General features: G+C 49.5%; 1 protein-coding gene and 1 pseudogene across 2 annotated transcripts; both read left to right on the top strand.

The window, feature by feature from the left end:
• The first annotated feature begins 4,471 nt into the window (after window positions 1-4,471).
• Window positions 4,472-5,114, top strand: LOC112910711 (nascent polypeptide-associated complex subunit alpha pseudogene; annotated as a pseudogene).
• An 8,812-nt stretch (window positions 5,115-13,926) lies between these two features.
• On the top strand, window positions 13,927-69,580 carry DUSP22 (dual specificity phosphatase 22). Of its 2 annotated transcripts, XM_025986954.2 has the most exons (7): window positions 13,927-14,171; window positions 25,991-26,024; window positions 34,739-34,821; window positions 55,406-55,455; window positions 64,546-64,620; window positions 67,731-67,902; window positions 68,370-69,580. In XM_025986954.2, exons 1-7 carry the CDS (start codon window positions 14,151-14,153, stop codon window positions 68,547-68,549), a joined length of 615 nt encoding a protein of 204 aa, XP_025842739.1. In that variant the 5' UTR covers window positions 13,927-14,150; the 3' UTR covers window positions 68,550-69,580. The 2 variants fall into 2 exon arrangements, with proteins under 2 accessions (XP_025842739.1, XP_025842740.1); XM_025986955.2 differs by lacking the exon at window positions 64,546-64,620 and having other exon boundaries at window positions 68,370-68,768.
• The last annotated feature ends 1,084 nt before the right edge of the window (window positions 69,581-70,664 follow it).

The raw sequence follows: 70,664 nt of genomic DNA, 5'->3' as shown, positions 1-70,664 counted from the left end.
ACCATTTCTCTAAGAACAGCCCCCCAACACAGATAGGCTCCCACGGTTAGGACTTGTCTGCATAAATGTCCCTGACCTCAGAGCCATAGTTAATCAACCCAGGGTGGGCATGTGACCTAACCTGGGCCAAACTGTTCCCTCCAGGGATTTAAAATCTGGAAGTAAGAATCCAGAGGTGAGGAGTTGTTGGAAGAAAATCACATTACTGCAGTATCCAGGAAAGAGGCTTCTCAAGTTCCTGCTGATAAAATCCTTGGAGACATACTGGGTATTTCTCTTCTGACTCTTAGTTGCTTTCTTTTTCCTTTAATTCTGTAGCTAATGCATTTTCCACTGTCTACCCAAGAGCCTTCCTTTGTTCTTCTTTGCTTAAAAGCACCAGATATTTCCCATGATGGTTTCATAAGATGACTTTCCAGACTTTTCAGACAATACAGTTTATCTTTGTCAGATACTCTATTTTTCGTCCTTCCTTGCAAAAAGAAAAAAATGTGGCCATACAATCCAGCACTAACCAAGGATGCATAAGAGAAGTTTGGAGGAGGGATCCTGGAATGGCTCTCCCTCCTCCTTCTGCTTCAAATAGACATAGAGCCTGGAACTGCAGCAGCAGTTAAGAAAATTAAAATATGTTAAGAAAAAAAGAAAAAATGGCAATATTTTTAAAAATGTAAATCTCCATTATTTCATTGCTATTTTATAAAACAATGATATTTTCTTATTTATCTAGTAAACTGCGGACTTGTTAAGTTCAGTTACTAGTTCTAGCAGTTTTTTTTGTGTATTCTTTATGTAGGTGATCATGTCATCTACAAACGGAAACAGTTGTATTTCTTCCTTTTCCATGTCCATTCTTTCTCCCCTGCCCTTCCCGGGTGCCTTGTCTAGGGTCTCTAGTATCATGCGAGCAGGAGCGGTGGCATGAACATACTGTTCTTGCTCCTGACCGTAAAGGGACAGCATTTAGTTTTTCACCATTAGGTATGATGTTAGCAGCAGGTTGGGGTTTGTTTGTTTTAATAGAAATGCCCTTTCTCAGGTTGAGGAAGTTCCCTTGTATTCCCAGTTTGCTGAGAGTTTTATCAGGAATGGATGCTGGATGGTGTCAAACGTTTGTTTCTTTCTTTTTCCTGGATCCATCCTAATTGTCATTTTTCTTGTTAGTATATTGATATGTTCAGTTACATTGTTTGATTTTACAATATTGAACCAACATTGCATTCACGGAGTAAATCTCACTTGGTCATATTCTATTTTTATATATCAGTAGATTTGATCTGCTAACATTTTATCCAGGATTTTCACACCTATATTCCTGGTAAAATTGGCTTGTGGTTTTCTTTTCTTGTATCATCTTTGTCTGGTTATGATGCCAGGGCAATACTGGCTTCACAGAATGTGGATGTGCATAAAAATCATATAAATATTTTGAGACTATTTTTGGTTTCTGTGTGTTACCTCCCTTGACTAGAATTTAAATTATTCTAGGATAACTGTTGTATTTTCTGGATTTTCAAGTCAAAGCTCTAGTTCCACTGGGGAGAAGGGTCTGAGTGGGACTCATGATTTTCCCGAGCGACATTACCCCCTCCTCCATGTCTGCGCCACCATAGGAGGCTTTCTCTGATCTCCTGCCTTTCCTAGCTTCTAATCTCACCAGTGAGAATCTGGTGAAAGTCTGTGGGGAAGAGCCTCTGAGTGGGTAAAAGTTCTCATATGATCTGGGTGCCTCTCACACTAGCTTATACCAGTTTCCTACCATTTGTCAAAAAATATTTACCTCTTACTTACTTCTGTGGTACGTGCATCTTTTCCTGTCGTGTTCTACCATTGACTGGGCAAGTGCTTGTATCCTGTTCATCCTCGAGAAGGCCTGCCTTTCTTTGAGTTTGGGGTGGTTTAGTTAACCTAAGACCTCAGGTCTCTAATGGGTTCAAGAAAAGTTATATTGTTTATCTAGCTTTTACCTGTGTGAGTGGGAACAATACCCCTTGTTTTCTACATACTTAGAACTCCTCACCTTTGTGCTATCTTAAATCTTAATTGAAATCTCAGTTAATATATAATTAAATAGAACTTTAAATGTGTGCATTGAAACCTTTTCTAATTGACCTTACAAAATGGATAGGTTTTTCTATTGTAATAAAGAAAATGCAGAGTACCTTGTTTTTATTATTATACAATATATATTAGGGACATCATTTGACCACTAGTGTAGTCACACAGTTTTCACAAGGGAATTTTAGAAGGCTTGAGAGCCATCTTTCAATGAGGTTGTCTCTCTTTTATACTACTGGAGGCTGAAAGTCCAAGACCAAGGTGTCAGCAGGTTTGGTTCTCTGTGAAGTCTCTACCCTTGGCTTGTCAATGGCCACCTTCTCTCTGTGTCCTTTCAAGGTCTTCTGTGTGTCTGGGTCCTGATCTTCTCTTCTTTTATTTATTTTATTTTTTAAGGATTTTATTTATTTATTCATGAGAGACACAGAGAGAGAAAAAGAGAGAGAGAGAGGCAGAGACACAGGCAGAGGGAGAAGCAGGCTACATGCAGGGAGCCTGGCGTGGGACTTGATCCCAGGACTCCAGGATCACACCCTCGGTCGAAGGTGGCGCTAAACCCCTGAGCCACCTGGGCTGTCCTCCTCTCTTCTTTTAAGGACAGTACTTAGATTAGGGCCTCCCAATGACCTTCTTTTACCTTAATTACCTCTGTAAAGACCCAATTTCCAAATATAGTCACCTTCCGAGGGACTGAAGATTAGGGTATCAAAATATAAATTTCGGAGGTTACAATTCAGCTTATAGCACTCCTCAACCACAGCTCCAGTCAGGTGGCCCACTGCCATGGCTCCAACTTCTAGTAGGCTCTAATCAATAATAGTCTTCCTCTCCCTGATTCAGACCTAGGGATGACAACAGCTTCCCACTGAACTAGTCTCCTGCTACCTCAGCCATTATCGGGTTCTGTTAACCTTGACACACATTTCATTAAGAAATGCTTCATTGCAGTTACCTGAACAATCTGATTGTTCAACCTGATTGGATTCTACTTCCTGCTGAGATGGTGTTCTAGCACCTTTTCTGTGGATCCCCTTATCAATTTCCTTCTCCTGCTTCCAATGTGCCTGTACATTGTATGGCAACTGTCTGACTCCTTGTCCACGTGCCCTAGGGAACTGCAAATTCCTTGGGGGTAAACTCCAAGCCTTTTCACTTTTGTATATTTAGGGCTAGCCTAGTATCTGGTGTATAGAAGGTGCTAAATACTTGTTGTACAATTAGTTATTGGCTAATGACTCACTTCCTTTCACCCCCCACCACTCTCTTTCCAGTATTATATTTATAGAACCCTAATACATCATCTCTAGGCTATAGAAACAGCTTTCTAGTGGATGTCACTGTTCTACCTTCAGTACTAATGACAGGTTAATCTTCCTAATAAATGATTCTCAGAGAGATGTAACATTCAAGGCATTCACACTCAAACTTCACCTACTTTTAATTTCTCATTCTCCTACTATGCCCGTAACCATCACCCACTTCCTAGCTGCCAGTCTTTGTGCTACTGCTCACATGCTTCCCTCCACAGGAAGCAGCTGGTACCTCTTTATTTTCAGCTGGAATCTCATCAAGCCTTTGAGGGGTGGATGTTCACAATATCACTATATTATGATTATTATAAAAATTACAAAAGCAGCTTGGAGTTGAAGCAGGGCTTAAAGTCCTGAAGGCTTTTAGTTGTGCCATGGGTTAACCTAGTTTTTAGGTAGTGGGAAGGTGAGAGAATCAGAGGGCAGGCCTGGGTAATGAGAGGGGAACCTGAAAAAAAAAAAAAGAAAAAAAAAGAGAGGGGAACCTGGAATAGCAAATAATTTCTGCTGTTACGTATCAGTATGGCCCTAGGAAAATCAGTTAATGTTTTGATGCCTTAGTTGCCAAATGCCTTAGACTAGAATCTGATGGTATTCAAAGGCCCTTTGAGTTCTACAATTTGATTTTCTTTAATATATGCCAAATATGATTTTCTGATTTAGCTCACTACCAACCATCTATCTTTCGATGCCAGGTTTTCCTCAAAAACTGTAAAAGATATCTGATCAGAAGGCTAAATATTTCCCAAGCTCATATAGAATTAGGCTACTTTTCTTTATTCGCAAATTCTCTGAAGTTCAAACTCTTCCCTTGAAGTTGTACCTGTGAGAGTCTGATAAAGGGCAGGGGGAGAATGTGGGAAAGGTGAGAGGTGAGAAGCACCAAATTCAGTTTTGACTCCTAAGCAAGAGCACCTTCTTGCACTGCCTTTATTATATCTAGACATAAGGCACATGCATCACTCCCTATATTGCCACACATTTGGAAATGATATTTTATGAACCAAGAGTTTCAGAATGTGGCATTAAGACAGGCCAATGCTATATTCCTGGCTCTAAATTACCAAAATAATTGTGCTTAAAACACACATGAATGATTCCCCACACAAAATGCCTGGTGAAGCCACAGAAACCATCCCTGCTACAGAGCAGGAGTTGCCCCAGCTCCAGGCTGAGACAGGCTCTGGAACAGAATCTGACAGTGATGAATCAGTACGAGAGCTTGAGGAACAGGATTCCACACCCGCAACCACACAACAAGCCCAGCTGGCAGCAGCAGCTGGAATCAGTGAAGAACCAGTTGCTAAAGCCGGAGTGAAAAGAAGGCATGAAAGGCTATGTCCAAACTGGGTCTTCGACAGGTTACAGGGGTTACGAGAGTCACTGTCCGGAAGTCTAAGAATATCCTGTTTGTCATCACAAAACCAGATGTGTACAAGAGCCCAGCTTCAGATACCTACGTAGCTTTTGGGGAAGCCAAGATTAAGGACTTCTCAGCAAGCACAACTGGCAGCTGCTGAGAAATTCAAAGTTCAAGGTGGAGCTGTCTCAAACATCCAAGAAAACACACAGACTCCAACTGGACAGGAGGGGAGTGAGGAGGAAGAGGTTGATGAAACGGGTGTAGAGGTTAAGGGCATAGAACTGGTCACATCACAAGCAAATGTGTCAAGAGCAAAGGCAGTCGGAGCCCTGACGGACGACAGTGATGATAGTGTGAATGCTATTATGGAGTTAGCAATGTAGCTGTATGAAAACGAGGACTTTTTTCGGTGTTTCAAAAGAATAATGCTGCTTGGTTTGAAATTTATACTGTTTCTATCATTGATAAAGAGATGGCTTCTTGTTGGATGAAAAAAAAACACGCATGAGTATATACGTTTATCAAGACCTTGCGTGCCAGAAATGAGGAAAGAAGAGCCAATTCAGGCAGTTCCATGAGTGCCTTTCTCGAAGCTCTCAAAGAAAATTTTACAAAGTATGACATGTTACATGGAAATTGTTTACATACGAGATCTTTCCCAAAGACAATAAATAAATATAAGTGAAGAACGGGGCAGTTTTGTTCCTATTTCTGTGTCTCCAGCTCCTGGCACAATATGCCTAGAACACAGGCTTTCAGTGAATGTTGGTTGAATAAAGAAATAAGCTGCCTTGATGCTTGGAGGTGGGAGATGTGCACAAGGACATTGAAGACCACGTAGCCTGGAAAACAGTAGTGGACTAAGGGGCACTAGGCAGCGAGGGGGTTTAAGAAGTGGAAGCAGATGATTCCTTTCCGATAAAGCTTCTAGGAAAATATTCAAATGGGCCCTAATACAGCTTTTGGTTTGTTTTGGGAAAGATCAAAATGCATTTTTCTCCAGGGAGAAATACTGACATTGGCTTCTCTTTAGCCAATATTTCCCTCTGGAATGTATTCGTTGCCCATTATGACCCTTCAGGGGCGGCCAGTGCCGGCTTCGTGTGCTGCGGTCGGCGGCACAGCTGACCACTGCCTGGCCCTGCCCAGCGAGGAAGGCAGCATCTCCTTTTCAATGTAAAACACATAGAACTATTTTAAATAAAGAAGAAGGTGCTTGAATGATAATTACTTGTTCTCATTTAAAATGAGAACATTTTAAAATATTTCCCCCAAATACACCATAGCTGTGTGGTAACTGGCTGTCCTGGGTTGATCCTGGTTTCAGTCTTAAAACCAGGAAAATCCTGGGAAAACCGGGACAAGTTGGTCACCCTAAATGATATAGATGCTTTATACCTACTTAGAGAACCAGACTGTTCCCTCTTTTTATATATTTCTAAATATCTCAGAAATAAATTCTACAAAGTTAAAAAGAACAGAAAGTGACTGATGCAAATAAAAACCATATATTTCTTTAGGAAACAGGTGAAGAGCGCTAAGGGATTATTATCTTAACTCCATGAAACTATTAGACTTAATAACCAGAAGTGAGCATGGTCTGTTTCAAAGTAGTTCTGCAAACACTTGACTAGACATTTCACTCCTGCAGTCCTAACACAGAATCAACACTTATACTGATTCTAAAGTCCTAGATTTGCTATTACTCAAGAAAAGAAAAACCCACAAACATACTTTTATACCAAGAAGAAGCTTCATACCAATGGTTTGAATAAAATTTTCACAATGCAGAGGGCTTCTTGCCCCATTTACGTGGTAGTTACAACTGCAATAAAAACAGTGACATTTTAATTTATTTTATTTTTAAATATTTATTTATTTTTTTTGAATATTTTATTTTTAAATATTTATTTATTCATGAGAGACACACAGAGAGAGGTAGAGACCCAGGCAGAGAGAGAAGCAGGCTCCATGCAGGGAGCCCGATGTGGGACTCGATCCCGGGATCCCAGGATCACGCCCTGAGCTGAAGGCAGATGCTCAACCGCTGAGCCACCCAGGGGTCCCAAAATAGTGACATTTTTAAAAGCAAAAGTTCGTTTTAAATTGTACATATCTTAGAAAGCATTGCAGTGAGGATGCATTGAAAATATTCAGATATCACACTATCTTATATACCACTTATCTATCTTTCTACCCATCTACTGTACTTGCCCACCTACTGCTGTCCACAAACCTTGACAAGCAGGAAGAGGAATTGCCATTTAAAAGTTTTTTTTTTTGTAAATTAATTTTTTTATTGGTGTTCAATCTGCCATTTAAAAGTTAAAGAGTTTTCTATCTGTAGAGGAGAGAGATTCCATATCACTTTCAAGACAAACTATGCTTTTGATGGGGAAAAAGCACCATCACGGACTCTTTAATTACAAGAGGGGTCAAATAAGCACTCCTTTGCATTCTGGGGCAGAATAGAGGGGAAACTGGTGTCATTATAAAGCCAAATATAAATGTTTTTAGATTGGGACACTGTTCTAGTCTGTACAGTATGCGAGTCGTGTATCAGTGAAGCAGGGAAAGCTTCGCCTTAGACTCTCATGCCCCTTTTTTAGGGGTTACTGGATTTATGAGAGGTCAGAGAGCAATGTACACGAACTTCCTTTGAATTGAGTGTGCCCCAGACTGCAACAACTTGAACTTCTCTGCAGCTGTTGTTCTTGCAGCAGTCATTTGCACAGACCTGAAGTCGAAGCCCTGATAGACAAGGCCACAGGCGTGAAAGAGATGGTACAAAGCGCAAGTCAACCGGTGCTTGAAGGGTGCTGGAATTTGAATAATAAGATGCAGCTGTAGATGAGATCTTGGTGGGGGATGGAGGGCTTCGAGTTTAGGGGGCAAAGGGCAAGGTAGTCTCCTGCAGAATAAGTTCTGAGCGAGAAAAGACAAGCACCTTGGTGTGGATAAGAAAGAAGATGATCCTGGTCTGTAGTCTAGCCCGGCAGCTCTTTATGTACGATGCTTTTCGTAGAATCCACAGGGTTTTAATGATGAATGACGAATCAAAATAATGATAAGTATTAACAAACGTAAAACCCAACAGAGTGTTAAATAATGACACCATTATGTCATATGAAATGGACTTCCCCTCTCACGATAAGTGAAATTTCTCTTGGGACATTCCATTCTCTGAGGAAACCCCCTCCTCTCTGCAGCCCCCTACCCAGACTTTTTTAAGTATCTCCAGACCTAGTTCAATTTCTGTTTCACACACGATGGTGAAAATAAGTAAAACTAACCAACACAAAGCTCTTCACTAGAGAAAAGCCTGGAAGTAACATTTAGCTGATGGGTGTTCTGCTGCTCTTGCCCCGTCAGTCCTCGGAGCCGGGGCATCCCTTGCCATCTTCCTTTATGTCTTCACTCCTAGGCAGCCCCAGGCCCCTGCGGGCATATGAAGAAGCAGAAGTGTGCATTCAAGAGGGTGGCTGGCCATGCAGGTGTCATAGATGCAAACAGATGCAATTCCCTGACCAGAGACACTTAGGGACCACCCTACTCCCCACTAGACTTAAGGCCATGTGGTTACTTTGAATAGGATATTATGAAAATTTAGAGGCCATCGACGTAGTACTACAAAGGAGGTAACTGGTGAGGGCTCCTGGGTGTCTGTCTTCGTGCCCAGGCGAGATGGGGTAAGAAAGCAAGATCCAAGGTATATCCTATACCAGTACTGCCAGGCAAATTAAAAAGTTGATTATTCTTTGAATCTAAAAGGATATTAGTGGTTGACATTTTAGTAGCTTTGGGCTGGGATCATCAACCTTGTAAAGTTGTTTTCTTGTTTTAAATCATGTAAAGTTTTAAAGAATCTGCTGTCTCAAACAGCAGAGATAGGGAAGTACATAGGTCAAAGCAAACCATTCTAAGTGAGGAAAATAACCATAGCCAACCTGCAAAGTGGATGTTCATAAACTGGGAATGGTTTCTTGTTTTGTTTTGTTTGTTTTTTGTTTTAAAGATTTTTTAAATAAATTTATTTTTTATTGGTGTTCAATTTGCCAACATGCAGAATAACACCCAGTGCTCATCCCGTCAAGTGCCCCCCTCAGTGCCTGTCACCCATTCACCCCCACCCCCCGCCCTCCTCCCCTTCCACCACCCCAGTTCGTTTCCTAGAGTGTTTTAAAGATTTTATTTAGTCATGGGAGACACACATACACACACAGAGGTAGAGACCCAGGCAGAGGGAGAAGCAGGGCCCCGATACAGGACTCGATCCCAGGACCCTGGAGTCACGACCTGAGCCGAAGGCAGATGCTCCACCACTGAGCCACCCAAGGGTCCCCGGGAATGGCTTCTTAACCAAAGGTCAAAGAAGAACAGGATATCAAGGGCAGAACTACAGACAGTATTGGGCTCTGCCAACTACAGCTGTGGCCAACTCAAATGGCGGAGTTGAGAGTCCAGCAATGCAAGAAAGCACTGCGTGCGAGGACTCCCCCCCCACCGTGTGTGTGTGTGTGTGTGTGTGTGTGTGTGTGTGTGATACCAGTGTGCACTGCATCACTTTCAAAAACAAAGGACAATAGGGCTGGGCCATCCCTAGAGCGAAGAGCCACGCCCCGAGGAAACTGCTCTACAGAAGGAAAAGCAGGTCGATGAGGTGATGACAGGGCATCGAGCATATAAAAGAATGAAGTATTGGTGAACCTCACATTTGGACAAATGCAACAACCTCCTGGCTGTTTTCTCTCTTTAATCAATAAACATCAGAAAGTTTTCTCACATATCAGAGACTATTACAGATACTGGGTATAAAGAGTGATGACCACGGGCCCTGCCCTCGGAAAGCTTACGCTTGTGGAAGCCAAGGAGGCTCACAGTACACATACGCCCGTGTTACAACCTGTATGCCGGCAAGAGTGTCACCTTCTACCTGATTTTTAGGACCCAGGGCTCTTTCTTCCCCCTTTGCCTGATGGCCCGCCCCGTAAACTGCTCCATCACCCCGTTCCTCCACCACTGGCCTTGCTTCCGCCAACCGCCAACCGCCAACCGTCCCAGGAGCTCCACACACAGCGACTCCCAACTCGCCAGTGGGCATCTCTCTGTTCACCTCCTCCCAGATTCCCTGAGCTCACCTTCCTGCTCTGCTTACCCACCCGCATACCCGTTCCCCTTACCCTTCTTCCTTGGCCTCACCAGATGCCTGTGTTCTGAGATTTGAACTTTCCAAACCTCTTAAGGGGAAGGAGGACACCGAGTTCAGTATCAGAAGACTGCTTGGAGGGAACCGGTGGTCTGTTAAAGGTTGAGGTCACCGAGGAGCCTATTCTCATAGTCAGGCTTCTCTGCACAGCCCCAGCTAACTGGGGACCCTCTTTCTGGACCGTTCTGGAGAACGAAAAAAAAATGTTTTGTGCTTTTGCTTCGGTGGTTCTAGACTCCGTCTTTCTTCTTTCCACAATTCATTAGCTTTCTTTTACTTTCAGTCACACTTTACTCATATTAGCTCTTCATTTTAACTTCTTGCTCTTTGTTTCTTATCTGACAGCATGGCCCAAGAATCCTGCAGAGGACTAACATTATCTATTACTATAAATTTACCGTGTTACAAAGGAAGAGAAAGAGATTTCATCCCTAAAAGATCTCAAACCTGTGGCCCCATCATTCAGATGATAATGGCAGGGAATGTGTTTTGCTTTCCAAGCACTGGGATACCTCTGGTTGTCCTGACACTGAGGGGGTGCTATTGACCAGAGATACTCCTAAATATACTATAATGCACAGGACACCCCCACAAGCGAAATAAATATCCAACCCCAAATATCAGCAGTGCTGAGGCTGAGAAACTCTAATTATAGTATGTTCTAAAGGCCAAGGAAGATTAGATAACTCCTTTTCACTTGGGCAGAGGTTGATCTCAATTCTCTGAAATTATTAGTAACACCCCTAATAATCTGGCTGACGTTAGTGGTTGGGCTTCTGCTTGTGTGCATTCGCATCCCACTGCCTTAAAGTTCAGTTATTGCTCACTGAATACACCATTAGCTGGTTACCCTTCACCACGTGTGTGTGGACTGGGCTTGTTAACAGACTACTCCTCACTAGGCCCACGTGAAGGCTCTACTTCTCTGGAATCCTTACCAAAACTTACAGTGTTGGTCGTGCTGAGAGACATGAAAATGGAAGGAGAGAAAGGGGAAGTAAAAATCTTACATGGAATGAAATTCCACTTGGCTTATGAGGACTTAAAAATTTTATGAGTGAGAGAGAATGCAAATGAATATTTTCTACTTTAGGTGTGGAGCTTGCCAGCTTCTTCCAGGAGTCTCCTTCCTTCCCCTCTCTCTATAATCAGGAGGTATTGAGAATAAAAGAAGGAAGACAGGAAGGCATTTGGAAATGGGCAGTTCACCTGCTCAGCTTGAGAACTGAACCTGAAAATCTCTGAGGTGTTGCTATGAAAATGAAAAGAAAGAAAAAAACAGGACATGTTGCCCAAATTGGATCAGACTTTCCCTTTTCCTTTTCTTTAGTCATAGACTTGCAAGATATGAAATATCGTTAACTGTGATGATAAAGAGAGATAGGATTAGGCTCTAGAACAGGACGGGGGACGCGTAGGGAGACAGTTTCTTCTGGAGAAACCATTCACAAAATAAATTTCTAAAATCTAACTCATCTGACTTCGGATTTTAATGCTCTTCTCTTTTCTCATTTAATCAAAGATAAAAACTTGAGGATTTGAAATGAGTTCTGGGCATGTGGATCTTGTAGGGCCAGACTGAATGAAAGTCAGAGTACCCATTTTGGCTGTTAGGAGAGAACCATCACAGGTTATGGGCTTAGGAGAGGTCATAAGAATGAATAAGAGAATGGAAATGTTCCAAATGGATTACAGAAGAAAAAATGGGTAGGGATCTGTCATTTATGGGAAAGTACCAACTTATGAACTGGTTATGTTCTTGAAAGTTCATCTGACTACTGGAAACAACCACAGCACACCCGAGTAAAGTGGAGGGATAAAGTAGTTCATTGATTGCTGGATAAGATCTTCAAAAATCCACAGTTCGATGCTCTCATTTTAAGGAGGTAAAAACTGGTTCAGAACAGTTGATCATCTTGGCCAAGATCACTATGAGGTTTAGGAACAAAGGTTGGTCCTGGGATTCCCCAGGCAGTCTACTAACTAGGCTGTGTTAGCTGTAAGCAGGAAGGCAGGAGGAATAGCGATGGTGAGGAGCAGAGGAGAGGAGATGTGCTGTCTAGGTGCCTGGAAGGTGACACAGAGAAGAGGAAGTGAAGGTGGATAGAGAACAGACACTCCAGCGGCAAGGAGATGGGGTTGGATTCTATCCAAATGACGGGAGACAGTCTGGGTGCACACTGAGTGGAGGCTTCCTGCATGTGGGGTTCTGGCCCCTGCTACTGACCGGAAGAAGATATATGGAGTACAAGGAAAGAAATGACTCAGATGGAATCTGGAAGCTCTTCACAAAATGTAGCATCCGGGATCCCTGGGTGGCTCAGCAGTTTGGTGCCTGCCTTCGGCCCAGGGCGTGATCCTGGAGACCCGGGATCGAGTCCCACGTGGGGCTCCCTGCATGGAGCCTGCTTCTCCCTCTGCCTGTGTCTCTGCCTCTCTCTCTGTCTCTCATGAATAAATAAATAAAATCTTAAAAAAAAAAAACCCCAAATGTCAGTATCCTTCAGAATGCTCTTTTCTCAGTCCTCTAAAATTCATTCATTTATTCAACAAATTTATCCGGAACCTCCATGTCATGCCAGGTACTGTCCCGGACTACGTGACTCTAGTAAGGAATGAGGCAGACCAGGGCCTTTTCACTAGAAGGCCGTTTTCTAGGGATACTTATAAAATGTAAGCAAACCAATATGATAATGTCCAGTTACGTTAAATGCTATGAAGAAAATAACAGGGTGATATGACAGGGACCCGAGAATTGACTTTAGTAGGTTGGGTGTCAGGACTATCTTTGAGGAGGTGGCATCTGGGCTGAGACCTCAAAGACAAGAACCAGCTTTGCAAAGGGCTGGTCCGGGTGGAGGGCGCAGCCCACGCAGAGGCCCAGTGCAGCCCAGCAGGTCGGGAAGCAGGTGTGGCTGCACCCAGGGAGCCAGAAGGAGCCGCGGGCACGAGGCCATTAGGGGTGAGCGCAGCCGTCGCCGTGGGTGCACATGTTCACTTAGCATTTTCTTTTCTTTTTTTTTTTTTTTAAGCTTTTATGTATTTATTCATGAGAGACACACAGAGAGAGAGAGAGAGGCAGAGACACAAGCAGAGGGAGAAGCAGGCTCCATGCAGGGAGCCCGACGCGGGACTCGATCCCAAAACCCCCGGGTCACGCCCTGGGCCAAAGGCAGGTGCTCACCCGCTGAGCCCCCCGGGCGTCCCACTTAGCGTTTCCTAAGTTCCTACTATGCGCGGAGCAAGGCAAGCAGGGACAGCCCAGCAGGCCCTGCCTCCCGGACCCCATCCCCGGGAAGGAGCCGCATCCCGGGGCCGCTCCCTGTCCAGGTGGGCAGGTGGGCACCTGCCGCACGTCCAGGCACCCGCTGTGGGGTCTGGGAGCGGGCCGTGTGCGCCCCCAGGGCAGGGCGGTCAGGTCACCCCGGAGATGAGTCACTGAGCCCACCTCTCCCCACCGCGGGAGCCCTTTCGGTCTCCGTGGGTGGGGCAGGGCCCCAGGAATCCCCCAAGCCCGGCCTAAATCCGTCGCGCTCAGGAAACCCAAGCCGGGGAGGCGGGGGGGGGCCGCGAGGACCAGGCTCTCACCAGCACCTGATTCACCCGGGCCGGCGCGGCGGGGGGGGACTACTGGGAACGGGCCCCGAGGCGCCCCGGGGGAAAAGGTCTAAGGGAGTTTCGGTGACCTCCATCCCGGGGGAGCGTCCGGGGAGGCGCTGCGGCGCGGAGGCCCCGCCCCTGCCACGCCCCTACCACGCCCCCTTCCAGCTCCCTGCCAGGCTCCCGCCCGCAGGCCACGCCCTGGCCACGCCCCGGCCAAGCCCCCTCCCGCTGCTCCCGCGGCTCGCGCTGCGCGTGCGCCTTGGGCTCCGGCCCGGCCGCCGAGCCTCCGTGGGCCGCGGGGACCGGCACGTCCCCGCCGCGGGCCGGGGAGGGGAGCTGGGGCGCGCGGGGCGTGCCCTGGCGGAGCGGGCCGGCTTCCCGGCAGGGGACCCGCCAGTTCCTCCGCGCCGCGCGGCCGGGAAGTCCGGGGCGGGCGAGCGGGAAGCCCTACGGGCCGGGCCGGCTGCCCGGGGCGCCCGGACGGGGACGGGGACGGCGGCGGTGGTCGTCCCAGGGGAGCACGAGCTCGCCCCGCCCCCCTCCCGGCGTAGTGGCCCCGGCGAGCCCGCGACCTCGTGCCCGGGGGTGCTAGAGCTCGCGGCCGGCCGCCATGGGCAATGGGATGAACAAGGTAACGTGCCTTTCTTTCGTTCGTGCTGGGGGGGCCCGCTCGGCGGCCCCGGGAGCCCCGCTGCGGCCCAACGCGCTGCCCGCGGCCCTCGGACGGCGGCCCCGGCAGGTGCGCCCCCTGCGGCGGCGGGAGGGGCGGCGCGGAGCCCGCGGCCCTTTCCAGGGCGCCCCCTCCCGCGCCCCGCCCCGCCCTGGCGCCGAGCTGTGCACCCTCGACGAGCCCTTTGCGGGCGTCCAGGCGCGCTCCGTCTACACCCCAGCTGAGCCCCGAGGGGCTGCGGTTTCTCCCCCCACCGCCCCCCCCCACTCCCAAGCTCGGCTCTCGAAGCATCACCGCCCACGTTATCAGTAAACTGGAGCACATAGGTGTCTTCTCTGTAATTTCCTCTTTCTCCCACATTTAAAAAAAAAAAAAAAACATAGCGTGGACAAAGCAGTTGCCAGGTAACAGCTAAGTCCTGAGATGTCAGGTCGCAGGGGCGGCGGTGCGGAGAAAACCGACCCAGGGCTCGCTCCTCCTCCAGGGACCTGCTGGCGGGCTGCTGGCGACCTGCTGGCGACCTGCTGGCGGGCTGCTGGCGACCTGCTGGTGGGCTGCTGGCGGGCTGCTGGCGGGCTGCTGGCGGGCTGCTGGTGGGCTGCTGGTGGGCTGCTGGCGACCTGCTGGCGACCTGCTGGCGGGCTGCTGGCGACCTGCTGGTGACCTGCTGGCGACCTGCTGGTGGGCTGCTGGTGGGCTGCTGGTGGGCTGCTGGTGACCTGCTGGCGACCTGCTGGTGGGCTGCTGGTGACCTGCTGGGGGGCTGCTGGTGACCTGCTGGTGGGCTGCTGGCGGGCTGCTGGTGGGCTGCTGGCGACCTGCTGGCGACCTGCTTGGGCCGCGGCCTGACCCAGAACCCACACTGCTCTGGGCCTGGCGGCGCTGTTGGGTCATGCCCGACCTCGGTTCCCCAGAGCCCCTCTCCCAGGCTGTGAGCTAGGCTGTCCTTCCCAACAGCGAGGACGCCGGGTTTCAGCCCTTGCAAGGAGGGCTGCTCGGGCTGCGTGTCCACGCGGACCCCAGGGTTACAGATTTTCAGGCCTGGCCCTGCTGGTACCAGGGGCGAGACAACACTGCCAAAAAGCACTCATCCAATGCAGGTGCCTCTTCACAGGCCTTTACATGCTCCTAGACCAAAAATCAGTTTCTACCTTCTTGTCTGCTCCGGTTCTATTCCCCTCACACACATGCCCACGGGGAGCCGGCCCTTGCTTGGCGGATACACCCCTGCCTGGCTCGCCTTCCTCCTTCCTTTCCTTCCTTTCCTTCACCTCTGCGCTGGGATCTTGGTTCTTTCAGCTGGAGTGCAAGTGTGAGAAGTTAGGGTTGGGGGGACAGTGCAGTTGAGTAACCCTGCGAACCCAGTTGGCTTTTCTCACATTGTGTTCTGGAGACTCAGTTTATGGGAGAACTGCTGTGTGATTTGGGCCTCCACATCTGAGGCTTGCTGGTAACCAGAATTATAGTCCTTGTGTGGGTTTTTTTGCAGGTGGGGTGGGATGGGAGCCGAGACTAAGATTGGAAACGGGCTATTTCTCTCAGATAAATAGCTGCATTATGTCTCCATTAACACTGAAAACCATCAACACCATGAACCTTTTGCTTATTAAATGAGAACAGAAAAAATAAAGGTGCTTCCACAAATCTGTGGACTTGCAGTCACATCTCAGTTTTCGTCTGGCTCTTTCTACAGTTTTCTTCACTTGAGCTGTTCACTCTCCACCTCTTTCGGCATTTAATTTGTAGTATTTTTATATTATGATTCAAAGAACATAAGAATATGAATGATTGCCTAAGGGTTCAACATCAAGGCTTTTCAGCAAAACCAGTCATATTCATGTCATGATGTTTACTTTTCAAAGAAAGTAATAAATTCCTTGCTGTTATTGTTGTAATCATCTTGTATTGTAAATAGAGTCACTAAGTCTAACGTAGAGATGCAGAAACATAACAGATTTAGAGATGTCATTAAGAAATATTGATCGTGTACCTCCTATTAGCCAGCGGCTGTGCTAGTCGAGAGGGCAGAGGGGGGCACAGCGGTAAACAGCACAGCCCTTCACAGAACCTTTGATGGAGACCAGAGGCTGAGCCAGTCGCAGTGTTTGCCTTCCACTGGCACAAGCAGGTTTCCTATGAAATCCAGGGACAGCTGGATTTCCAGCAGGCAGGATGCCTTTTGGAGGACACAGGGCAGTGAGGAAAGAAGAGGCCTTCAGCCTGGGGAGCTGGGTTCTGGATGAGGTGAACCAACCCCAGCAGTCAGTGAGGGGTTAAGGTGTTGGATCCAGAGGGCCCTCACATCCGGCCTAGAGTGGCAACACTTCCTTCAGACCACAATTAGATCATGAATTCATGATGATCAAGATAAAAACATGCACATGGAGAAGGATTTGGGGCATGTTTCTCTGATATAATGCTTGGCTAGACAGACTAGGTTTTTAGACTAGAAAAAAAATTGTTTTTAATGGGGTTTTATAGTATTTAAGGTGAATTAGATGACAGTGAGGATAGAAATTTCCACTGTAGGTCCTCACCCAAAAGAGTAGGGGGTTCAAACCCTTGAGAGAATGTTGACTCAGCTGGGAGTTTTCAAAGACTCCACAGAAACATGGTATTTGCATGCAACAGGCTGTTTAGTTTAACCCTAATCCCACTAGAGACACTTGCTAGGTTGATCTTTAGCATCATAGTGAGGCGCCCTGCATTGCGGCTAGGAGCCAGACCACCTGGCTTCGAGTCCAGGCTCTGCCACTTACCAGCTGAGTGACTTTGGGCCGGTCACGCAAACTCTGTGTGCCTCATCTGTAAAACACGGATGAAAATAACAGCCCGACTTCATGGAGTTATGATGAAGATCAAATGAGTTACTCTGTGTGGCGAAGTCTCAAAATAGGGCCTGATGTACCATAAACTCATTAGTGATTACAATTTTGGCCAGTTCGGAGGATCTGTTTGGGAATCGCACAGAAAGCAATCAAGGATTCTTTTAGTCGCCTGCCTTTTGGTCCTCTGCATGAAGGAAGAGAGAAGGTGGCTCTTCCTATTTTTCGATTAATTTGAAGCTGTGGGGGGCTGTTTCAGGTAGCTTTTCAGACTCTTAGAATTCACTTGGGATAAACTGCCATCCTAGCACAAAAGAAAGATTTCTGCTACCTTCGCAATCAACAGGAACTAGGTTTCAAACGTACCATTAGGACCTTCGTCATGTTACTTAATCTCTCTGAGGGTCCATTTCCCAGTCTGCACAGAGAGGGGGGGACAGTGACGTCCCACGGTTACGGTGAAGCTTAGATTTTATAAGCTGTGTGCACGTGATATGAGGCCAAAAAATAAGAGATCACAACTGCTGGGCTCTCTCTACTTCCTCCTCATCTTTAATTGGCCCGAACACAGGAGCCTCATTCCCTTACAGCGCTTGTGCAATATGCTGTGTCCACCTAACTGAGATGGACATGAGGTTCTGCACACAAGAGGCTGGACTGTCTTGATGAGGACGTCCTCCATGGGGACAAAAACTGCTACACTTGAAGCAGTCCGAAAAAAATCTACATTGTTTAGTTCCTAAGTTTCCCTTTGCTAAGGATGACCAACTTTTGTGCATTGTAGGAGGTTGGGCAACATTCCAAGCCTCTACTCATTAGTCACCAGTAGCACCGTCCCCGTGTTATTGAGACAACCAAAAATATCTCCGGGAATTCCCGATGTACCCTGGAGGGTAGGCGTGTCCTCCATTGACAGCCGCTGGCCTAGGCTTCTCCCCTCAGAGGAGAAGGTCTGGGTGATTTAGAACTGGAATATCAAAAGGTGAATAGGCTCTTAAAGGTTGAGAAGTGCTGTTTTTATATGGCGAGGGGTTGAAAGGTTAGACACCCTTGTGCTATTAATGCAGCTGTTCCCATGTGACAGCACCTGACTTGGCCACCTTCATAATTTATTCATCTGTCCATCCACCCGTTCATCAAATTATATTATCGAACACCTGCTATCGTCAAGGCACCGTGCTAGAGCCTGTGCTGGGAAATGAATGTGAAAGACAGGAACAACCTGTCATGCTGGCCCAAGGCGGCCTACAGAGGAGTTCCTCTGTGGGAGGTGAGCACACCGGGTATGCAGCTGTACACACAGACTGCTCCGTGCTCGGAGTCTCTGTCCTCTGTCCTCTATACTGCGTTCTGGATGTTTTCTCTTTTCACTATTATAGTTTTATTTCATATTGAAGGAACAGATACTTAAAGCAGTATTCTAAGTGCATACAAGAGTATTGTCAGTGTTTTAAGTACGTACAAGGGTGTTCTCAGATGCCTCTTTTTTTTTTTTTTTGTTTTTTTGAGAGTGCAAGTGGGGGCAGGGCCAGAGAGAGAGAGAGAGAGAGAGAGAGAGAGCCTAAGGTAGACTCGTGCTGAGCACAGAGCCTGAAATGGGGCACGATCCCAACAACCCTGAGATGATGACCTCGAGTGAAATAAAGAGTCAGATGCTCAACTCACTGAGCCACCAGGTGCCTCAAGAGTATTAACAGATTCTTCCTTTTGTAAATGCAAATTGGCTAAGTCCATGGTCAAATAGCATTAAGACAGTCTGTAACATTTAACTCTTCATAGAACCCACCGAAGTTCTCCCCCTCATTCCTAGCTTTGAGACCCAGAAAGTTCTTTCTGACCTAGGGAGAATTGAGATTACCCCTCCCCCAACCTTGTACAGCTGCATGATCAGGAATTTATCTCTTAAATCTGTTGGGTGGTATTAGGTCCATGGCATCCTGAAGCACGAAGAGAAATGTTGAAAAAACTCAAAATATTTGCTTCCCTTAGAAGCAGTATTCTTTTGTTCATAAGTGGTTTTTTTTTTTTTTTTTTTTTTTGTTGTTGTTGTTGTGGGGGATTTGATTTCAAGCATTTCTGCCCAGATAGTTAGTATAGTGTGGACGTGGAGGGTGTCGATCAAGAGGAGCTGTTAACCAAGGAGAATCTTTGACGTGGTCTCAGTATTTCTCTGCAGGAGTCTGCCTCTGTTTCCTACTTCCAGACAGTCTTTTATCAGAAAACAAGAGATTTTTTTGACCAGCAGCGTGCTAGAGAGCCTCTTCCATCGCAGTTCGTGCTGTGTTCCTTCACCTCTCTTATGTCCTCATGTGCCAGACGCAGTGACAGGCTTTTGAGACAGAGCAGGAAACACAGTAGACACAGCCCCGCCTCAAGGTCAGTCAAAAAAGCAAGCAAATAATAAAATGATTTTAAGTGCTCATGAATATGGCGAAGAGAATAACAAGGGGGTATTGTTGGAGGGCTTCAGGGAAGGTGGTGAGGAAGGACTCGCAGGAGCTGCCGCCTCTTGGGAGCCGTGTGGAGCCGTGTGGTGGGCAGGAGGAGGGCCAGCCTCCGCCCACGGGAGGGACGCGCATATTCCCGAGGCCCAGGTGATTAGGCCGATTTGCTTGTCCCGATCTTAGAGTCAAACAATATTCCCGAGCACGTCCAAACTGCGTGGACAGGCTTCCCCCCTTGATCTATGCTGTCCTTCCCTCCCAGGTGTAGTGGTTTCACCCCCTGGTGTTCTCCTGGCTTGAGTTCTGGCCTCACGAACTGGCTGACCCGTTAGCAGCTCTGTCCTAGGTCAACGCTCTGCTGGTCCGTGGTCCCTCTCTACGCTGTCTTTCTGCTGGAAAAGGACTTCATTTCATTTCATTTCATTTCATTTCATTTCATTTCATTTCATTTCATTTCATTTCATTTCATTTTCTCTTTCTCTGTACTTGAGGATTACCAGCAACAATCACATCAGGGAAGTGGATGGGTCAAAGTTTTTGAGATTTTTTTTTTTTTAATTTTTTGAGTTTCAAACTTGAATTAGGAAGCTGACTAGACTAGAGGTTTAAATATTCATGGGGCTTTTCTTCTTAAAAACAAAAAATGTAATTTGTCTCTCTGCCAATAGCCAGCTTTCTTTATCTTATTTTGTAATTCTGTATGGAAAAAAACTATAGAAACTAGGATTGAGCCATTCGTTTTCTATTTCCAGCCCTCGAAACACTAGCTTACTCTACTGGGCTTGAAAATGGAGTTTAAAGTTTACTGACATAGCTCTGCCTTCTTTTTGCATATGTGGAATTTAAGAAACAAGACAGATGAACATGGGGGGTGGGGGAAGAGAGGCAAACCAGAAAACAGACCCTTAACTCTAGAGAACAAAGCGAAGGATGCTGGAGGGGAGGTGGGTGGGGGATGGGTGAGGTACGCGGTGGACCCTTCGGAGGCACTTGTGATGGGCATCAGGTGTTGGATGGGAGGGATAAATCACCAAATTCTACATCTGAAACAACTATTACACTGTATGTTAGCTAACTGAAATTTAAATAAAGTCTTGAAAAATAAAAAAGGAAAAAATTTAAATGCATACAAAAATGTGCATCCTAAATGATTTTTAGTTAAGTTGGCTCTTTGATTTTGGTAAGTTTAAGCCTCTGTCTTTGCCAGGACTCTGCCCTGGCATACCTTCAGGATTCTGCTCTCCTCCACCACTGGCCCCTGTGCTACTGGTGCTGGTGTGGCCACCACTGACCCCAGTGGGAACTGGTGCTACTGGTGTGGCCACCACTGACCCCAGTGGGAACCTGCCCAGGACCGAAAGGGGCAAAGTTTGATTTCTTAGGCTTTACTCATTGTTTTTCATATTTCTCCCTTCCTTGCTCCACCTCCTCCCACCCTATCACATTCTCTCCTTGAGCATTTATTCATTGAAGAAACATTTACTTCAGTACCTACCAATCAAGAGAGAACCATCCAAGTTCAGAGAAAACATACAGATGTGATGCAGGTGGCAGATAAAGGTCATAAACCAGATGCCTGTGGGTTATAGTTGGTTTGCAGATGTATTTATTAGTCTACCACAATACTTAAGGTTTTGGGTTTTTTTAATGTAGTTCATAGCACTTGAAAGTTGGGCTTTTCCCCTTAAAACCTGGGTGCTGGAATTGGGGGTCTCACCCTGCATCTTTGTGTGGTCATGTCAGCAATGGGGAAGTTTGGAGAAAGAGGTAGGCATGGGGCTGAGGCTGCAGACATAGCAACATCAGTACTTGAAGGTCTCACTTGCTCAAGTGCCAGATTTAGGTTACGTGGTGATGGCTACTTGGAACCCTAAAAAGGGTTTTTGTTTTTAAGATTTTATGTATTTATTTGAGAGCGAGCATGAGTGGCAGGAGGGGCAGAGGGAGAGAGAGAAGCAGACTCCTTCCCGAGCAGAAAGCCTGATGCAGGGCTTGATCCCAGGCCCCCAGGATCATGAGCTGAGCCAAAGGCAGTTGCTTAACCAACCACCCAGCCACCACCCTAAGAAGATTTTAATCTGAAGAGTTATATAGTCAACTCTGCACTTGGAGGCATGTTGAGGATTCCTTTGGAGGGACGGGCCTGAAGATAGGGAGATCTTTAGGAGGCTGTTACAGCAAGTCAGAGGGGAGGCGCTAAGAAGCTGAACAAAGATACCGCACAAAAGTTTCAAGGGGAGCAAACAAATTGGGGAGCTATTGAGGAGTAGAAGTAAGTGCGTAATGAGGTGGGGGTAGGGTCCAGGGGAAGGAGGGGTCTCCTGCTGGAGGGATCTCTAACTGGTTCTGGGAGTGCCAGCAGGGCTGCTGCTTACAAGGTGGGAAGGACTCTTCCGGCTGGTCTCTGACTTGCCCGAAGGTCTGTCAGTCCAGCTTATTTGCATTTATGCATTTTTTTCTGGGTTGAAAGGCTTACATCAGGGTCAGTGGTTGTAAGCAACAAAACCCAAAGGCAGCTGCTTTGGGTACAGTAGGTAGGATGGCAGGAAGGCCGGAGAACCAGGTTAAGGCTACCCTACCAGAAACAGATCCTAGAAATGATCTGGTAAGAGCATTTCTGGGGCTTCCCCAAGATACTGCTGCTGCTATTGTTGAATTCTGGATGTGTGCCCAGCCCTGCCCCTGTTGAGGGAGAAAATACCGGGGGTTATCTCTGGATTCTGGTCCAGGGCAGCTGTGGAGACCTGCTGCACTTAGGCCACATTTCCATTTCACAGCAGCGAAGGCCAGTGCAAGCAGTCTTCTGGTATTTGCAGCTTCTGTAGTGAGAGCTGGGTCTGCTTCCCACTAAGACTCTAAAGTAGGGGGAAATTCCTCAAATATAGGAAAGGGCTTCAGAGGCTAGGAAACCAATAAAATAATTGTCTATTACGGGGTTTATAATTTTTTAGTATAGCCAGGGAGGATGGGGGACTTCAAACAGTGGGGATCACTTGTCTATTTAAAGAGAATATTGAGAGCAAAGAAATGTGATATTGCCCTGGAGGACCAGTAGGGGGTATTGGGCAATGGGGTCACTTGGCTTGGCCTGCAGATTGGAGAGAAATGGGGAAATCTTTCAGGTAAGTTGGAGCCATCCTGTGGAAGCCAGCTTGAAATTTCCAGTTGAAATTCAGTTTTGGCTTTCATCTTCTTGGGAAAGGGTTTGCTCCTCAACATTATCTGGAAAATGACCCAGTGAGAATATGACATTACAAAACTAATTTGATGGGACAGAGAAGTTCAATGGATTTTGCTCTGGCCCATATATCAACCGAGGCTTTCTGACCTGGGGTGGTGACTGTGGGCCAAGGCACCAGGACTGTGCTAGCACTTTGCAACCCACTGGGCAGAGAGAGGCACGAGGGAAGGGAGAGGAGGTGCCGTGGGAGAGATGAGAAGGCCTTGGCTGCATACACAACTTTACCCTTCCTATATTTCTCTCATGACCTTTCCAAGATATACTAAATAAAAATATATGAAAATATCTTTCTCATGGCCCCACACATCTTAATCATCTCAGTGGCACTCAGTTTAGATGCTGACAGCCTTTCCTGGCTGCCTGTGTTTGCTGCATGCAGCCTGGTCCACAGCCCGGACCACCGCTCCCTGTTCTTCCTTGCAGTGTCTCTGCCTCCCTCACGCTCTCTTCTGGTAGGGATTGACCTTCTTTCTCTGCACTGGTGGTTTCCACAGCTCCCCTGCCTGTCCTTCCCTCTCTCCTGGCCCACTGCTCCTGAACTTCAGGTCCACTAAGTGTCACTGCCTCCTGCAAATCCTTGGGGACCCCAGAGTGGTCAAGTAACCTCCTCCTTCCCTAGGCAAGAAGCTCCACAAGGGAAGTAGGCCTTTGGCAGCCCCCTCTGCCCTCCTCCCTGGTCTCTGTCCGTCACATCTCATCTGTATCCTGAGTGCCCAGCGTGATGCCCATGTGTGATAGGAATCAGTAAACCATTCACCTGCTGTTATACTTTCTGTGATTTGGGGCAAATACACATGCTTATATTGTGGTGCACCATAGCTGTCGGTTGTCTGAATCTGTAGCCATCTGTGGTCAATGTCATAAAAGAAAAATTATTCTGACATTTGCTAAACATGGCAAGGAATATTTTATTTGAAGCTATTGCATCAAGGGAGATACTACTGCAAGTGAGAGAACTCAGCTCTCAGTAAACAGGAGCAAGCGGGGATTCATAGCCAACAAGCAAGGGAAGGGGAGGATGGGAAATGACTGAAAAGAACTTGATTAGGTATCAAGGGTGGAGGAAGATGAGCTTGATTGGGTCTCAAGAGTGGGAGGATTCTTGATAAACTGACTTAGCAGGATTCTTTGCTAACGTGCAGGCCAAGGATGAAGCCTGGTCAAGAGGAAGGCTCTTACTGTCAGCCGAGAGGGCCTTGTGGTGACGATGCCCCTTAGTATCTAACGGCGCCTCCTAATAAGGGTAGAGAGACCCTGGAGAATGGGAGCTTGCACACGAAGGAGCTCTCCGCAGCCAAGAGCTGCCAGAGAACGTCAGTTTGATCCGCATCCAAGATGAACTTGCATTGTTCTCATGTTTTAAAACAGGAACGATGTAGTGTTCACTCCACCCTTCCTCCCGGGAGAATCCCAAAGACTGATTGTGTTTTGAGAAAGACCCGTCAAATGTTCTAGTCCTTGGCAGCGGACGCTAGTGTTTTCCTCTGAGATATGGTCTCACATGTTCCGAGGTCCAGAGCTGACCTGGCCTGCCTCGGTGCTCTGACTTCGGTTATGGATGTGACTCCGCCCCACAGGGCACCCTCCAAACTCACTTCTCCCCCCTGAGTACTCAGGGAGTCAGGATGATCATGCACCCCCAGCCCTGCTCACTCCCGGGTCTTGCCTGGTGTCCTGGACTACAGCCGATCCTTGAACGACACGGGTCTGAGCTACCGGGTCCACTCACACGAGGGCTTTCCTACATGTATTTCCTCTTCCTTAATATTTTCTTAATGACACGTCCCTTCCCTCAGCTCCCTTTATTGTAAGAGTACGGTGTGTAACACGTATAACATGCAGGGCGTGTGCGAACAGGCTACGGGGCAGGCGCCCCATCAACAGGAGGCTACTAGTAGTTGAGGTTTTCGGGAGTCGAAGGTTGTCCCTGGATTCTCAGCTGTGTCGGGGTCAGAGCCCGACTCTCGCACTGCTCAAGGGTCGGCTGTAGTACTGATGGGGTCTCTTTCCCTTCTCTCCAGTGTCTCCATTTGGTGCTATGCTCTGCCGTCCCTCGGCCTGGCACCCTCCCCACCGCAGCCCGGAGCCTCGGCCCACACCTGGTGTTACCGAGCTCCAGCAGGCTGCAGTCCCCTTGCAGTGACTTGCACAGATGCACCAAGTTTTAGCAAGACGGCTGCTTGTCAGGAAGACGCTCAAAGAAATCCATGCACGTGAAAGACCTTACGGCCTGCTGATTCCTGGATGGGAGTGGCTAAACAATAGGGAGTAGGGGACAGATGGGGCCGGGCGGGGTGTGGGCGGTAGCACCGATGGGAGGCTGTCACAGGGCGCCGGGGGTCTGAGGGGCCCCTGTGCTGCCTGCACCTGAAACCTGCCGGGTGAGGCAGCCTGCAAAGCAGTGTCCGCGTTTGAATTTAAGACTCTCCATGCAAAGTCGTGGCAGGCTGTTAGCTTTGTATTTTGCAAAGTGGGGGGTTGCTTGTGAGAGACGCACCCCTGGTCCTTACCTCAGCCCTACGGAGTCGTTCTGTGTGGGGGCTAGGGCTGTGCGTTGTCCAGAAATCGGAGTTTTAACAGCCCCGGGTGACTCTACTGGGTTGTCTCGTCTGAGAACCTGTGCCTGGGGAGACCCGGACGCTCTGGGGCGAGTGTCTGTTCCTACTGACTTGCGCCTTTGGCCAGCTCACCCTGCACTCAGCAACCCCTCCGCGCCGTAGTCGGAGCCCTGGGCCGGAGCCGCGTGCACAGCATCCAGGGACAGGTTGCGACTGCTGTGCTGTCCAGGGCTTTCCGGCCTGGCAGAGGAGACACCCCCGTACCTAGCCGCCCCCGTGACATAGCACTGCTGGGGTACCCAGGACGTTGGGTGCTGAGACCAGGGCCTGCCCCAGGCTCTGGGCTTGGGACGGGGCGTCTCCAGAGTGTGGGCCAGAGCTAGGGCCCGGGGGCCGGGGCAGCGGGACCTCAGCTGCAGGACGCGGGGACCCCAGCACGGCGAGCTTTGCTGGAGCTGGGAGATGGGGGAGCAGAGCAGGGGTGGAGGGGACGGGTGGCCGGGAGGGACGGAGGCCTGACCCTGGGGTGGCACTGGACTCTGAATGCCACGGAGCACGAGGGGTCCGTGAGGGACGCCGGCCGGTCCTGGTCCTCAGGGTCGGAGCTCCCACGGGGGAGCGGATGCTGGGTCCTGGGCTGGCTGGGGTGGGGGGCAGTGGGGGCCCCTGCAGTCGGGGCTGCGACACTCACGTGTGCTCTATCTCCCCGCAGATCCTGCCGGGCCTCTACATCGGCAACTTCAAAGGTGAGTTCCTTTTCCTTGTTTGGGGGTAAAACATGCGTGATGTGCAATGTGCCGCTCATACCGCCCGTAGCCCTACCCAGGTGTGTGCACGCCGCGGTGCAGCCCCCGCCTCCAGAGCTCCTCCTCATCCCAAACTGAAGCTCTGTCCCCGTTGAGCACTAACTGCCTCCCCGCCCCCGGGGCCCTGGAACCCCCTCCACTTTCTGGTCTGAGTTTGGCTGTCAGCGGCCTCGACGAGGGGAGTCCTGCACGCGGCGGGGTCCTTTAGGGCGCGCTGTTTCACCGACCATCCTGTGGGTTGGGATGGCAGGGCGGGCCAGGCTCTGCCTCTTCAGGGCTGGCTGTCCGAGCGTGTGAGGTTTCTCCTTGCGTCTGTCGATGTACGTTTTGGGCTGCTCCCACCAGAGGCGGAATCAAGCATGATTGGGCCAAGGGATCGGCTCAGAGCCTAGAGTCTGATCTGGACAAGGCCACCGCTTTGGTCCAGGCGCCCTGTGGGGCCCTCGGACTTGTGCCCAACCCCTCAACCCCTGGAGATGTGTATCCTTGAGAGGACGGAGAAGACCTGGGGAACTTGCCGAAACAAGGCTGTCTGCTGCAGAGAGCCAGACTCCTCGTAGGCATCTGGAGGTCCTCCGGCTAAAACAAGTGAGAACACATTCCCGTCTGTGTTCCGATTGCCCCTGAATTTGAGTTCAGGCTCCAATCGTCTATACAAATAATCCTTTTTTTTTTTCTAATGTATTTTTGATTACTTCAATGTCATACGAAACTAACCATTGAGATAGCTACTAAAATACACACGAAAGACCACCTATGTCTTGTAGCCAGACGGTGACTGCATCTACCGATCACTTAACCGTGAGGTCCCACCACTGCGTGTCTGTTTCCCTGTGAATCTGTATCAGGTTTTCTCCGCCCAAAATAATTGTGAACTGGTAAAAAAAAAAAATAAATAAATACTATGTAGCATGCTATGTTTACTCATTAAAACCCCCAGAAAAGGGACACCTTTGTAGACTAAACTGTACTAAAATAGCACATGAGGAACTAATAAAACATACATAGGAACAGCCCAGAATATTTTAGGTTCTGTCCACACTGATCAACAAAAAATGCTTCGGGAGAAACCGCATTGAATGAGAAGATGGACCCTGCTGATGTTTTCTGTTTCTCTACATAATGTTTGTTTCCTCCTCTGGTCTTCCCACCGCCCATTGGGCTCCTAGTGCTGTTTACTGGCCTCAGAGAGAGCTGAGCCCAGGGAGCTGACAGCTGCTAATTGCTACTAGAACATGTTAAAAATAGTACAGGAGTTCCTAAATTAGTAAGCCTTGTAGTTCTGAAAAAGCTGCGAGTGCTTTGCGGTGGGTTAGCTGTAGTACTGGGATGCAGTGGGGAGCAACCACCTTTTGGGGTTACTTAGGGAGTTAACTGCTTTCATGAAGACGGGTGGTGTCTTTGGGCTTGAGACTTTGGGGTACATTTCTAGAAGTGGAATTGCTACATGGAAGTGTTTACAAATTAAAGCTTGTAATGAATGTCCACCCACCTCAGTACTTCTGCCAACAGTTTATGAAAGTTTTATCCTTATTCATAGCGGGTTACTTTCTTCTAGAAGGTCATGGGTGCACAATTTTTTTAAAAAAGATTTTATTTATTTATTCGCGGTAGACACAGAGAGAGAGAGAGAGAGAGAGAGAGAGAGAGAGAGAGAGGGAGAGACACAGGCAGAGGGAGAAGCAGGCTCCATGCAGGGAGCCCGATGCGGGACTCGATCCTGGACCCAAGATCTCGCCCTGGGCTGAAGGCAGCGCTAAACCGCTGAGCCACCCAGGGATCCCATGGGTGCGCAATTTTAAGACTCTTTGTACTACAATCCGTGCCTGTTTCCTAAGTATTCCGTGGCTTGGGAACCCCTCACGGCTTCTGGATTCTTGCTGTGGGTTTGGCCCACTTGAGTTCTCCACCCTGTACCACTCCTTGCTCAGGCGGTTGATGCTTCTTCACTGTCTCCAGTTATTCTGACCTGATATGTGGCATATTTTATCACTTATTAATTCACGAGACATTTATTAAGCACGAGGTGGAAGGCTTACCCGAAGCACAGCATGGAGGTGCAGCAGACGGACGTGCTCTCCGCGCACTGCCTGCGAATTCACTCGCTCATTCCAGAAGCTTGTTCCATGTGCCGGGAGTGTCGTGGGTGCACGCTGGGGTGCTCAGGGGCTCCGAGTGAGGAGGCGCAGGAATGGGACGGGGAGCCGGTCCTGCCCCAAAGGGAAGCTGGGAGGCGGTCTGCCCTGGAATCCGGTTGCTCCCCGCTGCCGCGGAGCCGGTGTGGCCCCGGACACGCTTCACGGCCTGGACACGCGAGGGGCCCTGGGGAGGGTGGGCCAGGCAGCGCGGCCAGAGCGCCATTCGGTGTCTGGACGTGGCCGGTGGCGGGTGTCAGGCCCTTGTGCCCCTCTCTGTCTGCGCAGGGGGGGCCACAGCCTGCTTCAGGCGGTTGCGGGAGGAAGCAGGTGCTCATACGGCCCCACGCCGGCCAGACAGGCAGTGGGCGCTGGTCGCCTCGGCTAGCGGGTGCCGGGGCTGGGGTGAAGGGACCACGGCTGCTCCGGACACCGAACCCAGCTGTCACGTGTGCTTCAGCTTGATGTTGCATTTAGCCGCTTTCTGTTCTTCTTAAATTAAAGATAATCCATGCCTACCATGACACGACCACCAGTGCAAAAATGTGAAAAGAAAAATTAATGGGGAAAAACATGTTTTAACTGTCTGAGAGATCCTCATTTTTGTGCACTGTGGATTGGCCCTGCCACCCCGGCCTTGGTTCCAGGGGCTCGGGGCTCAGTCCAGTCATCGAGTGTCTCCTTCCTCCCCTCCCCGCTCCCCTGTTCTTTGCCTCCCTCCCCCCCTCCCTCCCTCCGTCCCTCCCTCCCTCCCTCCCTCCCTCCCTCCCTCCTTTCCTTCCTTCTTTCCTTCCAGTGGGGATCCCACATGTCACTCTGCAGCTTCTACTTCTTCTTTTTCTTTTTCTTCTTCTTCTTCTTCTTCTTCATTTAAACTTGCAGTGAATCACAAACCATTTTCCAACATCTGGTCCTTTCCACCTAGAGAAAAACCCATGAAGCAACTCGGGTTCTGCAGCCTGGTCTTTGATGAGACCCCATCGCTGCCCCCCCCCCCCACCCAGGTGCCTTAGCTTGCAGCCAGGAGGGGCGATGGGAGTGGAGTCTTGAAGAGCAGGGCCTGCCCTACGACCAAGGGGGGGTGGTTATCTGCTGCCTCACAAGTTGGCAGGTTCCAAAACAGGAGAAGCCCTCATTGTTTGACGGTGCCCACAAATTCTAGAAATGTGGGAAACGAGCTCACAGCCCGCGTGTGTACTGGTGATGTCCACAGAGACATGTCTGAGATCTCAGAGCTCTTGCTCTGTCTGCCAGTGACAATGGCCGTGCTTCCCAGTGGTGGTCCCCCAGTTGTTCAGATAAGGCTGACCTGGTATTAGCCTCAACACTAATCTTTGGTGCTCTGCTGTTGGCTTAGCCTAAGGGAGCTTCGTGATGAATAGTGAGGAACATCAGGTGGTGGAAACAAGAGCTGAAGTCAGGCGTCTTTGAAGTAAGCGAGTATTTGGAAACATTCAAAGATGATGGAGACTGACGCCCACACCGCGGCCTTGAGACTTCATCTGGTCCCGGTGATAATACCAATAATGTTGGCGACAATAATATTTGCTCCATGTGGGCCTAGCACTACCGTAAGCATTTCATATCATGTAGCATTCCCAGCAGGCCTCTGAGGTGGCTCTCTTACCATTTCCCCACATCAAGGGTGAGAAAAGTAAGGCACCAAAGAGCTTGCCCAAGGTCGACACCAGTAAATGTCAGAGCCCACGTTTGGTGAAGAAGGAAGTAAGTAGGAACTGCCCAGGCTGAAAATGTGCCCACTTAAAGGTCGAACACACTAACAGCTGATTTACGACCCTGGCAGCTATTGCAGCGTATGATAACATATGACTCTGGGATTTATCACCTTAAGAGAGACCTTCTTTGCCCCCTTTCCTCCTTCTCTCACCCTGTATGGCCACGCCGTTGGGTCCACAGGTCAGTGTAGCAGATGCTCTGAGGATTGGGAAGGCATCCCCAAAGAAGTTCTTTCCTGCCAAATATCTGTTTTTCTAGAGTGCTTGCGTTGATGGTATTATTCTCTGGTACTTCTTCCGATATTTTTTTGGATGGTTTTTAAAATAAAATATATAAATAAATTTTTAAATAATAAATTTATTTTTTATTGGTGTTCAATTTGCCAACATACAGAATAACACCCAGTGCTCATCCCGTCAAGTGCCCACCTCAGTGCCCACCACCCAGTCACCCCCACCCCCTGCCCTCCTCCCTTTCCACCACCCCTACTTCGTTTCCCAGAGTTAGGGGTCTCTCATGTTCTGTCTCCCTTTCTGATATTTCCCACTTATTTTTTCTCCTTTCCCCTTTATTCCCTTTCACTATTATTTATATTTCCCAAATGAATGAGACCATATAATGTTTGTCCTTCTCCGATTGACTTACTTCACTCAGCATAATACCCTCCAGTTCCATCCACGTCGAAGCAAATGGTGGGTATTTGTCGTTTCTAATGGCCGAGGAATATTCCATTTTTGATGATTGTATTTAGAATCCTACTTGACTTTGCTGGGCTGCATATTTCCCGTGGCCACTCTAGCATTTTCCCCATCCAAGGACTGGTTACCCCTGCACGTCTTCTGCATCAACACAAGATCAACAGCACCAATTCCCCTTCCTGAGGAAGCACGTGGCTGCCACTTTGCCGTGGGAAGACCGTATCTTCCAGGAATCCACTTGCTCCCTTAGCGAAGTCTTAGCAGTGGTGGATGGGGTCTCTGCCGAGGGAACGTGCAACAGCAAGGGGCAGGGGTCAAGTAGGTGTTTCTGTTTCAGTGCTCCCGCTGTGTAAAAATGACATTTGCTTCTCCTGGAGGCCACGTGAGGCAGCAGGAGTGGGCAGGAGTCCAGGGGCCGGGGGAGATAGTGGCAGAAAGAGGAAAAGACTGTGGTTAGCTGCTTCACCCACGAAGGGCTGACTGTTTTACTTACTAAGGTAATTTATGTTGAATTTTGTGAAGAGTTGTTCTTAAAATTTTTCTTTTCCTGGTGATAAAAGTAATGCAGGCTCATTGGTGAAAATTAAAATTTTAAAACTTCGAATGTGATAGAAATATATTAAATAGAGCGAAAACTTGCCCAAACTCTACACCCCGAGATAGCCACGGCCAGCCTATATTCTTCTAGGTTGTTTCCCGCGTGAATTCTAACTTGTAATCTTCCTGTTGGTTTTATTAATCCTGTTGCACTAATGATGCTGCAAGTGGCGATGGGTTGTTTTCTGGCTTAGAAATGGCATTAAAGTGGCGTGGTGGGGAAGGGACACCAGTGGCACCCGCTAGTAGCTCCTTCCCTGGGGGCCCTGCAGGGCTCCCGAGACCCGCGCACACTGCCTCCTGGGGTTCTTCTGCAGATGTGGGCTCTGATCACGTCGTGGGCCGGGACGTCTGCATTTCCAGGGGGCTCCCAGGGGAGGCCAGGCTGCCGGCGGCAGCCCCGGGTTGGAGCAGCAATGGACTAAGTTCTGCCCTTTGATTTTGTGCCCAAGGAGAGCTGGTGTGAGCCCTACAGGCTCGCCCGCGTGCATGTGAGGACGCTGCTCACCCCCGGTCGTGTCCTGCAGCCGCATTCATGGCTGGTTACGCGGTGCCCGTGGTTGTAGGGGGTCATCCAGAACCACCAAGAACTTGTCGTCTGAAAGAAGAAGAGGTCCAATACCATCATCCAGAAATGTTGATTAAGCGCGTTACGTCCTCCCTAATAAATAGAGCCTGCGCTTACGGGGCTTACGGGGCAGGGTACTCCCAGAGTCGGGCATCAGTGGAGACAGCACTATGATAAGCTAGAGAGGAGGACAGAGTCCAAGAGTTCTTCTGCGTCCTTTGGAGCCCTACAGTCTGGTCTCATTTGTGACGTAGGGTGCTCTTCTGTATTCAAGAATGTATACTTTTCTTACCAAGCTCCTTTTTCTGTTTATTTTAATCTGTGTTATGAAAGTGGATTTATGAGGTGACGAAATGTGTTAGATCGCAGTGATGGCTAAACAGCTTTGAAGATGCTAAAGACCATTGGATCATTGCCTTTAAAAGAGTGAATTTATGGCACATAATTTATCTCAAGAAAACCGTTGATAAAAAAGGAAAAAGTATATTTATTTATTTATTTAAAAGATTTTATTTATTTATTCATGAGAGACACAGAAGGAGAGAGACGCAGAGACACAGGCAGAGGGAGAAGCAGGCTCCATGCAGGGAGCCCGACGGGGGACTCGATCCCGGGACTCCAGGATCAGGCTGAAGGCAGGCGCTAAACAAACCTCCGAGCCACCCGGGCTGCCCGAAAAAGTATATTTAAACAAATCTTTGAAATTCAAGTCCGTGGCAAGCTCAGAATCCAGAAGACAGACAGTGAGGAGGCCGCTTCGGCGCTGCCCCACCTGCCTCCGGGTTCTCCTGCAGCGGCGAAGGCTCTGGCTCGGTCCTGCTTCTCCGCTTGGCTAGAACACAGATGCTGGTGGCACCGGGGCACGTTGTGTTTCGGTGAGAAGTGGAAGCTGCTGCCAGTGGGATCCTAAGTGATTCCAGTTCCTGTTCAAGTCAAACTTACTGATGCCAGAACTTAGGATAGTTGTGGGACGGGGTGGGGGGCGGTGTTCAGGCTGAGTCCCCGTATATAGGACGAAATGGCTGCTGTGCGCCTCTGACTTGGAAGCTTGAGATGGTTGGAGCCATGAAGAAAACCTTAAAACAACACTTTAGTATCACTCTTAAAGATTTTTTTCTGGGGCACCTGGGGGGCTTAGCGGTTGAGCATCTGCCTTCGGCCCAGGGCATGACCCCAGGGTCCCGGGATCGAGTCCCACGTCAGGCTCCCTGCATGGAGCCTGCTTCTCCCTCTGCCTGTGTCTCTGCCCCTCTCTTTGTGTCTCTCATGAATAAATAAAGTAAAAAATATTTTTTTTTCTGACTTTAAATGGTACATGTTTATTGCAGAATGTTTGGGAAAGTTTTTCAATTTCTTCATGATCATCAAGGCTTCTTAAAGCTGCAGATTCCTCTTAGGGTCACGAGATCCAGCCCAGCATCCTCAGGCTCTGTGCTCAGAGGAGAGCCCGCTTTTCTTCCTCTGCCCCTCCCCCACCCCAATGAATCAATCTATCCATCCATCCATCAATTATCTATCTATCTATCTATCTATCTATCTATCTATCTATCATCTATCATCTATCTATCTTAAAAAAAAAAAGCCTGTGGATTCTTCAGCCTTGCTGTAGACCTTGACGTAAGGTGGAGCTCCCACTTAGTTCATAGGTGTGTTAAACTGAAAGAACCTCTTGTGTTGAATATACCAGAAAAGCTATTAAAATTTTTTTAAAACACTTGCAATTCCATCTTTTGAAGATTGTCACTGTTGGAGCTAATTCCTTATAGTGGTTTTCCCCCTGTATGTGTGTTTGTCTTTATTATGTTTCTACAAATAAATATTTGACTCAGTCCATTTTACCCTCTATCATTTAAAAAAGTTCCTCCTGGGTCAGGACATGGGCGTGGGGGAGCTGTTTCTGGCTGGACCCTGTTTGGTAAATTAGCAGAAAGGTTTCAACTTGAGGAGATTCATTGAGTCTTTCTTCTGCAGCATCAGTAGGAGCATTAGAAGGGAATGTAAACTTGGTGTCTCCTTAGTTTCATATGCAGATAATCTAATAGCCAACTGGTAATTCATTCTGTTTGGGATTTCCAGAAAATGTTCCATTTTTTAGTTTAGCCCTGAAGTGAATTGTAGGTGTTATAAACCACCATCTAATCTGTATTTTTTTTTTAAAAAAAGATTTTATTTATTCCTGAGAGACACAGAGAGAAGCAGAGACACAGGCAGAGGGAGAAGCAGGCTCCATGCAGGGAGCCCGATGCGGGACTCGATCCCAGGACCCTGGGGTCACACCCTGAGCCGGGGGCAGATGCTCAACTGCTGAGCCCCCGAGATGCCCCTCTAATCTGCATTTAAACCCATCCCTGCCTTTGACATTAGGGTAAAGTCATCCCTGGCAGGTTCCTATGTCTTATATAGTAAGTGGGTCTTTTGTGTTTCATTTTAACTTAGATTATTGATCACTAAGAGGTAATTTTTAAATATTAATATATGTCAAACAACTTTATAGTTAATGTTTCCAATAAAAGACTAAATGTCTGTGTCCCTCTCCCTGTCCCTCTCCACCCCAGTCGTGCTCTCTCTTTCTCTCTCTCTCTCAAATAAATAAAATCTTTAAAAAAAAAAGAATAAACAGCAACAACAATGATCATGATGTTTATCGATCTAAATAACATTTCAAGTTTCCGGTGACCACTTTCTATCCAAAAAAAAAAAAAAAAAAAAAAAATCTGAGAATCCGAAATAAATTATCTGCAAAATTCGTTAAAGCAATAGTCCTAATTTCCCTAGGCCTGGATTATTCTGGGTATGGTCAATTATGGAGTTTCTAGAAAGAAATAGGCAAGACGTTTTGTACTTTTTTCCTGGCTGAACTTTCCGAGTCATTAACTTGCAGAGACGAATAAAATGGTCATCTCCTTTCTTCTGTGACAGATGCCAGAGATGCAGAGCAATTGAGCAAGAATAAGGTGACACATATCCTGTCTGTCCACGACAGCGCCCGGCCGCTGCTGGAGGTAAGGGGCATTGGAGCGGGGCCTGGTGTCCCGGGAGCGCCCCCCGTGTCCCGTGTCCCCTGGGCCCTTGCACCCCATCGCGGCCCCACCTGCCCCGGCAACTGCGCCCCTTGCTCACCGCTCTCCTAGCGCCGCTGCTTGGCTAAAAGCCAGTGAATAAGCTGACGCTGCACTTCTAATTTTTTTTTAATATAAATTTATTTTTTATTGGTGTTCAATTTGCCAACATACAGAATAACACCCAGTGCTCGTCCCATCAAGTGCCCCCCTCAGTGCCTGTCACCCAGTCACCCCCACCCCCTGCCCACCTCCCCTTCCACCACCCCTAGTTAGGAGTCTCTCATGGTCTGTCTCCCTTTCTGATATTTCCCACCCATTTTTTCTCCTTTCCCCTTTATTCCCTTTCACTACTTTTTTATAAGTCAATCGGAGAAGGACAAACATTATATGGTCTCATTCATTTGGGGAATATATATATACTTCTAGATTTTAAGGATTTTTAGGGCTCATTCGCATCCCCTTCTGTATTGTCCCTGGTTTCAGAATCCAGGAGAGTCCGAGGGGCTCACTCTCTGATTTTTTTTTTTCCCATTTAAGCTCAATTATCTACCATTTGCATTTAAAGACAAAAGACCACGGAAGATAAGTTGTCCGCGGAGACTTCCCGGGGCTTGTGATGAGGAGCCTGTCTCGGGAGCGCCCGTCGGGGCCTGGGCTCTCAGGTCGGGCTGTGCGCCCTGCACGGGCACGAGGGCAACTTCGTCTTCGGTTTCGGCCGACGCGGCCGGAGCGGTTGGCTGGGGGCGAACTCTGCTCCGGGGCATTGGCCCCGGCAGAGCCCCAGGCCTTCACCGGCCACGGTGCATGTGTGCTGTGATGCATGTGTGTCCTCCAGCTCAGGGGGCGGAGCCGGGGGGTCTCATTCTGGGGAAACAATCCTAGTTCAAGCTATTTTCACTGAAATTCATGTTATGCAAGAGCAAGTAATATATTTTTATTTTAAATTTATCCAATTTCCTTGGCCATTAGAGCCGCTGGATTTCGGTTAGTGTAAAAAAAAAATGAGGCCGCGGGATAACAAGTGATCCCACTGCATGTCCCGGCACCGGAGAGCCACAGGCGGAGAGCAAGCCCGGCGCGTCTGCGGGTCCGGGAAGGCCGTCCCAGGGACAGCTCCCGCGCAGCGTGTTCAGGGCCGCTCACTGTCCCTGGGAAACGGCCACCTGTTGCTCGCCCGTCGGCGACAGCTCGCACCCAAAACACGGCCGGGCTCGGGCCCTGCTAGAGGTCGAATGCAGGCTGGTCCTGACCGACTTCCTCTTTAAATCACAAGATGAATCCTGAGGTTTCCTTTATTTTAATACATTGCACAGCCCCCCCCTGCCCCAGCCCCCCCCCCCCCCCCCCCGGGCCTGCCTCACCACTTAGGCTCCATGTGATGGGACACGGTGCGGCGGGAGCGCCCTGCAGGACCTTCACCCGTTAGGAACCCAGAGGAGCCCTAGTCTGCGTCGGTCCAACCTGTCCAGGTCACGTGCGGAAATCAAAGGGCCAGAGAGGGGAGCAGCGGGGACCGTAACCCAGGAGAAAGGGACAGGTTTGCGTAAGAGCCTCCCGGCTGTGGGGAAACTGCATCTCCTCCTCGCTCTTCCTCCTTAGTCCCTTATGTCTCCATCTACAAAGACAAACTCTGCCTTGGAAAGAAAAGAGGAGAGATGTTCTGTGCCTCTTCATCAGAGACCGCTTCGGCGACATTTGGCCACATCCTGTCGTAGTCTTTGGATGCTGCTATTACCTCACCTCGAAAATAAGTGCTTTCCTGTGATTTCCCGTTCTTTAAGAGCCAGACCCTCATTTTATAGCGTACCAGAGGTCAATGTCGCCCCTTTTTATTTCATTCATTTTTAAATTTGCAAACAATTCATAAAAAAAAATGTAAAACAGTGCTCTCCGATTGCACAAGAGGGAAAATCCCAGACACCAAAAATCATTCGATCTCATGTGCTCACATGAAGTTACTGGGATGGAGGAGGTTCGCCGGGGTCCCAGAGGCTCGGGAACGGCGTTTAGCCCTCGGCCCCGGGCATAAAAGCCCTCTTCCATCTTCGGGTTTAAATTCGGTTCCAGAAGTCATGGCCTCACCCAGCCTGAGATGAGTCGGGAGAATATTTGGGGTTGGTAGGGAATTGAGGGATAGATTCTATTCTTCTGCAGCCCCCTGTGATGCTGGCCCTGATCACCGGGGGGAAGTGGAGCGGGGATGAGGGTGAGAGGGAAGGTTGTGTGCAGATCCAAGCCACTGCGGCAAGCTGAACCCCAGCCCGAGAAGAGGCCCTAATAAACGGTGGAAGGGTAAGGATGGGAGAGGAGAACGCCGGGACCTGCTTCATGTTCTGCGATCTTCAAAGATTTCCTGTTTATTGAATGGTCCTTTTTTTTTTTTTAATTTCCTTAGAGGTTGATTTTTTAATGTAAATTTATTTTTTATTGGTGTTCAATTTGCCAACATACAGAATAACACCCAGTGCTCATCCTGTCAAGTGTCCCCCTCAGTGCCCGTCACCCAGTCACCTCCACCCCCCACCCACCTCCCCTTCCACCACCCCTAGTTCGTTTCCCAGAGTTAGGGGTCTCTCATGGTCTGTCTCCCTTTCTGATATTTCCCACCCATTTTCTCTCCCCTCTATTTCCTGTCACTATTATTTATATTCCCCAAATGAATGAGACCATATAATGTTTGTCCTTCTCCAATTGACTCACTTCACTCAGCATAATACCCTCCAGGTCCATGCACGTTGAAGGAAATGGTGGGTATTTGTCGTTTCTAATGGCTGAGGAATATCCCATTGTACACATAGACCACAGCTTCTTTATCCATCATCTGTCGATGGACACCGAGGCTCCTTCCACAGTCTGGCTATTGTGGACGTTGCTGCTATAAACATCGGGGTGCAGGTGTCCCGGCGTTTCATTGCATCTATCGAAAGGTCCTTAACCTACTACGGGCAGCACTAGTCTGAGATCAGGCCACGAGCAGTGAGGTTGTGATTGTCTAAAACTGAAGGGTTTCAGTGCTGCTAATTCCAAGCAGATGTTCTCCAAGCCCCGCTGCCATGTAGCTGTACACGGGGCCCTGCACCGTAGGTACTTCTCTGGTTCATTTCCAGCAAATATCTGACCGGGTTTCAAAGTCCTGGGTGCTTAGCATCAAGTATCAAAGGCTTTTATAATAATTAGGTGTGCTCTTATTGTGATGGAGGCTATGGGAGAGGGCAATTATATTATACCATATGGTTCCCAGAGCAGAGGCCCTAGGTCAAGGGATGGATTGTTGAACAGCAGGCCCACGATGTCATGCTTTGCAAAAAAATAAGTTAGGGAATTTAGCACATCATAGGCTCCTCTGGAAAATTCACAGATTTATGGATAGAATAAAAGCTCCCAAGTTCTGCATTGAAGACACACATTTATGACTCTTTCTAAATAGGGAACCGCTTTACGTGTGTGCCTGCTGACGCAACACAGGACCTATTAACGTCCCGTGGGACTGTATTCTGCTGAATACAGTAATGGACACTCAGAGCAAGGAGGACTCGGGACGGGGGCCTGCTGTCCCTTACCGTCCAGGATGAGCTTCCAGGGTGAGCACCCCGTCAGAGGGATGCTTATGCAACTCGTAAAGCCAAGGAAGCGGTGGTCAAGGAAAGGGTGCCAAACCTGATCTGCTTTCCAGATGAGGCTACCTTAGGATAGGTTATTGTGAGAACCCACCCTTGGTAGCTCGGGGATTGCATAGTTTTTTGTTTTTTTTTAAAAGATTTATTTATTTATTTATTCATGAGACACAGAGAGAGACAGAGGGGCAGGGACACAGGCAGAGGGAGAAGCAGGCTCCATGCAGGGAGCCCGACGTTACTCCATCCCGGGTCTCCAGGATCACGCCCTGGGCCTAAGGCAGGCGCTAAACCTCTGAGCCCCCCAGGGATCTCCGATTGCATAGTTTTTATGCCTCTTACATCCTCTGTGGTTGTGATGATTCGTGACCTGTTGTAACACCTGAGCAAGGTCAGTATCATAAGGTACAGTTGCCGTGAGATGCCTCATGACCATCTGAATTCGTCTTTAGTTATCATGAACTCATTGATTTTCCTTTAGGAAGGACTTTTAAGGAACTTGTGACTTAGTTGATTATAATTAGATTAGCTCCAATGTTCTATTATTTGGGTAGTTTTTAGAAGGTTTTCCCAGCACAGTGTTTGCTGGCAGGGTTTTTATACCCTTTCGAGCAGCCCGATAGAGAGAAATAAGATGAAAGAAATAAAAGGTGGTGTTCCGAGGCCTTAGGAGTGGCGGGGCCTCACCTCGCTACTGGTCATCTAGTGAAGCCAGGTGGGTCTTTGCCCTTCCTTGGTGGATGAGACAAGATTTGTCTATCATTTGAACCATAGGACAAGGTAGTCAACCAAGAGAAGGAGGCCCAAAGCCCTAATTCCTGTTTCTCAAGAAGAGTATCTGGAGGAGTCGGTCTTCCGGAATGAAGATCTTAGAAACAATAGAAACTTTGGGGCCTTTATAGTCACTTGGGTCAGCCCTAAACTAGCATCTAGGATTCGGAGGAGCTCGGAGTTCCCTTCCATGCCGGCCGCTCTGTGTTTGATGTAGAAATCCCACCTGACCATAGTCCCGGGGATCACTTGATTCTATCACTGTGTAGACAAAAAGCTGAATTTCAGAGATAGGAAGGGGCCCCCCCATGATTCCACAGTTGGTCTGGGTAGCTTGGTAGGAGCCTGGATCTTCTTTCCCAGGCCAGAGGCTCCTCCTAAGGGCCTTACCGTCTCGGTTCTCTCCTCGCGTGACTGACGTGTCCGAGTCTGCAGGTACTGTTGTAACGTGGCCACGTGAGCTTTGCAAAGGGTTGTGCCGTCTGTGCCCTTATTGGCAGCATCTGAAAGTTCCTGTTTTACGCTGTCACCAGCGCAGAGTTTTATTCTTCATTGTCATTAATTAGCAAAATTTTCGTTTCGTTTTATTTGCTGTGAATGACATCCTCACAGTGTTGAGTTTCTCCTCCAGATAGTTCTTCCCTCTGAGGGCAGGGAGTGATTGATGGGTTGACTGATTGGTTGGACTCCTGCCACATGCCAGGCCCTGGGACAGACGCTGGAGGTAACAGAAGTGAATATTTGCCCCGATGAAGCCCTTAGAGTATGGACAAGATGGATATTGTGGATATTTTATAAATACTACTAATATTTAAGTCCAGCGAAAGAAGAGCTCGGGCTCAGGGTAAGCCCTCAGTACTAGGAGTCAAGACTAGGAGGCCGAGGAATCTCAGAGAACGAGGTTCCCTCCTCTGTCACATGAATCTAGAGGCATTTGCAGTGGCCAGGCAGTTGCCTGGGTTTTGGGAAATAACTGGGAATTTGGAAAATCTGGTGCATTCTGGCCCGGAGGAAGCTGGTAGTGCCAAGGCACGCCTTCTGGTAGAGCCCGGTCTCCACGACAGTCACCCCGTCTCCTTCGAGCCTCCAGAAGCTGAGAGCTCAGCAAGGCAGAAAGCATTGTCCCGGGTCCTTCATAACATAGTCAGACCTGGGGACTTGCTCACATCACCTGCCAGCAAGAGGCAGGGCCAAGGGGGAAAATGATTGGCACATTTATTAGTTTCAAATAGGAATTAAGACCAGACCTGTAACTAAAATATTTAAGGGAGCGGGGAACAACCCTGTGGTCTGTTCCTATGTTGAGGACTCGGTTGAGGGGGTTGCTTGCTTTTGCTGCAGTGTTTCCTCATTTCTGAGCCGAGTCTCCAGAGCCTCCTGATTGCTCCAGATTTGTCGAGTGGTGAAAACTCCTGTCACAAAGACGGTGCTTTTTCATATCAGGAACCCCATATTGTTTATAGGTGCCGAGGAAGTAATATTGAGCAATGAAAGATTTCTCTCTTCCCCTGAAAAAAGAAACAGAACTCTGTCTTTCTAATGTAAAAATTTCAGAGTCTGTTTCATTTTTCATTCTGTGTCTTTAACTAGAGCACCTGCAGGAAACAAAACTATTTTTTTTTTTTTTTTTTTTTTTGCGATCAACAAAAACGCTTCAAAAAGTATTCTCATTCCTTCGCTGGACTGATTCTCCAAATAATTTAAATTTTTAAATGATGTGTATTTTAGGACTAAATAGAAAAAAAAAAGCAGTAGTTTACATGCGAATATTCAAACCAGGGTATTGTATGAATACCAGATAGGTTTTTCGAGCTTGAGTTCAGCTTAGATATGTAATCTTTCCATTTTAAGCTGTGGCTTTTATACTTTCAACCACTTAAGTTGTTTTTTTTTTTTCCCAAAGAATAAGATGTTTTCATAGAAGGTACTTATTCCTGGTGGTTCTGTTTTATATTTCCTTTAACACTAAAGACTTTTTTTGAGGTGTCCAGGCTCACAAGTTAATTTTGTTAGTTTTAGTTAGAGGCGGCCACATCTTCTGGTTCTGGTACTTATGGTTATCTACTTATCTGTGCTGCTGTCTTCATTGTCCGCTTATTTTTTATTTTTTATTTTTTTAGATATAGCCAATCCAGAAGTTATTTGGATTAACCCATTTTCTTTTTTTTAATATTTTATTTATTTATTTATTATGAGAGACAGAGAGAGAGAGAGAGAGAGAGAGGCAGAGACCCAGGCAGAGGGAGAAGCAGGCTCCACGCAGGGAGCCCGACTCAGGACTTGATCCCGGGACCCCGGGGTCATGCCCTGGGCTGCAGGCGGCGCTAAACCGCTGCACCACCCGGCTGCCCTGCCCGCTTATTTTTGAGGAAACTCTCCCCAGGGTGAGGTGTTCGGTCTGCTTGGACCGCGGAGCTAGGAGGCTGAGGGGATCCTCTATGGGCCTTGGTCACCTGCTCGGTGTCTGTCTGGCGACCCGCTCCGTGTCACTACCTCAGAAGTTCAGCTGGTTTCCCAAGTGTGAAGCAAACTAGAACCAAGGTGTTAAATGGCATTTAAAGTTTAAGAAACTGCTTCTTCCACCCTCTGGCCTGCCCAAGCCCTACCCTTCCTCACTGCTCGGCCCTAGCTCTCCTTCTGAGAAGGACACTCCCAGTGCCCTCCAACCTCAGGGCTTCTTCCCTTTTCTCTATAATATGTGTAGTTTGCACTCTTAGCTGGGTTGTGAATTATATGCATCCCGACAGCTTCTACAGTCTATTGAGTGGCTATTTAACTACTCACTGATGGTGACATCTAGCTCTTGACTGCCAGATCCAGGCTCCACAGCTGGCCTTGGGCCCACGCAGGCAGGTGCCACCTTGGGATTTCTTTGGTGTCCCCCAGCACTCAACCTGGGTCTGGCACCCAGGGGCCCCTCTGCAGGTGCTTACTGACGAACTGAGAGCCACGTGCATTTTCAGCTCCATTCCAAAGTGGGAATCATGTCTTTAGTCATTTGTGGCTCATTGAAGGGTGGTAAAGAAGAGCTGCGCCAAAGATAATTTATTAGCCATGAGTAACAAGTGAAGCCAGAAGATCTGGTTCCGTAATGCAGCCTCCCTTATAAACGCTGTTTGTTCTGTTCCTCACTTGTCGGAAGGGTTAGCAAATGCAGATGTACTGGTTTATGGAGCTCCCGGGGACTCTAGTTCGGAATTACCTCTTGCTAAATCATTATCCTGTGACTTTCTGATCTCTTAAGGATCCTTCAGCTGCCTTTAGTTTGCATTAGAAGCTTGGTCCTACAAGGAGGAAAGTACATCTAAGACATAGACAGTGAATGATCAGTTAAAAGATCTGCCACGTGCTTGAAGTGCAGGCAGAGCCGTTGAGGCGTTGTCTCAGATTTCTTTTTTTTCTTATAAATTTATTTTTCATTGGTGTTCAATTTGCCAACGTATAGAATAACACCCAATGCTCATCCCATCAAGTTTCAAGGAACTTATACCCAGATCATGAAAAGCTGAGAGAACGTTCAAGTTACGGGGCTTGTATTCTGACTCAGGAGGCAGGTCAGGTCCTCACTGCCCGGGATCCTCCTTTGACAGCCACGCAGGCAGACTTGCAGAGTGTCACCCCCAGCTCTGTGCCCACGTTGGTCCTCAGCTCTCAAGACCCAGGGGCCCGCCCTGCCCATGATCTTCAAGTCACAGGAGCTATAGGCCGCATCTCCCCCAGCACACTCCCCCTAGGAAGATACATAATTGACGAAAACCACATGTTTCATCTCGTACCCACAGAGGTACAGGCAAAATGTTCACTGCAACTCTGTGTAACGGCAAAAAAATTGGAGCCAGCCCACACATTCAGCAGAAGGGTAGTGGTCAATTATGATGCATCCATATTAAGAAATACTCTGCAGCAACTCAAAAATAAGAGGAAGGTTTATATGTAAGCACAGGGAAAAGTTAATTGTTAAGCAAAAGAGGCAAGTAGCAGAATAATATCCACAATATGACCCCATTTATGTAAAACTAAATATCAGTGATATATTTCTGTGGGTACATACGTATGGATGTAAATGCACAGAGAAGGGGCTGGAGGGACCATACAGATTCCCCACAATGGCAAAGTGGAGTAGGATGGGAAAAGAGGGTAGGAAGGATGAGTTTCACTTTTATCTTTATTTTTATTTATTTTTCACAATAGAGTATTTTCATAATTTCTCTTTGAGTGAAGAGAGGTATGGAAGGCAGGCCGGCGGGGCCAGGCGGGGGCGGGGGGGCGCGTCTGTAGTGGTGATGGGGACATTGCATTTGGATTTTCAGGTTTGGCCACACTGGGTTCTGTGCCAGCAGTGTTCCCTGTGGATTCATACACACATGTTTGATGTTAGACGTGCTACATCTATGTTGTCCACGATCAGGGGGTGTAAACCGTTCACTTTAGTTATCTTAATCTCCAAAGGGAGAAGATAGCCCAAGACGGACCTTTCAATTGTCTAGATTTTATTTTTAGCATCAGTTATCTTCCACTTGATTATTTCAGTTAAATGAGTTTATTTCCTTTCCTAAGATTCACACGTTCCCTAGAGATGCAGCTTGAGGCACTGGGCAAGATTTCCTACTCGGATTAGCCACCGTGTCCAACGTGGACGATTTTAGTTGTTTTATTGGCATCGCAAAAACCATCATACTATCCTATTGCTAATGAAGTCCGGGACCTTTGAAAATCAATCATCGTTTGACCATGGTTTTCAGATTGGCAATATTTTCCAGTGAACCCCAGTTGTTTTCACCTCTCTAAGAAAGTCTCTTTGATGCCACCCGAGTATCAGTGGTATCTCCCATACCAAAGGCTTGCAGCGGCTTTCATATGTTGAGGTAAATTTGTTTGAAGCCAACCCCAGACTTAAATAGAAATGACTCAAATAGAAATGATCATGTTAGGTATCGAAAACTGTCTAGTAATCGCTCTTTCTTGAATCAAGCTGTATCTGAGGTCTGCGTGTGTGGGCAGTCAAGTGCATAATATAGCTCCGTCTGGCTGCTGACCCTTCTGTGATAAGCTCACTTGCAAATGGGGTTCTGAACCCAGAATTCCAGCATGAATGGACCAAAAGGGACTAGTACTTCATTGATTCTAGAGAGGAAACAGTGCTGCTTTTGTCTCTAAATAAGATACCCCTGTTCACCTTTCTTGTCTCTTGGCCTTCTAGAGCACCCTGCATCTCAGGCCCACGCGGACCTTCTCTTTAGCACTCATGCTTACTGACCAGCATCTCCACAGACCTGAACACTTCTACAAAACATTCCTGCTAAACTTTTCTCTAAGTCAAGTCCCAATTTCTTTTTCTTTCTTTTCTTTTTTCTTTTCTCTTTTTCTTTTTTTTTTTTAGAATTTCCTGAGTGCCGCCTCTCGTCCATCTTGCCCTGACTCCCCTGTGCGATCAAGTACTGAGCACGTTGTGTGCCGAGTGCTGTGTTTCTGAAGTGGGCTTGCCTTATTTGCATCCCTCCTTTTCCTCAATGGAAATGCACCAGTGGCAAGATCCACCAGCATCTCCAAACCAACATCTCAGGAAAAGCACGTAGCCCCTGGTGTCCCCCTGTGCTTCTGCTGGAGTGAGTGTGTGCACTGATACAACCACATAAATTGCTCGTAAATGCTGGAGCATAGGGTCGAAGCTCTGACCTATACAAGATCTTCAGCCTCGTGGACTGGGGAATTTGGGGAAGACTTTATAAAGAGTCGTGTTTAGGCAGCTTGTAGGACTAGTATGGTTTGGTTCAAGGGGGAGGCATGTCTTAGTGCGGAGCAGCCCTTCCGGGCTGGTCAGGAAGGGGGAAATAAGCCCTGGAGCCTAGAAGATGCGTGGAGTTGGCTGATTATAGAGCGGAGAAGGTGGTCAGCATGGTGGGGTAAGGGTGGGGCCGTATTCAGTTCTCCTTTTGGCTAAATTAGGAGTTATTCCTTCAGCTTCAGCAGATGTTTACTTACCTTGTAGCAAGGATTGGGGATAAAATACAAAGAGAAGCAAGATGGGGCTCAGTGTTCAGAAGAGACAGGCACAGAAATCCTTACAACAGGGCAAGGCCGCGGCTTGAGATAGCAGAGATGAGAGTCTCTAGGGCACTGGGAGAAAATGGCCAACCCGACCAGGTCAGGCAACCCGACCTCCTTTGCCAAGGAGGTGACACTTCGGTGTGGTCTCAAAGGGGCGAGAGGTTGGCCAGGGACTGATGGTGAGCACAGCCAGTTGGAGAGGGGAGTGGGATTCCAGGTAGGAAGGTGGCACATGCAAGGGCTCCGGGTGTGCAGAGGCATCAGGTGTGCAAAAGCAAGGCATGTTCTGGGGCCCGTGAAGGTCCAACCGGAGACAGTGGCCAGGCTGGGGGGGCAGGTTCAGAGCAGGCTGGAAGGCTTTTCCTTGTCGGGCTGAGGAGCCTCAGCTTTATCTGTGAAGCAGGGACTCAGCAAAGATTTATGGACCAAGTCGGGAGACAGATTTGGATTGTGTTTCTAGTTGACCAGGGAATGGGACCAATGAGGGTGATGGGTATGAAGCACCCGGTTAGGAAGCTCTTATAACAATCCCCTTCAGAAGTGATGATGGTTTGAGCCTGGACACTGAAAGTGGGATTTTTTTTTTTTTTTTTCTAGAAGAGACCTTTCCATAGAGCAACACAGCAAGGTTAAAAATCAAAGGATGGGGAAAGATTTTCCCGTATAAATGAACCAAAAGAAAGACAGAATAGCAATATTTTTTTATCAGACAAGGAACAATTGAAAGCAAAAGAATGGAACCAGAGTAAGGAGGAACTAAATAAATGAAAAAAAAAAAAAAAAAAGGAACAATCTGTAGAGAAGTCACAGTAGCTGTGAACTGGTAGGTGTCCCATAGAACAGCCCCAAAGTATAGAAAGCAGTTTCTCAGGTGGAATGAATTCAGTGGGAGGAGTGGAGCAGGGGAGAAGTTGGGGGTGCCTGAGGGCGTGGCCTGGCTGGAAGGGCAGCTGTGGCACCCATGGGTGGACGGGAGTACTCGGGGAGACCGAGCTGGAGTTGAGGGCAGCCAGGCAAGGTCCGGGTGAGCTGCCATGTGGTGTCCCCAGGCCTTCGGAGCGTGTGTGCAGGGCTCCAGGGCGAGGGCCAGGCCGCAGGTGCAGATTCCAGCAGCATCACTGCACACTTGTGGCTAAGTCTTTGCAGTTGAACAAAAACCCTGCAAGAAAAGGTGTCCGCAGCTGAAGTCGGAGGCTAGAGGAGGAGCAGTGTCCTGGGAGCTGGAAGCATCAGCCGTGATGTGGCCTCGCACATGCTCCCCCGTGAGCACAGGCACCCATCGGGCCCATAGGTCATGTGGGGTGGATTCGTCTCCATTTTAATTCCTAAGTTGACACCCCTTGATGGGTATAGTCCTTGGGGCTCCCCTTGGGGGCTCCCCAGGGTCTGAGGGGCTGGAGACAAGGGGCTGTGGTGCGGGGGTAATGCAGTGGAATGCTGGGCCCTTCTGGAAGCACCTGCCCCCCCATGCCCCCAGGCGGGGCTACGTGGCCCTCAAATCCAAATTCGAGCCTCGTGCCCCACTGTCTGCGCCCCGGCCTCCCCGCTGGGGCCCGGGGTGTTCAGGCGCCATCAGGGTCCAGGATGGGCTGCACCCCCTGCCCCCAGGCCCCGGCCGGGCTCCTGACCCCAAAGCCTGAGGCGATTCGTTGAGGCGTCCCCATCTACACCCGGCTCAGCTCACTCGTGCTGTTGGGGGGCAGGTCGCGACCCCATGGGCTTTGCGGGCCCTGAGCTGCTGGACAGCAGGTGGCAGCAGGTGGGCTGGTCGGGGGGCCTGGGAGGGTGGGGGACCTGGAGGGTAGGGGGGCCCTGCAGGGGAGGGTGGGGGACCTGGAGGGTGGGGACCCTGGAAGGTGGGGGACTGGAGGGAAGGGAGTCCTGCAGGGGAGGATGGGGGCCCGGGAGGGTGGGGGGCCTGGAGGGGAGGGCCCTGCAGGGGAGGGGGGTCCTGCAGGGGAGGGAAGGGGACCTGGAGGGGAGGGCCCTGCAGGGGAGGGTGGGGGACCTGGAGGGAGGGGGGCCCTGGAAGGTGGGGGACCTGGAGGGAGGAGGGTCCTGCAGGGGAGGATGGGGGACCTGGAGGGGAGGGAGGGGGCCCTGAAGGGGACAGTGTGCTGGAGAAGGGACTGACACGCACACGGGGGGCGGCCTGGGAGCCTGGGCGGGGAGTCCCGAGCACCCCAGGGCCCGCCAGGTCTCCTGGGTGGCCGCGGGGCCGAGTGCCGGGGCGGGGACCCTGGGTCTGCACACAGGCATCGTTCAGAGGCTGTTGCTGCAGGTCCCTCCTGCCCAGCCTCAGGCTCCCGTCGTGACCCGGGCAGCCGTCACCCTGATCACAAAGTGATTCGGTCTGCAGCGGCAGCTCCAAGGGGCCCTGCTTCCCTGGGTCGCGGCCAGGAGGTCGGGCCAGAGCCGTGATGGAAACTGCAGGGGGCCTGGTGGCCGGGAGCCGGTGAGGCCGGCCTGTCCCCTTACCTGTCCCCCGGCCTGTTCCCTCACCTGTCCCCCAGCCTGTCCTCCAGCCTGTCCTCAACTGTGCCCTGGCCTGTCCTCGCCTGTCCCCCTGGCCTGTGCCCCAGCCTGTTCCCTGGCCTGTCCTCGCCTGTCCCCCAGCCTGTGCCCCGGCCTTTCCCCCGGCCTGTCCCCCAGCCTGTCCCTCGGTCTGTCCCTTCCCCATGGCCACGCTGGCCTGAGACACCGGGCGCTGACCATGTCCAGTTAGCCACGCAGTGCAGGGGCCACAGCAAAAATAAGCCTGTGGGCCTCATGTGTTGAGCTGCCAAGTCAGATGGCTGTCGTCTTTTGAGTCACCTGAAAGAAGCTGACAGGTGGCCGAGGCTGCTCATTTGCATTTGCCCCCACAAATCAAGCCAAGGCCTCAATCTTGTCTCCACACTCCGACCCCGCCCTCCGCGCCCCCCGACAACCTGGGTGCCTGCAAGTCGTGATTTGCCGCAGCGGCTCCTAAATTTAGCGGGTGCGGGAAGAGAGGGGGCGGGGACCCCGCGTGTCCCCTGCAGGTGCCCCCCGATGCCGGTGACCCGAGGCCAGGCCCGCGCCTCCGTCCTCGCTGCCGCCATGCCCTGCTGGCCTCCAGGCCCGAGGCCAGATGTTTCCCGAGGTGACCTTCCTGCCGCAATGTCCCTGGGCTACACTTTTCCCTTTAAGCAGTGTTACTGGCAGCACATGAATACTAACTAACTAACTAGCTAACTAGCTAACTAACTAGCTAACTAGCTAACTAACTAAGAACAAAAAGTGTCGTTGGCTCTGCGAGAATCCCCAAGCGGAGGAGAAGGGTGACCCCAAGGCAGCGCGGGGGCTGCTTGGCATCTGGGCGCACAGGCCGGGGGACCTTGGGGTACTCCCTCCGGACTGAGACACCCCGCGAAGACGCGACTTGATAAAGGGGAACAAGGTGGTCACACCTGCCGTGGGCCCCTGAGGGCGAGTCCAGGCCAGTGGTTCCGTGTCCCAGGCCGTGACCTTCAGGTGTGGCCGCCCTAATTGTTTCAGTTCAGTGGCCTTCAGGATCATATGGAAGAGCACAAGTAGCCAGATTCGTGGGAAAGAGAGTGACCTGGGGGCTCCCGAGGCCCGGGTGGGCTTGACGGGACCCAGCGTCTACCGGGTGCAGAGTTTCCAGTTGGGAAGCAGGAAAAGCTCTAGAGAGGGTGGTGCTGGTAAGAGTGTGAACACACGCAACGCCACTGAACTGCGTGCTTAAAAAAATGGTTTAAAAATGGCAAATTTTATGTAGACTTGACTACGATAAAATAAAGAGCGGAGGGACCGTCTCAAGTGGGAGAGCCTTGGCCTTCTGCAGCGGGTGTGAGCTGTGGCCTCGCTTCTGAGCAGGTGTGGGCTGATCTGAACCGAATGGCTTTTTAAATTTTGTTTCTTTATTGAAGTCAGATTTTTTTTTTTTTTTTTTTGTGATCGGGTGAATGAGGCCTTAAGGGGATCTCCAACGGACTTTGCTTGATTCATTCACGGGCATCAGATGATCAGTGTTAGAGTTCCACGGGTAGGACCTGCAGAGGCCACGCCATCGTGCCCCCCGGCCCCCCGATGCCTCAGAAATGCCACAATCAAAGAAAATCAAAAATCAAAAAATCAAAAAAAATGTCACCTCCTTTGCGCCCCCATGTTGCTGCTAGTATTGGGTCGGAACAGGGTGAAGTCTTGGTCTCCGAGGTCTCTAATCCGGTCATTTTTATTAGCCACTAAAATAACTTTTCCATCGCATGGATCCGCTGGTTCTGGACTCCCCGCGAACTCCGTCTCCTCCTCCTGTGTCCTCGGAGGTCGTGGGTGAGTCCTTGCAGAAAACGGTTATGTCCTAGAACCGCCTCGGGTGGCCTTCCTGAGAGAGAGGACAGACCCTGGAGGGCTTCATCTTTCTTTTCTTTAGGAAAGTAGAAGGTCAGCGAGGTTTCTCAGAAGCCTCACACTCACGTTTCAGAAAGAAAAGAACAGTGATATTTAGAAATTGTACTTGAAACAAGCGAGAGTTGGGTCTCTTCACGAGTCCCGAAATCAGAATCTTGGGCCTGCTTTTCAAGCACTTGCCTACGTATCGTTTTAAGTGTAATCTTTAGTTTCAGCCCCAAAGAAAGGCAAAAACCTTACTTTTGGTGGTTACTGTGCTTGTTGAAACAGAAAACAGAAAAATATTAGAACTTTTGAGAATATGGACTTAGAAAGCTTTTAAACTTTGTTCAAGAAGGATCTCCGAGATACTTTCTAGACTTTCTTCTCAGTCAATTGATGTCTGCTGTTTCTTTCAAAACTTCACGCAGAAAGCTTTCTTTGGATGATTTCCTTGAAGTCCAACTGCTTTCCTGTATTTTCCTAATGTTTTTTCCACACTCTGTAGTCCTGATGGAGGGGTTGCTTGTTATTAGGAATAGTGAGTGTATATGCAGTCGAGGTAAATATGAGGCTTTTTCTTAATTCTTTGCCTTTTTCTTCCCTCTGGTCCACGTCTTATCAGTATTTTTTTTTTATTTTTTAAAAAGATTTTATTTATTTATTCATGAGAGACAGAGAGAGGTGAGACACAGGCAGAGGGAGAAGCAGGCTCCATGCAGGGGAGCCCGATGCGGGACTCGATCCCAAGACTCTAGGATCACTCCTTGAGCCAAAAGCAGATGTTCAACCACTGAGCCACGCAGGTGCCCTAGGTCCATCTCTTTATTTAGGATTAATTTCTAGAAATGGAAGCTCTGGGTCCAAACCCAGAATTTTAATTGATATTGCTAACTTAAACTCTAAAAAAGGTTACAGTAATTTACAAGGCCAAAAAAAAAAAAATGCTATTTCCTTGGATACCTTAACAATCCACATCTTTGCTAACATGATGGGTAAAATGTGTTTTAATTTTCATTGTTTTAATTCAGTGAAGTTTAGTTTCCATCTTCATAATTTTGGTTTTTAGCATTATCCACTTTCAATTCATTTCTTATCAGTATTAATAGCATTCTCGGAATGCCCTAGGGCGTTCAAAAATGCCACGTAGTCAAAGGAAATCATCTGCACTTGCTTTGTTCCTCCTAGAAATCATGACAATCTTAAAGCGTAGACTGAGCCCCTTTCCCTTAACTAAACTGGGTTTGATATTCTCGGGCCAGGCGCCTAAATTGAAAATGTGCAACTTGACACTTAACAGCTCTATGGAAGTTTAATGCTAATTGGCCTTTCACCAATCATTTTTTTTTTTTGAAACAACATGGAAAATACTGAATTTTTATTTATTTAATAATTATATTTCAAAGAAGAAGATAGTTTTAGTTTTATGGGTTTTTTTTTTTAGTTGTAGACGTAATATGTAGGAGTAAATATCACATAGCAAATGCTATAGTAATAGAAACATTGCTGTTATTCTTTTTTTAATTCCAGTATCGTTACCACACAGTGTTATATTAGTTTCAGGTGCACAATATAGTGATCCACCAACTCTATACATTACTCACTGCTCGTCATGACAAGTGTTCTTTTCACCCCTTCACCTATTTCACCCATTCCCGCACCTACCTGCCCTCTGTGTTATTATTATTACTTGGGAATTTTTCAGAGCGTTCTAGAATTTTGCTCTAGAATGAGGTGTTACTTTTTTTTTTTTTTTACTTCATCTGCTATGGTTTCTGTAATTTAGCTAAACACATCCTACCCCGTGTCTCTGTCTCTACAAAGCTCAACATTAGAGAATGGTCTTTTGGGGGGAAATCCGTGAATGCTAGGATACTTTCAAGTCTATCCAGCCTGTAGCACCGAGGTCCCTAGTGCTGTCAGCACTCTTGTTGCTTTCTGAATTAGTAATTAACTGCCATGAATCGTACACATGTGCAGGCATCTCAAGACTTTTTTCAGGTACTCTGTGTTCTGCAGCCTGTGGCCTGCAAGAGATAGACTTTTCATGCTTTGTTAATGACTAAGCCAAGATAAATAGACGTTCTTGGGCGGCGAGCAGCTGAAACTTTGGGGCAGTTTTGAGTCTTTTCTTTACCGTATTTGCATAGTTTGTTCCCTTCTTATTGTAGATCACGGTGAGCTGATTCTTACCCACGTCCCCTTGGTGTGGACGGGCAGGAGAGGGATGTGTGGGGCATGTGCCTGCAGGGTGCCTCTCCTACGGCGTGGTTAGCTCAGCCCTCTTGTTGTTAACGGTCCCCGGGTTAAGGCATGGGCACTTTATGGTATTTTTCCGCCCCTGCGCTTGTTCCTATAGTGTGATCTTCACGTTCACTGGTTTTCAGCTTGTTCAACAGATATTTGTGTTCCTACGTGCCCAGGTTTTTGTTGTTATTGCCGGTCTACTTTTGAGAGAACATGATGTTGTGTTTTATATTTTCTCTGTCCTTCCTTAACAGTAGGGGATCCCCAAACTTGTGGCTGAGAGCTACTTTGTTCCTCCTTAGAAGCTTCACAGATGGGAAGCTGTAGCTGCCGCATGCCCATCCCAGTTAGTGAGGGTGAGGGGCCCGGCATGGCCAAGAGTTGCCTCCTCACCATCTCCGGGCGTGGAGGGAGGGACCCTCTGCCATGTTCTTGCATTTTGCTCCTGCCATCATCCTTTTTTTTTTTTTTTTTTGCATAAGGCACCAAAAAGGGGACTGTGACTCCCACTCAGGGAGCACCTGAAGGAAGTGAAGTGCCTTCCAGTCACACTGCTGTTGACATTTATGGTCAATGCCTTTAATAAGCTTAGGGCTATTTAGCTTCCCCTTCTGTCTATTGTCTTCCTTTCCTTCGTTTTTTTTTTTTTTCTCTCTTTCCTCCCATCATATGATCAGCTGATTTTAGATTCTGTTGGGATTAAGTGGCTGTCAGCATGCACGACAGAGAGGCAGGTGTTTTTATCCCCTGTGAGAGGAGACCCACCTCGGCATCCTTGATTGATTGAGGCTGCTCAGGCTGACGGGCATGGTGAAGGGAAGGTGGAAATCTGAGAATCCTTCCCATCCTCCTGGAAGTACTGGTCTGAAAGAGGTTGGAGGAAGTGTGTGGGAGGAACGGATTTCATAAGCTTCTGGGTCTGATCCATGGCCAACTCTCACTTGAGAGTAAACGAGAAAAGTAAATGAGTCATTCCAACGACGGATATATGAAATTATCAGTACGTGGATCTAGACCGATAGGCTGGCTTGGCCTTGATGGAGGGACGGAGCGAAATTACTTATTTTCACAGTATCGTTTCCTTTTCCATTTCCTTTGCTTTTAAATCACTGCCTTAGTACCTCTCTGGAGGTGCGTTAGGACCTCAGACAACTGCCTCGATAGTCCCAGCAGAGCACAGTGCCCCGAGCCCAAACTCGAGGCCGAGATGGAAGGCGGCAGTTAGGGACGGCGAGGTGAAGGCTGGATGAGGGACGCTTCTCTCTGGACTTTACCCTGGGCACGCGCGAGGCTGTTTGGCTCAGGCAAAGTATTCTCACGTGGACAAGCAGTGGTGAAACCCATCTTCCTCAAGAGCCTTTGTTGGAAGATGTAATGATTGGCTCAAAGCTGGAGAAAAAATACATGCATGTGAATTAAGCAGGAAAAATGTCTTTTTTTTCCTGACTTCTCATAATCCTGGGGGACAGGGAGGGGACTCTTAGTTACGGACAGCCGATTGCACTCTGCACCAGTTCAGGCAGGGAGGGGTTTGTTCAGAGATAGCTGAGACCTCAAGGTCTCCCAGAAGAGCTAGAGAAACAGGCTTTCGGCCGAAGTTAAAGAGCAGCACTGAGACCGCATCGCATAAGTGGTGAGAGCCGCTGCCACGTCTGCCCCCAGAACCACCTGCCTCTGCTGCCACCTGCGCCTCTGAGCAGGTGCTCGTTACCCATCTGACTCTTCCCATGTCCTGTTTCCAAATCCACCCCAGTGAGGCGTGTCAGGTGATGAAAGTAGGTCCTGAGTCTACACCCTAAAAGCAAAGGAGGTTGAGAAATGTTGTTTATACGGATTCTGTGTTGGAAAAGTAGGATTCACAATGTCAGGAATTATCAAAATGTGGAGGTCCAAAGGGTTCGGGGCAGCCACAAGTGTAGCTGTTCCTTACAAGACCACATTAGTACATACAACACAGAAATGCCTCGCGATAGGAATTAATCTTAAAATTTTAATGATCACGATAGGAATTAACCTTAAAATTTTAATGATCAACTGCCAAAAACGCAAATAATTCTAGCAAAGTTATTTTATGACTTTGTTTGCCAAGGGACTTATGATAGTCTCTACATGTCTGTATATTTCCCCGTCGTTTACTCTCTTAGATTGGTTATTTTTTCAGGGTTTCTTGTGTTTCTTCTCCTACTTATTATCCATGACGTGGCGGCAAGACCCTAGGAGCTTAGGCTGTCAAAGGAGGAGGGGCTTTAAAAATGGTTCATCTGAGTCCTCACAGAACCACATTCTTTTACAGAGGTTGCGGAGATTTCTAGATTTTGTATTTTATATGACGTTGAAGACCTTTGGAACTACAGTTTAAATCCCTCTGAAGTAAAAGCAGCCAAACTTAAAAAAAAAAAATATTTCTTTACATGAGAGGGCACAGGCCATGGGCGGTGGGAGGGACAGAGGGACAAGTAGAGTCCCTGGTGAGCGGGAACCCAGCGCGGGCTGCATCCCAGGACCCTGAGGTCACAACCGGAGACGTTAGACACTTAACGGACTGAGCCATTCAGGTGCCCCCCAAACAGCCGGGTGTCTAGAGGGGCACCTGGGTGGCTCCACTGGTTAAGCGTCTGCCTTCGGGCTGGGATGGTGATCCCAGGGTCCCCGCTGGGTGTGGGGGGGCGGGAGAGCTGCTTCCCCTTCCCCCTCTGCTGCTCCTCCTGCTTGTGCTCTCTCTCTCTCTGTCGATAAATAAAATCTTAAATTTATCATGGGTTTTTGTAGCATGCATTTACACAGACTTTTTTTTTTTTTTTTTTACAGATTTTTATGGAGACCTATATAAAGTTCATTTTTGTTTTCAAATCAGGCCATCCTTTAAAAAATGTATTAGTTTGGTACACAGACTTTTACTGTTTTGAAAAGCAAACAAAATAAATCAAAGTACTGTGAGTGTGTAAAGTTCCTGTTAGTGCATCAGTGAAATTGTAACTCTCCAATTGTTAAATTTGATATAGAAAACTCTAATAACACGATAATTTTTAGTCATCGTGTTAAGGTTTTTACTAACAGTGCTTCCTTTTTGGCCACTCAGGATCTTAAGTGAAATAGATTTTTAAAGTGTTGAATATGTAAACAAGCATCTGAAAGGATAGTTTTGAAACTTGTTGGCACTTACTGGAAAGCACTCAGTTATTTCACTTTTTTGATAAACCCTATCTAAACCTACAAGCCGTTTGCAAGCCAGAGCATGAATATCTGTAAGTGTGGTCACGGAAAATAACCAGGAACCTTAATTAAAGAGTTTTTTCCCGGTTCCTTGGCAACAAAGGATGAGTGAAAAACTTCTCCTTTTTACTTTTTATTTTTTGACCTGAGTAAATAGTTCCTTTAAATTGTTTTCTCCACTAAGTATCATCTTTTATTTTTTATTTTTATTATTTTATTTTATTTTATTTTACTTTATTTTATTTATCATTCTACAGGGAGTTAAATACCTGTGCATTCCAGCAGCGGATTCACCATCTCAGAACCTGTAAGTTGTTTTTTTTTTTTTTTCCTATATTTTTCGGAGATATTAAAAATGAATAAAGGACAGTAAGGTCAAATAAGGAAAGGGCCATGGAGTCATCAGAGCCAGGGGGCCCCTTGATGCCATGCATGAGTCTGTGCTGCCAACTTAGGCAGAACTGCAGGTGGAGGCACACTTTTTGTTTGCCCTGACTGAGGGGATGTCTACAGGATGAGCCTAATTTTTAAAAAGCACTGGGTGTTATTCTATATGTTGGCAAATTGAACACCAATAAAAAACAAATTTGTAAGTAAAAATAAATAAATAAATAAATAAATAAATAAATAAATAATAAAAAAAATAAAAAGGATGATGTAAGCCAAACCTCTGGCATGTTCATCCTCTCTCTAGAAGCAAAACCTTAAAGAAGCGAATGGGTTTTGTCTAGGGCAGCAGTGTCCAGTAGAAATAGAGTATGAACTACCAACGTAAGCCATGCAGGTCATTTTAAATGTTGTAGAAGCCAACTTGAAAAAGAGTAAAAAGGTAGAAGTGATGATGATAATTTTAATAATATGTTTTATTTGATCCAATGCATCCAAAATACTGTCATTTCAACATGTGCCCCATATAAAACAAAACTGAGGTTTTTTTTTTTTTTTTTTACATCCTTTTTTTCATATCATGTCTTCAAAATCTGTTTTTTTATACTTAGAGCACGTCTCAGTTTGGACCGGCTTCCTTTTAAGTGCTCAGCAGCTGCCTGGGACTAGTGGCCACGAATTGGGAAAGCGTACTTCTAAAACCTGTTTGAGTTGAATGAATAGGTCTCTCTGGCTTAGGAAGCTTCAGTCCTCTGTCTCCGCACAGCTGAGTGCACCTCTGATATCCTTATAAAGAGAAATTCATAACTGCCATCCTTTCCAGAACACAGCAATGGTACGGAGGCCCGTGGGGTCAGGTTTTAGCAGAACGGGGGACTGGGCCTTGGAGACCCACGGCAGTCACAGCTTTAACACTCTGGACTCTGTTGGGGTCCAGAAGTGACCTAGAAAGACCATGATATGGGGTAAAGTCTTACTGAGGTGTGGATTTGAGCCTTGCAAGGCTGAGAAGCTGGGGCAGGAATAAAGTACTGAGCCGTTCGGTGCATCCCCTGGACACCGGCTGCTGTTCCTCGGGCCGGCCTTGGGCTTCCATTGCACGTCAGACACAACGACCTTGCTAGAATGATCTGTTACTGCATCTCGTCAGGGAAGTTTTAAGCTATGGTGGCGTTTGTGAATTTGGGAGTCTGCAGACTTGTCAGGATTCACCCTTCATGCTTCTTAACCTTGGTTGCCCACAAATCCTACGTATGGGAATTACAGGCCACAGAATCTTACATTTAGTTTCCTCATTGTCCAGCATCTCTGAAAACTATCCACTGTTGGAACATGAGGCAATTTTGAATTTCCATTGCTGGAGAGCAGTGAAATCACAGATCATGCAACAATTTTGTGAGATATACCTGTTTGGAAAAAAACATGGGGCTAGAGTCAGATGGATTGAAGTGGGGAAGGATGTGGGGGGTGTGGTAGGGGAAAGGGGTAGGTGGTATAGGGTTAGACCAGGAAAGGGTGGGGGTAGGTTCGAAGCAGGGCAGGTACGTTCTATGCAAGGCCCGTTTTTCACGTTGACTCTCCATATTTCACAGAAAACGTCATCAGTCTGTAAGATTGAGGATGGTGGGGGAAAGATTTCAGTAGGATTACGAGGAAAACAGTAGTAGCCTGGGTCTAGGAGGAGAAGAAGCACCAGAGGACTTCCTTGGTTACTAGTCGTGTCAAGAAACAGAAGTGGTTGGAAGGGCATGGTGTATACGGAAGGAAGTGAGCCACTGCCTTTCACAGCAATCTTCTGCCCGTGTTTTGGTGGCTATTTTTAGAACGGTTGCTTTGCTCTTATCTCAAACTGAAATTCTAAGATACTGTTGAACTTGTCAATGCCTCTTTGGAGGAATCAGATAGTACCACATTCTGGGCAGGGAAGGTGGCCACGCAGACTGGATTGCCTCTGGGAATTTTTCAGCTTTGCCAAGAGCCAAGTGCCAGGCTTGGTGTCCAGCACAACGACTGACTTAGCAAAAGAAGAATGAGCGCTGAGCAGTCCTGCACTATATAAACAAGGAAGCAGTTGACCTTAAATGATGTTAAATACCTTAACTTGGGAACTTGCTCGTCTACCTGCGGCAAGTCATTTAAACCCACCTGAACTTCGGTTCCCTCATTAAAAAATGGGTAGGAAATATCAGAAAGGGAGACAGAACATGAAGACTCCTAACTCTGGGAAACGAACTAGGGGTGGTGGAAGGGGAGGAGGGCGGGGGGTGGGGGGGAATGGGTGACGGGCACTGGGGGGGGGCACTTGACGGGATGAGCACTGGGTGTTATGTATGTTGGCAAATTGAGCACCAATAAAAAATAAATTTATTATTAAAAAAGTAAATAAATAAAAAAATAAAAAATGCCTGCCTTCAGGACTTTTGGAGATCAGACCACATATAGGAGAGTGTTCCCTATGAACGCGAAGCACTTTTGAAAATAAGAGTATAAAAAAAAAAAAGAAAAGAAGAGTATACTTTCACTCTCTTCAAAGTGCATTAATGTGCGTTGAGAGTGATGACAGGAGACAGTTGAAATAATAAGTTTGGGTGTTCAGGAGGCCCATTTCTGTGGAAGATTTGGGATATTTGCTTACATGGAAAGGCCAGAGTGATAGGCGATGTAGCAGCTGTTTCTCCCAAGTTGCAGCATCTCATAGTTCAGTTCAGATCTTTTGGCAAAACCAACCCAAACCCAGTCACCTTGGCTCCAGGCGACTAGCCCATGAGATTTGAATTTGTTTTCTCCCAACCCAAATATGTGCAGGGGCCTTGTTAAGATGTGTGATTTGCCTTCCCTCACATCTTGGTGAAAGCGTAGTGTGGGGATTCCAGTAGGTGGTTATAGTGAGGCTGACAACAGAGAGAAATTGAGGAGAATGAGCCACTGCTGCTATTTTGAGTGAAGTCCCATAGCAGCATGACCTCTGTTTCAGCTGGAAAATAAGGTCAAGGGCTCCTGGGGTCCTGGGATCAAGTCCTGCATCAGCCTCCCCTCAGGGAGCCTGCTTCTGTCTCCGCCTCTCTCTGTGCATCTCTTATGATTAAAACAAATAAAATCACCCAGTCACCCCCACCCCCAGCCCACCTCCCCTTCCACCAACCCCAGTTCGTTTCCCAGAGGTAAGAGTCTCTCATGTTCTGTCTCCCTTTCTGATATTTCCCACTTACTTTTTTCTCCTTTCCCCTTTATTCCCTTTCACTATTTTTTTATATTCCCCAAATGAATGAGCACTGGGTGTTATTTTATGTTGACAAATTGAACACCAATAAAAAAATAAATTTATTTAAAAAAGTAAATAAAATCTTAAAAAAAAATTCATTTAGAAAGTAAAGTCAAGACCATAACTCCATCGAAAGGCAGAAACGCTGGCAGTCTCCTGTGGGGAGTTATGCTTGTAAGCATGCACGTGATCCTTTAAGGAAAGTTTTAATCTTAGTCCATTCGTAAAGCACATCTCATGCATATATAAGGATTGGGGTGCAGGAACGTCCGTGATTTCATAAATATTTCCTGCTCTACTGAAGCAAACGGAAATTGTGGAATTGAGTTTGGAATATGAGTATACTGTGTATGTTACGGATCAAACCCCGAAGTAGCTCGAGTTTCTCTTTACCTGCTACAGATGTTTTGTTGGAAACATAACATGCATCTTTTTTTAAAATAAATGTATTTTTTTATTGGTGTTCAATTTGCCAACATATAGCATAACACCCAGTGCTCATCCCGCCAAGTGCCCCCCTCAGTGCCCGTCTCCCCTTCCCCCACCCCTAGTTCGTTTCCCAGAGTTAGGGGTCTCTCATGCATAACATGCCTCTTAACAGTGAGCATCCTTCATGATAGAAGGAGACTCTCAGCCATTGGCAAGTGGCTAATACGTGACTCGGTTTATATGACGCATCGCACTTCAGGTAGCCCGTGCGTGATAGCACGCACCAAACATCAGAACACATAGGCTGACGTGAACCTCCACTTTCTGTACCATCAACCAGTGTAGACGGTCAAGAGACACTCTTTTTTTTTTTTTTTTTGTCCTTTAAGAGACAAATACTCAACGCCCTGGCTAACAAAAGCAAGAGAAACCACGTCTGTCACTTGCAATTGATGCTCTGGGTAACTCGGACTAGTAGAACCAGCGGTCCTTTAGCCACTTTCAATTCCTGACGCCTGAGCATTCTTATATTTAACGACAAAATAAATTCTAGAGAACGTGTGTCACTCTTTTAAACTTACAGATATTTAAAGTTATTTCCAGCTTACATTTTAAGGGCTCATATCTCAGATCGTTCCCCGTCGATCCTTACACCAACAGGAATTCTTCTTGCCAAGTCTGCTCAGTACGAGGTTTGTGATCTTTTGAAACCAACTGCTTTCACTTGGTGTTCAATGGCTGTAAACTGCCCAGAAAGGTCAATCTTTCTGTCTTGGCTTTAATCCTCACAAACTCCCCCTCTGATCTTCCAGGAACTTAAAATGCAGAAACCTCGTTGAGATAACGTTAACACGCTGAAAATTTTAGCTCATTTCCCCCAACCACCTTGCCTTTCAAAGTCAGGAAATGTGAAAGTTCAAGTTCTCAGAGCCGTACGAACGCCACAGACCCAGGCTGGTGTGTTTTGCATGATTTGTCACAATTAGAGGCATCCTGGAGTTTATATCAAGTGCACACGCTACGTGTTCTCTGGCCGATATGAGGTGAGCCGGTGAAGTCAGGCTTTTAGAAACACTTGCTTTTGCTTTCTCTCTCTCTCTACGTTCTTGTGCAAGTCACGTTAACCTCACTTCTCTCATCTGTAAAATATGTACCACCTACAATTGTTGTAGTATTAGCTTCGATAAGTGAAAGTGCCTCTAATGAGCTCTCGGCATTTCCAAAAATAAGGTTATATTTGTTGTCTGTCCGAGGAAAGGAGTATCGATGTGTTTTGAGGGTGAATTACCAGATGTATGGTAGCTCACGTATTCATTCTTATTCTAATATTGATTAGATTGGTATTTTGTATTTTAGAAGTTGTTAAGGGAATAACTGGACTTTTAAAAAAAATCTTCTTCTTTGGTCGAGTCCAGGAGAGGCTGATCTGTACTGTGGAGTGGGTAGAAACGAGCCTTTGTAATGTTCAGTGGTTTTAGTGCCGAGCAGATCTCTACATTTCTTGAGGTTTTGTGGGGAGGAGAGGTATTAGCAATACAGTGACCTTATATTTAAAGTATCAGTAAAACCTCCTTGTTTTATTCTCTCTCTCTGTCTTTCTGTGCATGATTTCTTCTGTTTAGCTGATGCCTTCTGTACATCCAGCTTGCTCTTTCTCTCATTTACGGTTTTCTTTGCTTTAATCATTAAAAAGCGATTTTGCAAGATCAATGTTCTTTGCTTTAATTATTAAAAAGCAATTTTGCAAGATCAAAATGAGGTAGACCCTTGGAGGTAGACCCTTGGAGGTAGGCCCTTGGAGGTAGGCCCTTGGAGGTAGACCCTTGGAGGCAGACCCTTGGGGGTAGGCCCTTGGGGGTAGGCCCTTGGAGGTAGGCCCTTGGAGGTAGACCCTTGGGGGTAGGCCCTTGGAGGTAGGCCCTTGGGAGTAGGCCCTTGGAGGTAGGCCCTCGGGGGTAGACCCTTGGAGGTAGGCCCTTGGAGGTAGGCCCTTGGAGGTAGACCCTTGGAGGTAGGCCCTTGGGGGTAGACCCTTGGGTGTAGACCCTTGGGGGTAGGCCCTTGGAGGTAGGCCCTTGGAGGTAGACCCTTGGAGGTAGGCCCTTGGAGGTAGACTCTTGGGGGTAGGCCCTTGGAGGTAGGCCCTTGGAGGTAGACTCTTGGAGGTAGGACCTTGGGGGTAAACCCTTGGGGGTAGGCCCTTGGAGGTAGGCCCTTGCAGCTGTGATCCTATTTCTAGACAGATGCGTCCTCACTTGAGCGTGTGCACACACACACACGTGCACATGCTCACATGTGCCTCCCGAGGACCTTGCAGCCCGTAGAAATAGGCAGGAAAGGTCCACTGAGTGTCTCATCAGAGCTCACCTACTTTTTGGCCTTGCACCGTGTCCTCCTTATTCTGCCAGCGTTCAGCTGTTCCTTGTGAAAGGATGTGACAGTGGAGGAGAAAGCAGATCTGGTTGGGTTTGCTTCTACAGTGACCCTATGTGGCAAAGTGGAAAGCACAATACACAACACGTCTGTGCTTTAATTCCCCCCAATTACAAAAAGAAAAATGTTCAAGTGCGGGAAATATAAAGGGTGGGAAGTCGTTGACGCGGACGTGTGCACCGGCGCCCGCTTCGTGCTGCGTGGGCCCTCCTGCCTCCCGGGGGAGGTGAAGCTTCCTGGTGCTGGGGGGGCCTGGGGCCTGCCGAGTCCGCCCGGGGGGAGGCATCGGTGTGATCCGAACCCGCCTTCCAGAGCCCAGGCTCCCTGGATTAGGTGTCACATCCCACCCGCTGGCTGTTTTTATTTATTTTTTTAATCTGTAAGCATTCCTTTCTCAGGAGTTAAAAATCTAAGAGCGCTTGCCTTTCCCGTCCTTCCCTCCTTGCCTTCGTGTGCAACACACGGGCCCACCTGCACACACACACGCGCGTACACACACGTCTGTGTCCAGGTCTCCCGGCCCTCGCCGTCAGCACGGCCTGGTCGGATGTGCCTTGGGGTAAGCGCGGCCACCCTGAAGGCAGGTGGCCAGGCCCCCGGGCCCCCGGGTCCCTGCTCAGACGTGCAGAGTCCTGCTCGCACAGGGCCGCCCCCGGTCCCACGGGGCAGGTCACGGCCTCCAGATTTGCAGTCTGGGAACAAGCTCAGGCTGTGGGCACTGCGGCTGGCCTTTGCCAGATGCCACCCCGCATCCCTTCCGTGCCCTCGCCAACGGCCGGGGACCTCGGGTTAGGGTGCAGGGAGGCGGGGGCCCTGCAGGAGGGGCAGGGACGGGTGTGCCCTGCGGCCCCTCTGCCGACCCGCGCGGCCGGGGAGGCGGGACAGGTGCAGCCGGAGGAGCCCCGCGGGCGTCGCCCCAGAGCCCCCCGCTCGCCCTCCGTGCGGAAGGGCAGGGGCAGAGCCGGAGCAGGAATGGGGAACCTGCGCTCATTGAAACAGGCTGTGGTGGGCTGGCGCCTGGGAGTGGCTTCTGCCTCGCGCCGCGTTGGGCAACCGGGCGGCCCGCGGGTATTTCCTGCCGAGGAGGAGGCAGCCGGACCGGGCCTGTGTCATCGGCTTCCCTGGAAACAGCCCCGAGCCCTGCCGCACGCGGCTCTACCTGGAGGCGGCGTCTCTAGGCTTGTCTGCCTGCTGCGGCCTCGGGCCCTGCGTCCGGGAGTCAGGGGCCGTGGGGTCCCACTGTCCCTCGGCCCAGCCCGGGCCCTGCGGCTGCCGCCCTGACGGAGCGGACGGGCCGCGGGGCCACCGGGGGAGCACCTCCCGGGCTCCCGGGTCCACGGGCCGCCCTGCGGACCCCGCGCCCACGAGCTCCGGCCCGGGGGACAGCGCTGCACGTGGGCCCCAGGGGCCCCGACGGCACTTAGGGCGCAGGTGTCACCGCGCGCGTGGTTTGGTGGAAAAGCCAGAGAGGGGAGGTCGTCCCCACGCCCGGGGCTCGGTCAGGCCTCGTGTGCCGTCGCCTTGCCAGAGCCCGCCGAGCCGCTGGCGCCTGGGCCTGCCGAGTCGTTCATCTGCAGGTTGTTTGTCCTTCCCCGGTGCGTGTCCTCCCACACTGTGTGTCCTCCCACGCCGGGGCGCAGAGCCTCAGCTCGACGTGAGGACCAGAGCTGAGATGGAGCGTGGAGGCCCGGGCGGCCGAGGCCCTCGGCGCGCTCGCCCCGTTTCCCCGGCTGTCCCAGTGTTTGCTGTCACCCCGCAGACGGCACCGGGCTGGGGGGAGCGGGGCCCTGCTTGCTGGAGTTCCCGGTGGTGGACAAGGGTCCTCGGGCCTGGGCCAGGACACTGGGGGCTCCCGTTGCACCTGCCGCCCTCCGCCCTCGGGGCCGTCGTGTCTGGCTCACGGGCAACTGACCCGGCCGCAGGCGTGATGCTTACGTCCAGGTTCCTCGCAGGAAACCTGAGGCGGAGACAGAGTTTTCTTTCTATCAGGAGGGGAAACCTTTCCCCAGGCCCCGCTGCCCCCCGTGGCTGGAATCAGAGGGGGACGGACTGTCCTGACGCCCCCGCTGCCTCCGACGTGCCGCGGGTTCAGGGCTCGGAGTCGCAGGAGGGCACCGCGCGGCTGGGGTCGGGAAGCTGTGGCCGCGTGGCCAGGCCCCGCTCCCCGGGCCACCCGGGCTCCCGTTCGGGACCGGCGCTTGGGGCTCCTCGGTTGCCACCGTGGGGGGACTCGCGGCGCCCGGGGTCACTTTGTCGGTTCCGGAGCAGAAGGTGAGTGTGCGCCCCGGGCTGTGCGTGGAGGAGGCCCGCGCATCCCCAGCCTGTGAGCGGCCTGGCGCCCAGCCCCGGGTCACACGCGCGGGCGGCCGAGCAGGGTTGGGGCCGTGTTTCCGTGGCTCGCGGCTCCGGGGCGGCTCCGGGGCGGCTGCTGGCAGGTGCACGGGGCCTGCGGGTCACCGAAGCCCGCCGGTCCAGCGCTGGCGAGCCCGCGAGGCGCGGTCGCCTCCGTCGCCGAGGTGGCTGTGGCCCGCTCCCCGCTCGGCCACGTGCAGACGCCAGGGCCTCAGGGATGCCCCCGAGCCGTCGGGCCCAGTCGGCCGCCGGGCAGCGCAGAATCCCCCCGCAGCAGTCAGTGACCACTCCGTGATGAGGGATTCCTCGCAGAGAAATTCAGAAAATTCCAGCAGGCGGGCAGCCCTGCCCAGGCCTTGGCGCAGCGTGTGACACTGTACAGCTGAGGCAGCTCCAGCCTCGGGCAGCGTGACCACGGGCTGGAAGCCGCAGGACTCGGAGACCTTTTCAAGAAACCTCAGGCGGATTTTTCTTTTCATCATACGTTGAGTAAAGCAGAGAGAGGTCACTTCTCTCTTTTTTCTCCTCCCACAGGACAAGACATTTCAAAGAAAGTATTAAGTTCATTCACGAGTGCCGACTCCGGGGCGAGGGCTGCCTCGTACACTGGTACGTACGCGTGTCCTGCGCGGGGCTCCGGGCTGTGCTCCGCCTGGCCCGCACCGGCCCGAGCCGGGACTGTTCACGCCACCTCCCAAGGGCCCCGCGGCCCTCGGCTCGAGGGCGACCCCTCATCCGAGCCCTGCCGTCTCCTACGCGTTGTTTATGTCTGGTGGAAGAGAACCCTATGATTTTTTTCTTTTTTCATTTTCACTTAGGATTTTCTGTGGGACTGTCGAGGCTACTGGATCACAGGATCCTCTTTTCTAGCCCGTGTCTATGATTGAGGCCCTCGGAGCAGCCTCCTGGGAGGGCACAGATTCTGTGGGCTCATCCCTGCCACGTCAGTGCCCTTTCAGTCACTGTTTCTTCCCGGAGGGTTCTGGTCACTTGTATGGGTGTTTAGGTGGCATTAGCACAACACCTGAATGACCCTTTCTTCTCCATTCACAGATTGGGGCTTTTGTGTGTGTTTAGCTTAGTACTTTGCTTTGAAAAGATCTGAATAGACCCTTAGAACGAAGAGTTTACGTGCAGCTCTCCACCCGCATTGAGCTATACGTCATGAGGGTGTGAGCACATACGCAGTGCAGAGACAGCCGTTCCTACACACCTCACCCAGGGGCAATGCACATACAGTTCTTTGCACTGTCCTTGGCACATGGTAAGCTTTCACTGAACGTTAGCACTGATATTCTATTTTTTTATTTAAAAATTTTTTTAAAAATAAATTTATTTTTTATTGGTGTTCAATTTGCCAACATGTACAATAACACCCAGTGCTCATCCCGTCAAGTGCCCCCCTCAGTGCCCGTCACCCAGTCACCCCCACCCCCCCGCCCACCTCCCCTTCCACCACCCCTAGTTCATTTCCCAGAGTTGGGAGTCTCTCATGTTCTGCCTCCTTTTCTGATATTTCCCACTTATTTTTTCTCCTTTTTTTTAAAGTGAGATACAGTTGGCATTAGTTTCAGGTGTATCTTATGGTGACTTGACAAATTATATACGTTAAGAAATGCCCATTACCACTGGTGCTCATGCTCATCACATAACTAATATGTCGAGGGAAGCAGCAGCCAACATCCTGAAGCCAGAACTCTGCAGGCCGAGCATGTTCCCTCTCTATATGGAGTAAAACTCCATTTTGAATATTACTCAGCTACAAAAAAAAAAAAAAAAAATAGATCTTGCCATTTACAGCAACACGGATAGATCTAGAGGTATTCTGCTAAGTGAAATACATCAGAAAGCAAATACCATTTGATTTCACTTACCTATGACATCTAAAACACAAAACACATGAATAAACAAAAAACCAAAAGGCAAAAACAACAACAATAAAAACAAAAGGCAGAACCAGACCTGTATGTGCAGAGAACAAACCGATAGTCGCCACATGGGGTGGGGGATAAGAGGATGGGGAAAATGGGGTTAGGGTAGTGGGAAATGTAGGCTTCCAGTTATGGAATGAGTAAGTCCGCGTAGGGAGTATAGTCAGTGGTACCGTCACAGCGTTGTACGGTGGCAGATGGCAGCTGCGCTGAGGGCAAGCACAGTGTAATGTAAAACTTGTGGAACCACGGCGTTGAACACCTGAAGTTAATGTAAATTATGTGTCAGCTATAATCAGATTTTTTTAAAAGACAATATTATGTTGTGAAATATATATATATATATATATATATATATATATATATATATATATATATATATTTAAAGCTTAATCTTTTGAATTTCCTCAAAGAAGATACCATTTCAGGGAAAGCTCTTTGAAAATGTAAAGTGATGTCTCCCGGGCTGAGTTGCTGCTGAAGCTGGTAACGATCCTGTCATGACAGAGGCGATCCAGCGCATGAAATCTAGAAGAGCCACTCCTGAAAACTGTTCTGAGGGCCTGTAGGGAGAGCAGGGGCAATAGATAGTTTGATTGCTTTAGAGAAAAATGGTGTTTGGTAGTTTCACGCAGTTCTTGAAATTGTGTGATTTATTTATTTAGTTATTTCCTTTTTTTTTTTTAGTTATTTACTTTTGAAAAGAGTAGGACAACGTGACAAATTGTGGATTTTATGATATTCATGAGCATTTGCTTTAAAGCACTTTGTGGGGGTGCAGGTGGAGCCATGTAAGGGGATTTCTGGAATCCCGTGTCTGGGCTTCTGTGGCTCCTGGTGAATTAGAACCTCAGGTTTGCAGTCAAAGAGGATGTACTTTTTAAAACTCCCTCAGTATCTCTGACATAAATGCCTAATGAAGAGCCATGACCTGATGCAGAGAGCGGTTGTTTTATTATTATTATTAAAATTATCGTTTGAAGATGTGTAGCCCTGATATTCTAGGAATCTGTATTTCATATGGTTATATAAATCTGAAGATAGGCTTTTCTAAAAATGAGAAATCTGCTAAACTTCCCCATCCTAAACCGTTGCTAGAACACTCTAAATCTGACGCAGCACAGCCTTCTGTGACCACGTTAATTTGCATATGCATTTAAAATTGGCCCCTTACTCAGCCTGCGGGATATAATTAACCGTTATGGACCCCACGTCCCAGAGCACGTGGAATGTGCCCTCTCTTGTGCCCTGCTCAGTTGTTTCAAGAAGAACACAAACTATTTCATAAGAGCTTCTCTATTGGGTGGATTTTCAGTTATAGATCTAGTCTTCTTTTATCTAAGAAACCCAGAAAAAAAAAAAAAGAAAAAAACAACCAAAACCACGAGGCCTTCTAAAGTGCTGCAGGTTATAAATAGATGCATTGCAGGGTTCCCAGCCCCTTCACATTCCTGTGCTTTAGGTATTTTTTTCTATCCAGGGCAATGGGGGCTATCAGAAGAGGGGCCCATAGAGGATCCTAGAACTGAAGTGTGCAAAGCCACGGGCAGTAGGAAATCTGTCAGTGATGAGGCTGCCACGGACACTCATGCCCGGGATTCTAGGGTGACCAAACGGAGAGAGGCTGCCCCGTGTCTGAGTGATCTCCTGGCTCGCTGGCTGCGCAGAAGCCAGGCCAGGAGGACCTTCTAAAGTGAGAGTCACAAAATGCCCCGCTCTCGCTGAATCGGGAGATAGACCCGTGGACTGAAACCCCTTTTGCCCTGTGGGTTCTTTTGGCCCTTGCAGCCTGGCCGGCGTCTCCAGGAGCGTGACCCTGGTGATCGCGTACGTGATGACCGTCACCGACCTTGGCTGGGAGGACGCCCTGCACACCGTGCGTGCAGGCAGGTCCTGTGCCAACCCCAACCTGGGCTTCCAGAGACAACTCCAGGAATTTGAGAAGCATGAAGTCCACCAGGTAACCGTGCTCAGGGGACATTGGTGGTGTGAGCGACAGCCCCCGGGAAGGTGCCTCAGTCTTTCTGTACGCGCCCAGCGTCATGGGGGCCGTGTTGGGGAGGCCCCCAGAGCACACCTGCTCCCAGGGTGCCCCACTTGCATCCCAGTTAGTCATCAGCGGCCCCTGCCCCGCTTGCATCAAGTCATCACCGGTCATCGCGGTCATCAGCGGCTCTTGTGCGCCAGCTGCAGCTGTACGACATTACTTGACCTTCTTCGGGCCCCACGTTCACTTCTGTCCGTGTCCCTTCGGGTCGGGCACCGCTCCTGGCTCTGGCTTGCTCTCGTGTCCTCAGGCGAGATTTTTGTTGATGCGTGTGGCAAAGTCTGACTGTTTACTACCTACCTGGTAAAAATCTACAAAGTGGTGTGCGGGTGCGTGTGCCCGCATGCGTGTGACAGTCCGTTTTTCTTCCCACCCTCCAGTTCCGGCAGTGGCTGAAGGAAGAATACGGAGAGAGCCCCTTGCGGGATGTCGAGGAAGCCAGAAGCATTCTGCGGAAATACAAGGAGCAGGGGCGGCTGGAGCCCCGGGCTGGCGCGCGGCGGTGGGGCCTGCAGAGCCCGCGCACCCAGGCCCACGGCAGCCCCGCGACCGACTCCTAGGGCCCAGCCCTGCACCCCCAGGCCCATGGCAGCCCCATGACCATCACCCAGAGCCCAGCCCTGCACCCTCAGGCCCACGGCAGCCCCATGACTGACTCCTAGGGCCCAGCCCTGCACCCCCAGGCCCACAGCAGCCCCGCAACCGACTCCTAGGGCCCAGCCCTGCACCCCCAGGCCCATGGCAGCCCCACGACCGTCACCCAGAGCCCAGCTCTGCACCCCCAGGCCCACGGCAGCCCTGTGACCGACTCCTAGGGCCCAGCCCTGCACCCCCAGGCCCATGGCAGCCCCACGACCATCACCCAGAGCCCAGCCCCGCACCCCCAGGCCCATGGCAGCCCCGCAACTGAAGCCCAGAGCCCAGCCCCACGCCCCCAGGCCCACAGCAGCCCCACGACTGTCACCCAGGGCCCAGTCCCACACCCCCAGGCCCACGCAGCCCCATGATCATGACCCAGAGCCCAGCCCCACACCCCCAGGCCCCGGCCTGCTCCTGCCCTGCCTGGGCCCCACCCCCGTGCACCCCCATGCACCTCTGCCTGTGGGAGCCCCGAGTGTGCCCGTTGCTGGAGCAGTCACCATATCTGCGCTGCCGGGCTCGGGCTCCCCTCCTTTCCCACCAGCCGGGACCCCGTGAGTCCAGGGCTGTGCAGCCGGGGCAGCCTGTGGCCGGGAGGGGACGGGCCGCAGAGCGTCGGTGGTGCAGCTGGTCCGGGTGCCCGACGCGGCGCGGAGCTCCGAGCATCGCCCCAACCGCGGGCGGGTGTCTGGGCTCCGCTGCCTCGAGCAGGCCCCCGGGGTGCCCCAGTGTCCGGCCTGTACCCAGGGTTGCTCTCGGGCCTTGCAGCGTCGGGGGCCTCAGGTGGCACTTGCACGCACCCCAGGGTGCGGGAGGACGCGCACTCCTTAGGCACTAGGTCAGGTCTGCATTGGAAACACGTTTTAAAATGCCTGTGCATCTAGTAAGCACCTCTGTGTACGCTGTGGACCGGGCGTTTGACCTCAGCTACCTCATTAAATGTCTGAAAAGCTGTCTCGCTCCCGTGATCCACGCGTCGCTGAAAGTGTCCTGTCCTGATGCCTTCGAAGCAGAGGCTGAGGGCCCGGCGTCACCGAGCTCGCACCCGATCCTCAGGGTCCCGGCCCCAGCGGAGCCCCTGGGAGGGGCGGCCTTCCCGGGCTCGTGGGGAAGTGCGTCCACCGCAGGCGGGTCCCTGCACACCCCGCAGGCCCCACGCACGCCGGGAAAGGAGGCACGGCCGCGGCCTCTGTACCCGCAGCCGGAACACCTGGTCTGCAAAGTACAGTATTTTCTTGAACCAAAAAGATGTGGACACGTTTACAGGAGGAGTCCCTGGGCCGTCGGCTGAGCGCTCGGACACGTCCATGAAGGGCCTGGAGTGTGATGCTTCCCGCGCAGCCACTGCCGGAATTGCGGGCTCCCCGGCAGCCCTGGTGTCCGCCTGCAGCTGCAGCAGCTGGCGCCTTGGTGCCGGGGGCGCTAGGGACAGTGGCTCGGCATCACCAAGGGAGACAGGGTGGTCGTCGGCGTGAACAGTGGGAACCCGGAGGGGGGGCTTCGCTGTGCCTGCACCTGGGCGGGCACCGGTACGGCATCCGTGGGCACCTGCTGCCCTCGTCGGCTGCAGGGCATTCGGGTGCGGCTGCGGCTTTTAATTTGGAGAAATGCAGGCGGGTTCGAGGGCCGATTGCAGCCCGGGCCCGTGGCGGCTGCGTGTCTCCACTCCATGTGGGGCCGCGCCGGAGCCGTGGTGCACGCAGAGCCCAGGAGCGGTGGCGAGGCCTGGGCACGGTGCCCCGGGACGGCCTCCCTCCGTGCCGCGACATGAGGAGCAGCAAGGGGCGGCGGGGGTGCTGGCGCTGGGCCGACACCGCCCCATCCTCGTCCTCTTGCTGCAGGAGCAGGTGCGGCACCCGCGACAGTCCTGTGACGAGGGCCTGGCAGAGGGCGTAACCCTGCAGAGACACCAAGAAATCCACCCAAACGGAAAATGTTCTCTCCGCTTTGCCCGAATTTGGATCTTCTGATTCCGAATCATGGGGTGCAGCAATAGGACGGCCGCTCCGCCCCCCGGGCTTTGCACTTGGGGGTTC

The sequence above is a fragment of the Vulpes vulpes genome, chromosome 12 (assembly GCF_048418805.1).
Source record: "Vulpes vulpes isolate BD-2025 chromosome 12, VulVul3, whole genome shotgun sequence".
NCBI classification, from domain to species: Eukaryota; Metazoa; Chordata; class Mammalia; order Carnivora; family Canidae; genus Vulpes; species Vulpes vulpes.
This window is presented reverse-complemented; position numbering and strand designations above follow the sequence as displayed.

Coding starts and splice junctions, on each gene's coding strand:
- DUSP22 (XM_025986954.2), top strand. CDS start 14,151: ATGGGCAATGGGATGAACAAG. Junction 34,822..55,405: donor GCGCCCGGCCGCTGCTGGAG/GTAAGGGGCATT, acceptor ATCATTCTACAG/GGAGTTAAATACCTGTGCAT. Junction 55,456..64,545: donor GATTCACCATCTCAGAACCT/GTAAGTTGTTTT, acceptor CTCCTCCCACAG/GACAAGACATTTCAAAGAAA.